The 68475-nt window shown below is 43.0% G+C and overlaps 5 protein-coding genes across 5 annotated transcripts; all 5 read left to right on the forward strand.

The window, feature by feature from the left end:
• Positions 1-7930: 7930 nt before the first annotated feature.
• On the forward strand, positions 7931-9495 carry LOC121557537 (odorant receptor 131-2-like). The gene has a single exon (XM_041871137.2). It carries the CDS (start codon positions 8701-8703, stop codon positions 9493-9495), a length of 795 nt encoding a protein of 264 aa, XP_041727071.1. The 5' UTR covers positions 7931-8700.
• A 2173-nt stretch (positions 9496-11668) lies between these two features.
• or95a1 (odorant receptor, family 95, subfamily A, member 1) lies at positions 11669-12910 on the forward strand. The gene has a single exon (XM_041876248.2). It carries the CDS (start codon positions 11860-11862, stop codon positions 12823-12825), a length of 966 nt encoding a protein of 321 aa, XP_041732182.1. The 5' UTR covers positions 11669-11859; the 3' UTR covers positions 12826-12910.
• Positions 12911-13041: 131 nt separating this feature from the next.
• Positions 13042-24353, forward strand: LOC121565890 (prolyl 4-hydroxylase subunit alpha-3). The gene is made up of 13 exons (XM_041876241.2): positions 13042-13896; positions 14390-14544; positions 14685-14914; positions 16378-16527; positions 16686-16737; positions 17240-17403; positions 17734-17910; positions 19690-19754; positions 20245-20404; positions 20860-20922; positions 21243-21311; positions 22170-22266; positions 22740-24353. The coding sequence occupies exons 1-13, from the start codon at positions 13706-13708 to the stop codon at positions 22808-22810; spliced, it is 1644 nt and encodes a 547-aa protein (XP_041732175.1). The 5' UTR covers positions 13042-13705; the 3' UTR covers positions 22811-24353.
• A 1892-nt stretch (positions 24354-26245) lies between these two features.
• c2cd3 (C2 domain containing 3 centriole elongation regulator) lies at positions 26246-50287 on the forward strand. The gene is made up of 35 exons (XM_045218016.1): positions 26246-26409; positions 26968-27237; positions 27344-27501; positions 27653-27855; positions 27956-28122; positions 28239-28371; positions 28618-28770; positions 29380-29518; positions 29746-29861; positions 29982-30185; positions 30587-30696; positions 30900-31018; positions 34134-34265; positions 34506-34749; positions 34862-35109; positions 35492-35643; positions 35788-36031; positions 36190-36373; positions 38203-38386; positions 38707-38879; positions 39023-39155; positions 39930-40104; positions 40208-40301; positions 40618-40698; positions 40801-41448; positions 41691-42032; positions 42251-42389; positions 43073-43137; positions 43264-43469; positions 43692-43825; positions 44118-44264; positions 44428-44624; positions 44861-45761; positions 45931-46039; positions 49267-50287. The coding sequence occupies exons 1-35, from the start codon at positions 26358-26360 to the stop codon at positions 49399-49401; spliced, it is 6891 nt and encodes a 2296-aa protein (XP_045073951.1). The 5' UTR covers positions 26246-26357; the 3' UTR covers positions 49402-50287.
• Positions 50288-50713: 426 nt separating this feature from the next.
• LOC121565881 (mitochondrial uncoupling protein 2) lies at positions 50714-53824 on the forward strand. The gene is made up of 8 exons (XM_041876237.2): positions 50714-50802; positions 51034-51149; positions 51264-51481; positions 51759-51966; positions 52139-52342; positions 52460-52561; positions 52687-52867; positions 53013-53824. The coding sequence occupies exons 3-8, from the start codon at positions 51356-51358 to the stop codon at positions 53125-53127; spliced, it is 936 nt and encodes a 311-aa protein (XP_041732171.1). The 5' UTR covers positions 50714-50802; positions 51034-51149; positions 51264-51355; the 3' UTR covers positions 53128-53824.
• The last annotated feature ends 14651 nt before the right edge of the window (positions 53825-68475 follow it).

Below are 68475 nucleotides of genomic sequence, written 5' to 3' on the forward strand. Positions count from 1 at the left end.
GGATATGAAACAACTGGTACCGCTATTGGTGGCTGGTACAATTGCGGTTGGAACTGGTTCGGTTGAAGCTGTGGCAGTGATTGTTGATTTGGTGCACACTGATTCTGCATAACCAAAGCTTGTTTCTTCTCCTTCTTATTCTCCACCAGTTGTATTTGATTGAGTTTTCTGAGAGTTTCTTGGTCCTGTTCTTTCTGGTTGTGTTCCTTTTTCCGGTACAGATCCACTTGATGAGCTATATGATCTTTATAGACACCTTTTGTCATGCTTCCAAGTCCAACCACCTCTGCCAGTTTGCTCCTTACTGGTGAGGGCAGTCCCATCTGCAGTTTAGCTCTCAAAATTGACTGCTCAATATCTGGATAATTTCCGGTAATATTTCTCCAAACTTGATGAACTGTTGACACATAGGCTCTCGGATTTTCTTGTTGTCCTAGTGGGTCAATCAGAATGTTGTCAGGATGCACATTTGTTGGAAACGTATCTTTCAGTGCTCTCCACAGCCGATTTCTGCTTGCAGCTGACAATTCAGGATCATTCACCGCAGTCCCCACATATCGAATAAGTCCAGCTCTCTGAAAAATGTCTTCCATACCTGGAATCCCAAGGAGATTAGCCAAAAGTCTCTTAATGTCTCCTATGGCAGACTGTGTTCCCACCGTAATTTCTTCCAATTTTGAAATCCAATGATATGCTCCATCTTGAAGAGTAGGCAGCTTCAAGTATATCTGACATATCGGTATTCTGCAAAGGCTTATACTCCAGGTTCTGTCCTCGAATTATCACTGGCATCATCTTCTTACTTTTGCTCCCTTGTCTTGGCCTCAATGTATACCTCTTCTCCAATTCTTAGGGATCCTTTTTTCAGCAGTTTTTTCTTCTGTATCTTCAGCTTCTTGAGTTGTTCTTCCAGTTCTCTTACTTCTTCTAAATGATTGGCCTTATCCAAGCATAATATGCATCGGTCTATATCTCTTTCTATTTCTTCTGTGCTAGTCATTGTAGGATAAAATCCTCTTGAATATGAAGCACCTTTAATCTCCAAATATTTATCGCTGTCTTCATCTTCACTTTCATCAGAACTTGAATCTCTTGTATTCTTCTTCTTCCAATTTCCATCACCCCTTCTTTCCGCTCTGGCCAACCTCTGTCTGATCACAGGGTCATATCCACCCATGATCTCTTCTGAATCACTCTGATCATCATCATCATCATCATCATCATCTTCAAGTTCCATCCTCCTGAACCTCACTCCACCCTTAGTTTCCAGACATCTCGTTTTCTTCTTACTTTTGGAGTTTGGATTTATCTTTATGGTCGTTTCTGCTTGTCCTCTCTCTATTATTCGTTCATCTTCATCTCTGATGCAATAATCACCCTCCTGAATGATCACTGGAAGCTGAGGATAGACGTCCTTAAAAACTCTACTTCTTCCTCATAAGGTGGGGGTCTTTTTGCTGTATCCGTATGTGAGAAAGGTGTATTGACTTCTGCCATTAGTTTTTCTGTCACCTTCACCTCTTTTGCCATTTTCTCTATACCTCTGTCTCTTTTATCTTTTGTATCTTTTATCAGTTTTTGTCCTTCATTTTCAAACAGCTTAAGAACACCCAGCTCTCTTTGTCTCTTTTCTTTATGTTATTCCCCTTTTTTCCCCTTCTTTTGATCTGCCTTATATGTGGCCACAAGCACTTGCATTATCTTGATGATGTCTGGGTTAAGAGTCCCTTCAACTGGCCATGGTTGTTCAATGTCAGGCCAACGTTTATTCAATTTTCCAGATAACCTTGCAATACCATTAACTAGAGGATTACTATTTTGTACTACATCAACAGGAGTAATTACTTTTGTAGTTTTGATGTCCTTTTTCCCCATTGTAACAACTCTTTTATATTCCTTTATTATGAATTATTTTATTATTATTATTATTATTTTAAACCAATTAATTTGTAAACCAAAAATACTTTAGACTATGTAGCTTATGTTTCCCTCCTTTTTTTTATTTTTATTTTTAAAATAATTAATTAAATAATTAATCAATCAATCAATTAATCAACCAATTAATTAACCAATCAATTAATTCATTCATCAATTTATCTTCTAATTTATTTTATTTTACCAAATTATTGATTAGTGGCAATCTTACCACATCCGATCAGGAAAAGTAAAGGAAACTAGTCAACTTCAGAGCAATCCAAAAAAGAAAGACCTGTAATCCAGCAACACTACAGCACTCACAAACCAATTGCTTAATAATCACCCAATTACCTTAATTTTACAGAATAATGTCAGTGCTGGATTTCCAACACAACTCTAATCAAACCAACCCATGCACAAAAAACTCCAATGTGCAATTCTTAATTACATCACTTGATCAGTCTGTTGCCAAGTCCCTGTTAAATTGTCACAACATGAAATATGCTAGGCACACACAATATCCTGTATGGGAAAGTAAGTTTGTGAACAGAACAGTACTGCCCTTGATTGGACTGGATCTGCGGCAGCACACACTGTCGTGTGACGCACTGGTCAGCACCTCCTCTCTCTCTCTCTCTCTCTCTCTCTCTCTCTCTCTCTCTCTCTCTCTCTCATGACAGGAGAACAAAGGAAACGGACAACAATTTAGTATTTTATGCATACCTATGTTCACATTCGCGCTAAGAAATAAGCAAACAGCTTAACTCAGGAATATTATAAATAGCGCAATAACGTTTTATTTTATTTATTTATTTAATTATTTTTATTTTTAATCCGTCAACATATCTCTCATTTATAAATTCAATAGATCTCAATCAAATAGTTTCATAGTTAAGCAACAGCCACTTATCAAACAGAATACTTTATCTGTGTGTATTCAAAATCTCCCCCTTTCTTCTCTGTCTGCAGCACTAAGTCTGCGTGTCACAGCAGCTCAGTGCAGGCAGGGGAGTGGCATATTTGCTCTACGTAACTCTAAACTCATAAAATCCCACGCATGCGCAGCTCATTCACCAGTGCGATTTCAAAGCGAGAGGAGCTCTCCCAAGCAGCTCTCTCCAAGCTAAACAACAGAAAGCAGACAGACCAGCTGTCCCTCCGTTATTTCCAACACAGACAAACAGTAACACTTAACAAAACTCACAAACCAACACAGAACATAGAACACAAATCCTACTTCGAAGTTTCTTAACTTTACCACAATCTATTTTCTCTCTCCTCTATCTTCACATCTTTTACTCTAATCTGTAGACTTATTTTCTTATCCATTACATCTAACGTCCTCCCAGGGGCTCATAGTTTTTTAAACAATTATTAAACGTTCTCTTTTATAGAGACTCATATAAGGTTTTAACCTTAATGTCCTCCCAGGGGCTCATATATAGTTAACAATTATTAACGTACTCTCTAATGGAGACTCATAAGATTTTAACCTTAACTAACATATTTCCTTACAAAAAACGAATACCCCTGTTGTCATAGCCTTAGTCGACACACAGCAGAGACCTCCCCTTTTACACACACACACATAGGCTGTCTGCCTCTCACACACACACAATTCAAGAGGAATGCATCCGTTCATACAATACACTAAGCATGCTACCGTCGCTCCTTATTTCTCATTGTTCCTTCCTAAATTTCTGCTACCTCGAGTTGCAGATATTCAATGAGAGGTTACTTCGAACACATACCTCGTCAACTATATGTCGAGAGGTAACTTACAATGGAATGTATCTTCCACAAACTCCAGTTCCCAGAACTGACCTTAAAAATCAACCTAGTGAGTTTTCAGGATTTTCGGCCCATCCTAATGATCGCCTCGTTTGAGAGCTTCCTTAAATCAGCGACGTCCTAAAAGTATACTTTTTCCTTATTTCCTGGCCTTATTCCTTCATGCTATCCCTGGACACTCCTTTTAATTTTATTCAAGCCAAATATCCGTGTGCCCAGTGTTATCAATTCCTATAGACACTCCCCCCTGTTTGCGTTGTTCAACAAATTTAGAAATTTAGAACGGATTCTCATCACACAGCAAATAAGAGCAAGGTGCACACATAAGTTCTTAAACGGTACATCTCCTCAACGCACACACACAGCACACGAACCAACCAGCGCCCAAAGTTTGTGAGAAAGCTCACCTTATCTGCATGCCTCTTGAGCGGGAGTCACTTCGTAGCTCATGAATGTAACGCTGGAGAGACGCAACACGTCCCAAAAATCCTCGTCGCCATTCTGTGGTGTCGAGACAACGATGCTGATATGCTGTGATGACAAGAAATCCGCTGACACTGTCCTTGATTATAATGGTTTATTACATCAAAGATTACAGTATCAATTTACAGATTCCTGCAGACATCTGGAGAACAACTGACCCAATCTCCAATATGTTATTCTCTCCGTCCTTTGTTAAAAAACATGGTATTTATATCCTATGTAACATAATATGGGTGGTTTTAATAGACCAATCCCTGGCCTCTACATAGCAGACTCTCCTCTGTTTTAGGGGGCCCCTATAGTAATGTTTTCCAGATGTTTCCGCAAGCAGAGCCAAGTTCTGGAATGTTCAGATACTACAGTAGCTAAGTGAATAAAAGAGTAATAAAAATAAAAGCTCAATTAAATAATTACAACAATTTAAGAAATATGTATATACAGTACCAGTCAAAAGTTTGCACACACCTACTCATTCAAGGGTTTCTTTATTTTTACTATTTTCTACATTGTAGAATAATAGTGATGTCACGGATTCAGCCGAGGCTGCCCCTCCTCCTTGCTTGGGCAGGCTTCGGCGTTCGTCGTCACCGGAGTACTAGCTGCTACCGATCCATGTATCTATGTTCGACTGGTTGTCTTAATTGGTCACACCTGTTTCCCATCATGTAGTTATGTCTTCCCTATTTAACCCTCTGTCTCTCACTGTGTGTTGTGCGTGTTTATTCATGTTTTGGTTGTCGTTAGTGTGCGGGTTTGTTCCCTCCCTGCGTGGAGGTTGTTGTTCATTCTTTTACCTACGAGTAAAGTACGCCTTTTGATTAGCTCTGTGTCCTGCGCCTGACTTCGCCTACACTGACGCCTTGACAAGTGAAGCCATCAAAACTATGAAATAACACATATGGAATCATGTAGTAACCAAAAATATACTGTTAAATAACTCTGACTGACACCCAATAGCTTAAGGATGCTGAGCTCTAACGCAAGCTTATTAGCATTAGCCAACCCTTATGCTGAGGGAGACCAGCTAGTTAGCTACCACCCACCCTGCACAAACCCGTGGCTAACTCTGCTGCAGCTGCTGTTGGGAATGTCACAGTCCTATTGATCAAACAACCATGAAAAGGTAGGCTATCTCCCTCAGTTGCCTATGCACATTAACAAGATCAACAACTAATGCTAGCCAGAGGAGATGAGCTAAAATCTAACAAGGGAACATTAGATAAACCCTCTCAAACCTTTTCAGCTAGTTGGCCGTCAAAAGTATCTGGTGAGACCACCATTTGCCTCATACAGCGTGACACATCTCCTTCGCATAGAGTTGATCATGCTGTTGATTGTGGCCTGTGGAATGTTGTCCCACTCCTCTTCAATGGCTGAGCGAAGTTGCTGGATATTGGCGGGAACTGGACCACGCTGTCGTACACGTCGATCCAGAGCATCCCAAACATGCTCAATGGGTGACATGTCTGGTGAATATGCAGGCCATGGAAGAACTGGGAAATGTTCAGCTTCCAGGTATTTTGTATAGATCCTTGCGACATGGGGCCGTGCATTATCATGCTGAAACATTAGGTTATGGCAGCAGATGAATGGCACGACAATGGGCCTCAGGATCTCGTCACAGTATCTCTGTGTATTCAAATTGCCATCAATACAGGCCTCCTGTAGCTCAGTTGGCAGAGCATGGCGCTTGCAACGCCAGGGTTGTGGGTTCGATTCCCAAGGGGGGCCAGTATGAAAAATGTATGCACTCACTAACAGTAAGTCGCTCTGGATAAGAGCGTCTGCTAAATAATACATTTAAAAAATGCAATTGTGTTCATTGTCCGTAGCTTATACCAGCCCATACCATAACCCCACTACCACGATGGGGCACTCTGTTCACAACATTGACATCAGCAAACCACTCACCCACATGACGCCATACACGTGGTCTGTGGTTGGGAGGCCGGTTGGACGTACTGCTAAATTCTCTAAAACGACATTGTTGGCTTATGGTAGAGAAATTAACATTCAATTCTCTGGCAACAGCTCTGGTGGACATTCCTGCAGTCAGCATGCCAATTGCACGTTACCTCAAAACTTGAGACAACTGTGGCATTGTGTTGTGTGACAAAACTGCACATTTTAGAGTGGCCTTTTATTGTCCCCCGCACAAGGTGCACCTGTGTAATGATCATGCTGTTTAAATCAGCTTCTTGATATGGCACACCTGTCAGGTGGATGGATTATTTTGGCAAAGGAGAAATGTTCTATAACAGGGATCTAAACAAAATTGTGGCCAACATTTTTGAAATATTTGTGCGTATGGAAGATTTCTGAGATCTTTTATTTCAGCTCATGAAACATGGGACTGTCACTTTACATGTTGCGTTTACAGTATATTTTAGTTCAGTGTGCATTTGATTGAAAACTAAGAGATATGCTAACTGTGGATAACAGTTGTTCAAGTTCAGCCTTGCTAGCAAAGCGATTCACATTTCTTGCTAGCTAACCAAATGACACCTGCATCTCTAGCTGTAGCCAGTAGCCACCGAAAAACGATATGGGGGGAAAAAGTCGGTTGAATGCAGCATTGCTGTATGGTGGACTCAAAATGTATTGTAGATGAGTAGCCAACCTAGGCTACTGCTCAAATGTTGCTGTAATAGACCTACATGTTTCTCCTTTGCATGGTGTTTTGTTGCAGGTTTTGTTTTTTAGTTATTCATTGTCAAGCTTTAAAACCAAAGCCAGACTGCAACCTTTTAGTAGCCTAGCTAGGACTGTGGCATATGTCTGTACACTTTCCCTACGCTGCCCTCTGCAAACAGGACACACGAAAGCAGCGCTTGTGTGTCCTATTCGAACCCGCGGGCCTTGTATGGCTGAGCATGTAGTAGGGAAGAGTAGGCCTAGGATATAGGCTATATCAGATCCGTTTCTTCTCCTTTCTTTTTGTGTTTATAAACTACACTTTATGTCTGAAGACATTAGCAGAATCTTTTTCAGTACGACAAAAATTACAAGGTAGTATAGGCCTATAGGCTACTGCTGACATTGACAAACAGATCAATAAAAACAACCATGTCTCCAACCATCTAATCTAGGCCTATGAAAAGGGGAGACACAAATTGTACAATATGATGTCCATCTAACCTGGAGGAGGAAATTATTGTCCAAAAACTAAGTTTGAAGTGGCACTGACCCAATGATGAAGAGTGAATATGCGCACAGCACACCCGCCGGGGATATAAACGATGCTCTCCGCTGGTGCCAATAAAATAGGTTAATGTTCGCTCAAATTGAGAAGAGCCCTCTCCATCCCTCCTCAAAACATCTTCCCACGGCTATGGGCCCTTGAATCATTGTATTTTGTGTCTTCCTTGTGTTCCTGGGCCATTTGCCATGCAGCCCCAGGTGACAGAGAGCACATAGTTTAGGGCCGAGCCTACAAATGCAACAATGTTAACACCACCTTTTCACAAGTGAGGAGAATAACATTATTAATTCAAGCACACACCTGCGTAGTAGTACACACTACATCTACTTTGTCATGGCACTGGGCCCTCGGCTGATGGAGAACCGTAAAATCAACAGTCAGGAACTACACTTGCTACAGACAAACCGATTCTAAATCATGTGTCATTCAAGCAATCCTGTGTGTAAAATGATCATAAGACAGGTGAAGGTGAACTGCCTTTAGAATACAGTAAATACCATAACATTATTTTAATAAACATCATATTACAGTCCATCTTTGAGTTTGTTTTTGTATTCTAGACAACATGACAACATTTTATCTGACAAATGCAGTCTTTATCCCTCATGACACTTGATATGACTGTTTACAACTACCAGAAAAAGGTGTTACCGTAGCTCTTGTTTATCAACACAATAGTTGCTAGATGATTTAACTTCAACCCACATCCCTGGAGAATTCGGGCCAGTGTTGATTTTTACTATAAAGGTTGTCCTAGCTAGGGACAGAAGGAGGAGGACACTGGGCAAGGGTCGTGATCGACATCAATGCACCTTTTAGAGACAAACATATTGATACCATAATCGGTTATAGTTATTTTACAATAGTTATTGTTGGGTAATTGTTATTAAAGGATTACAGTAAGACCACCTTCTCACTTTTATTTCAGATTCTGCTGACATTCTTTATCTGTAGTAGTAAAAAGATTTGTGTCTTACGATGGTCAATGTTGGTACTGACAAATTACTACATGGCTTTATTTAATGTTTGCGTTGACAACTTTCTGATTGACATTGCTTTACATTTTTATCCTCTTTCTAAAACAGGAAATACAATGCTGAATACAAGCCAGGGCAGTGAGGGAAGTCTTGTTCTTCCGACTGTGCAATACCAAAGACCTCTGAATGACAAAGTGATGATAGTCCAAGTGTTTATTGGCATCTTCCTCTGCATCAACTCCCTCATGATCTTCACCTTCTTTAAAAAAAGAGGCCTTCTTCACCAACACACGATACATATTCTTTGCTCACACGCTGGTCTGTGACAGTATGTTTCTGGCTCTGACTGATGTATTGCTGCTGATGAGCTACTCCAGGGTACCAATGCCAGGTGGGCTATGTATATTTCTGGTTGTGATCTTTGCCACACCGCTGACACTGACAGCCATGAGCCTGGAGCGCTATGTGGCAATCTGCCTGCCCTTGCGCCACAGTGAACTCTCCACCCCAGTGAGGGCCATGCGCTGCATCCTACTCATCCAGGTTCTCAGCTCTGTTAAATGGATCATCGTGATCTCCATCCTCTTCTCGGCTGTACCTCTGAGCTTCTACACCTCTCCTCTAGTCTGCAGTTTTGAGCAGATGATAGTGTTTTCCTGGCAGGGCCACCTCAACTCGGCTCTGTGTCAGTTCTACTTCCTGGTCAAGTCTGTACTCATAGCTTTCACCTATGTGAAGATCATGGTGGCTGCCAGAGCTGCCTCATCAGACAGTAAGAAGTCCACCAATAAGGGCCTGAGGACAGTTATTCTCCATGGCTTCCAGTTACTCCTTTGTTTGATCCAGTTATGGTGTCCTATGATAGAATCGGCTATAATGAAGATACATTTGAATCTGTTTATTCAGCTTAGGTATATTGACTATATTCTTTTTATTCTTGCCCCTCGATGTCTGAGTCGACTTGTGTATGGATTAAGGGATAAGGATTTTGTGGTGGTTATGAAATATTATGCCCTGTTTGGATATTCTAAAAAAGTATTTATATTTAATATGGACAAGCCTAATCCTAAATTAAGAAGAAAAACTCCCATGCACACCTGTAAGGTAAATGCTGGCCATGTGTAATACTGAATTATGTTTATTGAGGCAATTTTCTGTAATCTGTGAGTGAGAGGATCAAAAGGTATCATATGTTTCAGGTGTCGGTTTATGACCCAGTTTTATTATGGTTATGTTATGTTATGTCAGGGGTGTCAAACATTTAGGGCCTGCAGATTGATTTCATTCATATAAAATCAGAGTTTTAGTTAATTTAGTTAAATTGGGTTTTTTTCACTGATATTTGGCCTTCCTAATCTCTGCAGTAACATAAATAGTATTTGACACCCCTATTTGACTCCCCTTTGCTGAGTGACAGTTAGACATTTCTATTAAACTTCAATCATTTATGTACTGCTTTTGTCATGGTTCCTTGACTCTATAAAAATAAAAACTCTGTAAAAGTTCAATAAAATCTATAATGTTTCAAACCCTATCTCTGTTGTTTCAGAAGTTGATGTTAGTGGCCATTTTTTGATGATAGTTTGACTGGAACAATACATGTAGTTTTCATTTTGGGGGAATGCTGAGTTGGTGTTTACAGTACAGGAGTCCAACGAGTATCAGGTTTGTCTGGGGCCCAGAGGCCCAGGGAGAACACACTGTTTGGACCTGGCCCCAGCTGTCTTCACTACTGACGCATGACTTACGTCAAGATCAGACCAAGCCCTGGTGTGCTGCTCTCAACAGAGTCATCTTGTTTGCCAAACAAAAGAAAACATAAGGTTGCACAATTAGGTTAGACTCAGAAGCTCTCTGTTAATAATCAACCAGTCTGTTAATTACTAATCAGGGGACAGGGGACACGCTCTCTCTCTAACTGTCCTCTGGAGATATCCATCCAACAACACAGTGAACACGCCTCCCTGTTCATCAAATGCAGTCCATGCAAGTCCCCTCACAAACAACCCATGCCAATGTTTACGTTTTCATCATTCTCTCTGAAAACAATAACAAACGCTGGTAGAAGGACATGCCTTTTACTCTAGGTCCTGGTCTGCATGCATTTCACCCATGGGTTGATAGAACACCTTTTAAAAATAGAACAAGGTTTTATAGATATTGTAGCGAACGGCGGGGCAGGGAAGCAAAACAGAGTCGCTGGCGTGAAAGGTAAACACACTACGCATCGCACCAATAGGTTTAATCCACTTGGTGGGAATTGTAATGTGGCTCATATAAAGAGGATCGCTACACGGCCCCCTCCGAATGGGAAGCCACATCCCCGTGCTTCGACTACTCAGCCCCATTACACGTCCCGTTGACCTCACGGCCGCCCTCCAACTTCTGACACCAATGTAGCGAATGGCGGGACAGGGAGGAGAACCCGGGTGGCTGGAGTGAAAGGCAAACAACCCTACGCATCGCACCAATAGGGTTCACCCACTTGGTGTGAATTGTAACGTGCCTCATATAGCAAGGATCACTCCAATATCTTTTATACTGTATTAAAAATACTGACATAACAGTACTGAGGAAAATAAACACATTTGAAGAAATATAGATTGGTCTAAGTTAAATTTCATAAATAGCAGGACTCCTGTTGAGCCTTAATTTCAAAACATAGGGCCCTTTCAAAATGAAACCATTTTCCAAATTCAAACGAAAAGAAACTCGCCTGCATGTGAATTCAGACATGCTTTCTCCCTGCACAGGGATAATGTGCTTGACTTATCCAGGAAACATTTGAACTGGTGTTGATTAAATAGAGCCCATAGTTGATCAGATGTGATCACCATTTTAAAGTGACAAAATGGCCTATATGATTTTACACTATTGCGAAAGCTTTATTTTAATTTTTTATCAGTTAATCTGAGTAAAGATGGCTCTAATAGCTAAATTGGTTGGAGCAAGGTGCTTGCAACACCAGAGTTGTGGGTTTGATTCTTGCATGGTCCACATAATGGCTCAAATCGTCAGACCATACTATCATTACTTCTAATAAGAATTAAGTTATTCTAATTAGTTATTTTGAAGAGTTCCCTAAGTAAAAGTTAAGCACCTATTAGACCTTTTCCCTGTTGAGGAACTTGAGCAATAATTATGAACATGATGCATGAAGAATGCATTGAGAATGGCATGAAATTAATTTATCCCTTGAGAAATCAAGACACTGTCAAAACATTTAGAATAAGGAAATGCCTCTTCCCAGAGATGTTTTGCATCATGGTGGTGTTATGGAGAAACATGTATAAAAATCCACAACCCATCCCTCCCAAACCTTTACTTTCTCCATCAAAGGACAAGTTGAGGTTAGTTCATGGTATCTTATTCATCTTTGGGATCATGTATATTGTCATGAATTGTTCTGTGTGCATATCAAGTCTTTGTTTTCCTCAACATTTCAGATTTGCAGACATTGACCATTCCTCAAGCAGGCCACACTGAAAAATGCAGAATCTGACCGACCTTCCAGGCAATGCCACCAACTCACAGAAGAGCCTGTCTGTGATAATCAAGGTGTGTGTGGTGATCCCCTTCTTCTGCATCTTCCTCTACTGCATCGTGGTCATGCTGCACACCTTTGCCTCCCACAGACAGTTCCTGGACAACTCCCGTTACATCCTGTTTGCCTACATGCTGATCAACGACACTCTCCAGCTCCTCTCCTCTGTCCTCCTCTTCCTCTTCGTCATGGGCAATGTGAAGTTCGCCATCGTCTACTGTGCCCCTCTACTCTTCTTCTCCACCTCCACCTTCCAGAACACCCCTCTGATCCTGGCAGCTATGTCCCTGGAGCGCTACGTGGCCATCTTTTACCCTCTGCAGCGCCCGGCCGCCTGGCGCGCTGACCGCATCTGGATCATCATCCTGAGCCTGTGGCTGGTCAGCTGCCTCCTGCCCATCGTGGACTTTTCTCTGGGAGAGACTAAGCCTGGCGTGAACGTCCTCTCCACCCCGGTGCTCTGCAAAACCCTGGTCCTCAACTCATCCCCCGTCCAGACGCTGTTCAAGGTGTCGCTCAACGGTCTGTTCTTCGCTGTGGTGGCGGCCATCATCATGTTCACCTACATGAGGATCCTGCTGGAGACCAGGAAGATGCGTCAGGACCGGGCGTCTGCGGGAAAGGCCATGCACACAGTGCTGCTCCACGGTTTTCAGCTACTGCTGTGCATGATCGCCTTCACCCACCCAGTCACAGAGAGCCTCATCAGTATGCACGCTGGCTGGCTGCACGAGCACATCTCCTTCTTCAACTACTTCTGCTTCATCCTGCTGCCGCGCTTCCTCAGCCCACTCATCTACGGCCTGAGAGATGAGAGCCTGAGGGGCTACATGAGGGGAGCTGTCCTGTGCTGCTCACACAGACACAGGATCAGCCCCAGAGCCCCGGCCACCAAGCCTAGGGTCAAATGAACTGGTCCTGAAGCGGAGCCACTGGTCAAATCAATGTACAGACTAGTAGCCTGTATATGTTAGTCAATAAAAACATATTAAAAGAGTAAAGCCCTGGCTGGATGACAGCCATTATGTCATTATAAAGCTGGTGTCTTTTTAAAACGTAAATTTGTTGGTTACTATCTAAAAAAATATATATATATGTTTTCTTCAAACACAGAGGCTTGCTTTGGAATAGAAAAGATTGCTTCAGAAGACTTTGAGAAACCGTAAACTCGTACGCTAGATGTCACTATAATTCCAAATGTATCAAGTGGGTGCAACTTGGGTCACCGCACTGGATGAATGTGCGCACATAGGAAGACGTTCAGTTTCTTTGGCGAAATTAGAACATTGATTCCTAAAACAATAAGGGTTAGATTATTTGATATTCAGATTTATTATAAAATCATTTAACGAGACTAATATATGAGTGGAATGCAGGTACTGGGCACATTTACGCATCACAATTCCAAAGGGCAAACTGTTGCAATACATTTTGAGCAAATACAGTTTTCCTAAACTACCTAATGTAATATGATTGTTCATTAATCATGCAACTTCATATATGAGATTGCTATTGTTGAACCATTCCTCCGGATGACAGATCAAGTGAAATGGCGAAAGCTGATCTCTCAGGTGTGAGCACTGTTGAGAAAGAACATTGACGAGAATCACACAGAACGGCAGGACCGAGCACAGCTTTCCCGTAGGTGCAGGTTTGAGTGGTTTCAAACAAGAAACTGCGCTACACTTCATACATTTACAGCAATAACCATTGGAGATTAGAGTCGACAAAAAACTAGCGCAAGCACAGGCAACATTTTGAACAGCATCGAGGGTATCATACGCGCGCAAAATGCTATATTATTTCAAATCCATTTACTCAGCCTGTGTTATATTCAGTATGATTTTGATGCCATTATCTTTTGGTGAGATGTATACGTCATTATTGAACGTAAAACAAGCCATCAACGTTGAAAGACAACTTATTGATCATTTAGAAACTTACATCGAACACGAATCAGAGAGACTTGAAGACATCAAAAGGTGAGTAACATACAGGAAATGTTGTCATGATGCACGTGGGCTTGATAGCCTATCACTTGTATTGTAGGCTTAATTATTAAGGCTTTGGAGTGGGTGGTTTTAGAGCGAGAAAGCTAACAAATAGAGATACATAATTATGTCTAAGTTTGGGCTATATGTCCTTTATTATATTTTGTTCCATACAATCTCATGAAAGGCTACTGTTATCGATTTACTTTGGCCTTTGTATTCCTTGCGGGACATATGCTATCGATGAATCACCTCCATCCGTTTAGGTAACTTTAGAAGGAACTTACCATTATAATGACTAATTCACTAATGTTAAGTTCCTTCTAAAGCCTATCATAAACTCAAGATGAGTTCTATACTGATTTAGGAGCAGTTTGATTTCCATGGAAAGCCTCATGCATATATCATTGCATGGTTGTCTCCCCTATCATGGTATTACCTTAAGGTGATATATTCTCTCTAAACGTATAGACTCTTTCTGCAGGTTTTATGCAAAGGTTTCAGACTTGCACAATGAGGTATACAGTGGACCATCAACTGCTATGGCAAACCCCTTGGTGGCGTTCACTCTTATCAAGCGCTTGCAGTCCGAGTGGCTGAATCTGATCTACAGTGATGAGGCACAAGAGAACACTCAAGGTTATTTCCCTTTATGACTCTCTTTAGAAACACATCTGGTCCTTACAACTGACATCACAAGTTTGTCAAAGGTCCATCCCCCGCTTCTTGTGTCCTGTCATCACCTCACTCCCACTCGCTACCCCCTTGTTGTGTTTCAGCCTTCAGGTCTGGTTACGAGGAGGTGGAGAAGGAGGGCAGCTTGCCCAAACTGGAGGACCTTCAGGGGGCTGCCAAGGGCCTGATGAGGCTACAGGATGTGTATGCCCTTCAAGTGGGGGGACTTGTGAGAGGTCACTTCCAGAGGATCACTAACGGCAACCCCATTGATATCTACAGTCCCACAGTATCTGTTCCTCTTTCTGGGGATGACTGCTTCCTGGTTGGGAAGGTAAGCCACCAATAACTCACCCATTTAATCAATGGCTGCGCCTAATTCTCCACCCTTCTCCTGAAGTGTGCACTTGCACGCTGTCTCGCATGGATCTAACAATGATGGAAACTCCCTCCAGCCAATGATTACACTAATCCCATGTGTAAACTGAACAGGTATAAGCACTCCTTCATTCCCATGTCCATCATACCTGAACGGCAATAGTACGCCACTGACTGAATAAGGGAATGTGCAATATGTATTATGTAGGTATGTGGCTATATGAGAAGTGTGGATGAAAAGGGTAATGTGCAATGTATGTATTTTGAGTGTGTAATGTACAGTGTCTTTTGTATACAGCAGTACTGTGTGTTCAAGACAGTTTTCCCCTTGGGGACCGTAAAGTTCATCTTATACCATGTTTTTAAATCCATGATGGGGATTGTGCAAGTGCACACTTCTGGAAAAGGGACGCAGCCTTTAATGCTTCATTTTAGTTAATTTCCTTTTGGCCTCAGCTCACTATGGGGGGGACCAAAAGGAAATCCCTGCTCACATTGCACTCTCTAAACTGTCAACTGGGGGAGCATGTAACAGGAGGAGTGCTAGCCTGCTGGGCAGATGGTGTTGTGATCCCTGATTAGCATCCCATACCAGAAGACCATAAAACACAGTTTTGTTCTGAGCCTGTCATACTCTGTGGTTAGATATTAGAGATGGAGTAAAGGCCTCTCCCTGTGTGTCAGGGGGATTCATATAGAGAGACAAGACCGGAGTGTTCTCTCAGACAAATTTGAAAAAGGGTGCATGATATGCATCCCAAATGGCAGCCTATTCCCTATTTACTGCACTACATTTGACCAGATTCATATGGGTCCTGGTTAAAAGTAGTGCACTATAAAGAGAATAGGGTGACAGTTGGGACACGGCCGAAGTCTACCTCATAATGAGTCACTCCACAATGGATCCTACTGTGTGGGACAGTGTGGAAAATACATTATCTCTGTTTAGGGAAGTCTAAGAATGTGGAGTAGGGGCGTTTGCCTTCACTTGTGTTAACACCAAGATTATCTGACTGTGACCATGTGTAAACAGATGCTCTGTTTGGGGTGTTGTGAGTCAGCATGTAGTAACAGTTCTACAACTGCACTTTTATGGTGGCTAAAACCAGCAGGATAAGCTAAGGGTTAACTTTATTTCTCACGTTTCCGGGGCACGTACAAAGCCGCAGCCACCATCAACAATCATAGTGCTACATGTACTTTACGTGGCTCTCTCTTCTCTTCAGCTCTAGATGCGAGAGAATAATATTTACAATGCTAAAAAGGTGTTTACTCTTTCCTTCCAACATAAGTTTGGATTACAGATAAACATTTCCAAGTATGGGTGTATGACTGTTCAGGAAAAGAATGTGTCTCAATTTCTCATTATAAAATCTTTCTGTTGTTTTCGAATGCTAACATCCTGTTGTTGTATTGTAGGTTGCCTATGAGCTGGAGGACTACTACCATTCAGTGCAGTGGCTGGAGGAGTCAGTGCGTCTGTTCCGAGGGGCAGGGGGGGAATGGAGCCCAGAGAATGAGGGAACTCTTGAAGATGCTCTGGATCACCTGGCCTTCTCTCACTTCAAGGCATGTCTATTTTGCACATAGAAATTAAAGTTATTCTGATTTTGAATATGATTATTTTCAAAATAGATTGACTTACTGGTTGAAAAAAAAAATTTGAGAGAAGATTTTATTCTTTTTGCATTTTGTTGACCAAATTTAACTTTTTTGTTTTGTTTCAGACAGGAAACATCTCCTATGCACTGAGTCTCTCTCAGGAGTTGTTGAACCATGGTAAGCCTATTCACTTAAAACATCCCACTATACTGTGGCCTGGGGTGGTCCAGCGGTCTAAACAGCTGTCTCTGGATCACACATACTATGCACCGTTGTGAGCATGGGTTTTACTCTGACCCACTACTCCTTCCTTTCTCTTTATCCTGTACAATAAAAATATGAAAGGAGTGGGACTGCCCCACTCCTTAAAAAACATCCCACTACTGTCCCACAGTATATAGAGGCAGCCTGGTCAACATCTGCTTTGTATGTCAGCCTATTTCCCCATACAGTAGCTGAACCCTGAAGTACTGTATACTTACTGTGCATAATGCAGACGTGGACCTGGACCTTACAATTCAGGCCACCTTTTAATAAAAGTAAATACATTTCCTGTAAAGTGATCAGGAAAACATCTGTACTGCTCGCTTGTTTGTATTTTACCAACTGGACGCTGTGATTTGTTTCTCCAAACTCATGGTATCATATTGATGGTAATTACATGATTCCCTTCCTGAAGATCCGATGAACGGGAGAGTTTTGAAGAATGTAGAGAAGTATGAGCGACTGCTTGTTGACAGTCCACCCTTACTGAGCACTGACACTGGGTTGAAGAGGCCCAACACCACCTATCTACGGACAAGGAACACCTACGAGAGACTGTGTCGGACACAGGGCACTCAGGTATACTCATCTATGATATTATAATCTTGTCCACCCAGCCGGTTATATGCGGTAGCAATTGAGTGATACATTTGCTAACTTTTAGAAATGCTCCAAACAGCAACAGAAATCATATTGTCCTTTTAAATGTATGACACCATATGAGCCACCATATGAGGAAAACAGTTGTGGTTTTCAAATAATGTGCTGAGACTTGGCTACAGTCTGGAGCTCACAGAGAGAGAAAAGAGTTTTAAATTACAAGTTCTGAGGATGAAAAGAAAATACTGCTGCTTTCTTTCCATGTTTCGGCTCCAGTAATGGACTTCAGATGCCCTTCTCTCCTCACAGCCAACGCATTATGAAAACCCCCTGCTGTTCTGTGACTATTTCAACAATGACAGTCCTGGGTTGCTACTGCAGCCAATCAGACGTGAGGTGCTGAACCTGCAGCCGTACGTGGTCCTCTACCACAGCTTCATCACTGATTCAGAGGCAGAGAGTATCAGGGACCTCGCCCACACAGGGGTGAGTGTCTATGTACTGCCATGGTGTCAACCCTTTTACTCAGAAAAGGCCTATCAGGCGCAGTATGTATCAAACGTCTCGGATAAGAAGTGCTGATCTAGGATCAAGTCCTCCCCATCCAAGTCTTATTCATTGTAATCTAAAAGGCAAAACTGATCCTAAATCAGCCATCTAACTCTGAGACGCTTGATACATATGGCTCCAGATTCCATTGTCATAACATTGATTCTGATTACCACATTCCAAGTCCATTGAAAATGAGGACTGTCTTTTAAATAACATAACTTATAGAAGAGACCCCCCTGTGTCATGATTCGTTTTTGCTCATCTGAAGGATTATTAAATGCGTTACATGTCAACGGCCTATTTTCTGTATTTTATGACTCCAGTAAAGATTGTGCAGGAGAGTGACTCTACACACCGAACACTGTTCGTTTTGGCTCTGCTGGGATAACGGTTATTTCAGGAAATTTCCCAACTGCCATCTTTTTTCCCTTTGGTCTGGCCGCTTAGACTGCCACTGAACTGAGGTGCTAGTTTTTCACCCGAGTAATAGTTACAGCTTGGATTACATTGGCAGGCATTGATAGGATTTTTATCATATAGTAATATTTCTATTCTTGCATGTTTTGTGATCTCAAATACTTTATCTACCAAGGGTTTTAGAAAGGCTCAGTCTCTGTTCTGTGACCTGGTTGCAATTTTTACAATATTAACAAATATTAACAATCTGATAATACATGCCAAAAAGAGCGCAAATATGTCCATCAAGCTGGTTTGCAAGAAGAACGTCTGACTGAATTGACTTTGCTTTGTACTGATCCCAATCTAGGAAAAGTGGAACAATAGTGATAGGATTAGGGATCTCTCAAAAACCCATGGGAGGAATAGTTGATATTGTTCCAACCATTAAGCAAAGGTTAAAGCAATAAGGGATACATTACTTCCGATCCTTGGCAGAGTGCCTCAGACGGTCCAAATTGCTGAGGGCTCTATGGGTAAAAACTGTGACTTCTCATCTCAATAGCTAATGGAAAATAATACTGTATCTGTCCTGTGCCAGCAGCATATAAAGATCTATCCTCCTAATAGTGTTTATGCTGACTCAGTTTTTCTGGCGAGATGCTGTAACCAAAATGATCTCCTAGATTGTGTGAGGTTTTGGCACTGTTCAACAGGTTTTCCACCCCTTCTTCAAATGGAAATCCCTCCACTTATTTCATCATTATGTCAACATTTGATGGCACTCTGGTGGGTTGATTAAAACCAGGCCTGGTCTGCGTCTCAAATGGCACCTTATTCCCTCAATAGTGCACTACAAAAGTAGTGCACCATATAGGGAATAGGGTGTCATTTGGGAATCACATCTGGAGTATTAGTAATTTGGAGCCTGGAGCACATGCAGCACTCCTTGCCCTGAGCACATAGACCCATATATCATTGCCTGAGCATGGTATTCGTGTGTTCATGCTTGGCTCCAAGGGTTTAGTATTAGCTGCCTAGTCCAAAGTATTTAGCGAGGGTGTAGATGGAAATGCCAGTCAAGTATTTCCATCAGACACGGCTTCATTGGAAAATGACTGCGGTTGCCAGTTGTTTAGTTTTTACATGTTGTCTTTTTTGTATGTTATTTACTGTGTTCTTTTGGATGTTCTCTTCTCTATCCTCACATCATTCATGTTTCTCTTGGCAGACAGAGCCCTGCAGTTTGATCCTAAAACGTTACTGCTGTATAAAATGATTGAGTATTGACAGTCTTCTTGCTTATTGTGCCATAAGTTAAGGAGATCTGTGGTGGCATCTGGAGAGGAACAGGCTACTGCAGAGTATCGCATCAGCAAGAGGTACTACTATCAGAAACATGTCACTATTAAATGTATAGTTTACAGTTCATTCTCATATCACTTACAGCAGTAATAAAAGCACCAAGCAGAACAATGCACCACAGCAACCAGTGAATATACTGTATAGCACTATAAAATGCTTGGGCTAATTTTATGGTGCACACATGATTTTCAGGCTTATTAGCTTTATGTAATGTATGATAGTTAATTGTGGGATAGACTTTAACCTTTGAATGGAAAGTGGCTGAACATCTCTGGAACCTACAGTATCAGTGGAAGAGTTAGTGTACTTCATTGTCTTACATCAGGTAGCACGACGAGTATCAGCACTGATCGGTTGAGGACTGCACATCACGTAGGAATGACGCCACCTGTCAGAAGACAATGAGTCAAATTTGGGCCTTTCTAAAACCTTTGGTAGCATCAGGTCGAGCTCAAACCAAGACAGTAACATTATCTGTATTATGAGAGTTTGTGGTTTGTTTTTCAGTGCATGGTTAAAGGAGACAGCCCACCCTATCATTGGGAGGCTGGACCAGAGAATCACCTTGCTCACAGGTCTCAATGTGCAGCCTCCGTATGCAGAGTACCTCCAAGTGGTGAACTATGGGATTGGAGGACACTATGAACCCCATTTTGACCATGCAACGGTGAGTGGGTTTCTCTATCTTTAGAACGGTAGATCTTGAATAAACCCTACATTTACTACATTAATAAACACTTAATGCAATACTGTACCCTCATTTTGTGTGTTTGTGATGGGCTGTGTCCCAAACGTCACCCTATTTCCTAGTACAGGGGTTCCTAAACTTTTTCACTCAGACACACTGACATGACGAGGAAAACTGATGATGCACTATCCAATTTCAAAATTGCACCTTGTGCATTCTACTATTACAACTTATTTTGGGGAGGGGTACCCGCGCTTCCCGCCCCCCCCCCTGCCGGGCGCGCCCCCCAGTTTGGGAACCACTGCCCTAGTGCACTACTTTTGATAAAGTAGTGCTCTATATAGGGAATAGGGTGCCATTTGAGACGTAGCTATTGTCTTTGGCGGTAAAGTAAGGACATATATTTATGAATACTATTTCCTACATGTAACCAGTCAGCATCAAGCCCCCTTTTTAGGCTCAACACTGGGAATCGAGTGGCAACCTTCATGATATACGTAAGTTAATAATTTGTTTTATCTTGTTATCTTATTATATGTGCATGCTTGTCTCATTTGTGCAAATCCAGTAAAAGCATCTTTGGAGATACTGTACGCTAGATTGCTTCTATCAGCATCAGAATTCAGTATGTTCTTAGTGAAATTGCAATGAGATATCTTTAGTCCAATGTCAAACTTCCAGTTAAGGCGGTATGGAAAATAATGTCTGCTTGTGAGTTTTTGACAAACTCAAAACTCTGTATTCCGGCACGGATGGCTTTTTTATGACATGTGCTAGACAAGACACAACTCAGTGAGAATGTTGTCATCCTCCACAGCTCAGCTCTGTGGACGCAGGTGGGTCCACAGCCTTCATCCATGCTAACTTCAGCGTTCCTGTTGTGGAGGTAAATGCACCGCACACGTCAGCTGCTGGCTAAACTTAAGATGTGTCCCAAATGGCACCCTATTCCCTACATAGTGCACTACTTTTTTTTACCAGGCTGTTTGTCAAAAGTAGTGCACTATATAGGGAATAGGGTGCTATTTGGGACAAAGCCTTAATCTTCTTCTGTTTACCCATCGAAATTGCTTCAAGCCAGAACACGTACGCTCATAAGCCTTCACTCTGTGCAGCTGTTAAATGAAGAATAATGAGAGATTCCTTCCTCAGAAAGGTCATATCATTTCTTTAAATGTTTTGAGTAGTACTGTTGAGTAGTACTGTTCTTATGACAGTAGGCCTGTTGAGAAAAGAGGAGCCAAAGGCTGTCTCCCAAATGGCACCCAATTCCCTTTATAGTGTACTACTTTTGATCAGGACCATGGTCAAAAGTAGTACATTATATAGGGAATCTGATGCCATTTGGTTACGCAGCCACAGTGTAGTGTTTGGTTTAATAAATGTGCTGCTGTTGAAAAGACACAGGACCTCACCAGGTTTTAACCTCTCAACCTGGATTTTATTCAGGTTTCACTTCCTGCCTCAAGTGTTGGCAAAAATGTCTCACTGGGAACCCTTTCCATGTCCCCATATCCATGTCAAATATGTTGTACTTGGAGCACAGCTATGCACGTGGGATTTTAACTTACACGTATACAAAATTGAATTTTAATGGAGGAACAATGGCTTAGGATTGTCAAGTAGAGGAGTAGACCATACAAATTCCAGGCACGATAGTGGCCCACACAAAATCCAGGCACGATTTAAAATGTTTATTTCCAATGTTTTTAGTGACACATTTCCAATGTCTCTCATGTTCTAGAATGCTGCCCTCTTCTGGTGGAACCTCCATAGGAACGGTCAAGGAGATGGGGACACTCTGCATGCTGGCTGCCCTGTCCTTGTTGGGGACAAATGGGGTAAGAGGCTTTAATGAGACAACCGGGAACTCCACATAGTTCCTATAGAAAAACATACAGGTACAGTGAGCAGTGTCAGATGTGGAAAGCTAAGGACCCTACGTCTATTCCAGGAGCCCCTGTCTGTCATACTGAAGTCACAGCAGGAGCCCGGGGCCACATCTGCACTGCATTACACAGATAGTGTTAGGTACGATATAGAGAGGTCAGGCACTGAGCACTGCTCTGGGATGCTAAACATGTGGGCCTCCATTCCACATCATTATAACAAGGAAATGGGGCCCCATTTCCCATTATTGATGGTTCTATACAAGAGATCCATATAAATATACAAATGTTTGTCTACACTTTTAGGGGGTCAGTGAGTATTTAACGACTCCTTTTTACAGACCTGTATATTATATTTGATGTTTGTTTGACTACTGTGTGACATACACCACTAACACATACTCTCTGTCCATGCCCTGTTCCAGTGGCTAACAAATGGATCCATGAGTACGGCCAGGAGTTCCAGAGACGCTGCAGCCCCAATCCTGAGGAGTGAGAGGGGAGAAAGCAGCTGCTGGGACCACTTGGAGTACAAGAGTCCGCCTCCACAATGGAGCCGCGCGCACCACGCAGGCAGAGAGAGGGAGGGAACGAGAGAGGGAGCAAGAGGGCATGAGAGAGAGCTAGCAGCTGGGGGAGGGGAAGGCAACCAAGGAGCAGCCTTGTGATTGGAGCTTCAGGCCCAAGGGAACAAGGAGCACAGACACTGCTGGAGGGGGCTGGAATGGCAGGGGGCTGAGCTGGTTTTGGGAAGGAGGAGGGGGTGGAGGGGGCATTTGGCCCCAAAGGCAGAGCGGCCTCTTGCTCCAACTCCCCAGTCTGTCCCTGCTGGAGCAGAGAGAGAGAGAGAGAGAGAGAGAGAGAGGCCTCTACCCTCACACACTGGGCTGGTTTCAGTTAACTCTGCTAGGCTGTTTGCCTCCGGTGTCAGTTTGTTTTGAAAAAATAAAAATACGTATAATGCAGCCTTTTGAAAATTGATGCACTGAATCTGGCAGGATACTCTTCACACAGACTGATCTCATTAGCGCAGCACTGATCTTTATCAGAATATTTAGTTTTAGAATTATATTTCTGTAACCATCTTACACCTTAAGAATGTAGTTAAGAGCGGTGCTGTGATTGAGGAAAAGGGTTATTGTGACTGTTTCCTATTCATGCTCAGTCAGTTCAGGAAACCAAAGGAGATGAGGTAACCGTCTCTCCCACTGAGGGGCTTGATGTCATTTGGTGTGTTCTCTATTGCTCATCTCCTTGTAGCTAATGGGATGGATATGAGTCAAACCTGTTTAGTCTTCTAACTCCCATTCAGATGCATCGTTCATTAGTCATGGTCTATATGAAAATGTATGCACTCGCTAACTGTAAGTCGCTCTGGATAAGAGCGTCTGCTAAAATGACTAAAATGTAAAATGTCTGTAAACCAGATGATTGGGAAGTGGGAACACATCTGCTTTAGTACCGAGTCTCTTACCTCAAATCCTGGGTGTCTAGCTGCATACCAACCAGCCAAAAGATTTGTCTGTATGTAGGTCAGAGAGTGCATGCCAGCTTTCACACCTAGTCTATGAGGAGAGAGTGAGGAGTAAAATGTACTATAGGAACTGTAGGCTCCAAGGGGCTTTTCTGTGAGTGTGATTCTTTGGGCGGGCTGCTGCCTTTTGAGTGACAGGGAGTGTTGAGGAAGGGAGAGGGGTTCAACAGGGACTATATCTCTGCCTGCTGGGATGTAAGGAAGTATTCTCTCCAGTGCACAACCCCATACCACTCCTCCCCTTTAGACACACACACACACACACACACCACACACACAGATACAAACACAGGGGCCATATACTACAGGAATGCTGCATGCTCCCAGCTGCATTCATAAACAGTAGACCTTGATTGTTCCCCCTGGAATGGATTGACAGGAGGCCCATGCTTGATAAAATGCATGGAGGATGGAGGTTAAGCCTTTGGAGTTTCTCCAACCAAGAAAATTAGTATTCTCTGGAATTCTCAATCTTTATATGGTTTTAAAATAAATACACATTTTTGTTAAAGTTATGTCTGCCTCATTACTAAGCATTTAAAACAAAATACACACAAAAGCATATTTACTATGCTTACATTCAGCAGACTATTTATAGTTGACGTTGCACATTGAGGAAATTGAATTTCTCCTCTCGTACACTGCGTTCATTCCTGACTGGCCCAAGCAATGCATATGGAAATCAGTGTACAGTCTGATTCCATGTAACTGTCTAATATGAGAGCACAGGACACGTATTGTGTTATTGTATTTGAGTGTACTGTACTGTCTAATTGTTGAGCCCTCCCAAACTCTGGCTAAGAGGTTTATCTATTACTGCATCTATGACAACAAGGAAGTTCAACGAGTGCATGACAATGGTGTTCCCTCTGAGACATCTGGTACTGGGTGAACTAACACTACATTTGGAATCCCAGACCGCAGTTGGAAAAGAGAAGTGGTCGTAATATTCAATGCATAATATTCAATATATAAGTCAATGCAGAATTACACAGTTGGGAGGGGTTGATTTGATGTGGTACATAGAAATTGCTAACAGGATTAGTGGGCAGAATAAAGCTGGAGGTAATTATCATTTTAATGCGACTAAATGCCATCATACTCCATCTGGCATAAAACATTTAAAAGATGCGCTGACCAACCCTACTGATGAAGTTGTGGAACAGGCTTACTTTGCAGAAACACTGATTGTGCTTAACTCAATTTTGGTGACTGAAATATTGTCATAGAACACTGAATAGTGTCTTAGCCAACCATGTAACATACAAAATGGGAAATGCTATGCTACAGCACCAATTTGTTGCATACATGTAAACTATTGCAACTGTAGTAAAGTGGCAGACAATAAGTGTTTCTTCTAAAAGTGGTGGCTTTCTTTTACACTAGACTGCTGTGAAACAGTGAAACTTGCAATTTCCTCAGTTCACAGGGAACAGCCTTTACTTTGCTCTGTGGGAATTCCTATCCATTGGCACTCAGTGTTGCCCCAATCACTACAACACACATGGCTTCTGAGGTCCTAGTTGCTAGGCACTTTATAGTTTCTTCCTAGTTTGTTTGCAGACTGGCATAATACCAAAGAAGAAGAAGAATAGTTTCTTCTTCACTGTCCAAACAGTCTCTATTTGAGACATGTGACTTGTATCAGGAGAGGAAACTTACAGTAGATCATCAACCTACAACGACCAGAAGAACACACTGTATTGTAGAGAAGTAAAATTGTATATGTTGCAACCAATGTCTGGTAGATCAAGTGGAAATAAACTAGAGTAATGGGATATTAAAATGTGGATCTTTGATGCCATGTGGCACCAGAACTTTATATCAGTAGGCTACTGTGTACAACGGGGGTGGCTACTGGGTGCATGTGTGCAGGGTTTTGTTCCAGCCCCGCTCTAGCCTCTAGCACAGGCGTATTCAAATCTTACCCTACAAAGTCTGTACTACTGCTGTTTTTTTGTTCTACTTAATATGAATTGCACCCACCTGGTGTCCCAGGTCTAAATCAGTCCCTGATTAGAGTGGAAGCATGAAAAAAAAGCAGTAGAACTGGCTTCAAGGTCCAGATTTGAATTTGAGGGCTCTAGCACATCTGGATTTACGTATAAGCTGCTCATCAAGATCTTGAATTGCTGAATTGTGTGTTACCGCAGGGTTTGGAACAAAAGCCTGCAAACCCAGTAGCCACAAAGAATTGAAGACTAGGATTTGTGAACGTTGATTTTAGTTTCACCCTTTATGATGATGGTGGATCTGATACATTACAGTATTGTACAGAACAGGGCTGCTCTCTGGTGGTGACTGGTGCTGGTGATGAGAGGTTGGGGAGTCCCAATGACTCCACTTCCCACAGTGCACCACGGGACAACAGCGGCAGTCTTTAGATTAGAGGCGGGACTGGGGAAAGTTAACGAACGTTGTTGCTCAGGGCCAGTTTGCACTGACAACTTGTTTACAGAATGTAATTTAGGCTTAATATTGTCAAAAATATCACATTGATTGGTAAGGAATGAAGACAAAAAAATTGAAGTCTGCCAAAATTGGAAGCAACAGGAAGAAAGGTAGCTAGCTACGACTAGTAACGTCAATCTCAGTAGCTAGCTAACGTTAGCGAGCTGTGTGGTGACTGGTGGAAAATGTAGATTCTCATTTGAAGCTGCTTACTGCTAACTAGTTAGTTGCATGCTAATTAAATGGATATAGTGAATACTTGCTAATTGATGGACCTAGTAGCTAAGCCAATTTATGTCGCTTGTTTGTTGCTGCTAGCTAGCTCTGGTCCATCGCGCGAAAACAACAGTTAACGTTACCTGCTGTACTGATTGTGTTTAGTAACTTCAACTGTCTCCATATACTTTTGTAACACACCAAAGTAAAGATGTTTCTAGGGTGCTGAATGACTTTTCTCAGTATGAACAGGGTGTCATTTCTCCAAAATACGAAATAAACGACTTTTTACCGCCAGACAGCCTTTTGTCCAGGCGCATGCGTCGTATTGCAGATCCGACTCATGCACGTTGACCAGAGCTAGTAATTATTTTTTAAACAAGTAGTAGAAACTACTTTTACGATATGAAGTAACATCATGTAAGGTACATTGACAATATTTTGTTTCGCAGTCCCCAGTGATGTGTCCCCCTCCACAAGCCTCCCTCCTCTGGTTGAGGGTCAGCTGCGATGCTTTCTACGAGTGACAGTAAGCAGAGTTTTATGGACAGTCCCCAAGCCTTTCCCGACAACTTTTATCAGATTGCGCTGGTGGGGAGAGTCGTCCATTGGGACCCAGTTCAAACCACGGGATGCGTCACAAACGGCACAGAAGACCGTGAAGTCCACAGCTCGCTTTCCCATCCGATGTGGACCGAAGCAGTTCACATCCTACTTAACAGGTAACTCTTGCATGCATGGTATGCCACATTGTGTGATCCAAGCTGGCTTCAAAATATTCAAATGACCTGATGTTGATTTTCCCTAAATGTGTTGTCTGTATTACAGATATGGGCTCTCTGGTGCTGGAGGTGCTGACAAAGCCAGAACACCTGCCAATTGCTCGTGCTCAGGTTGCTGGGATTTCTCGGCTCTCTCTGTCACACTCCATCAGTGGGTTCTTCACTCTGGTGTCTCCAACGTCTGAGAAGCTTGGAGAATTACAGGTAGGGAGGCAGCAACCCAATTGAAAATGTGTTATTTAATTCTGATAGATGCTTTGTGGTTTATCTTGCGTTTCCCAAATTCTCTGTTAAAAGGCATCTGTGAATTGGATGAGTCTATATACAGATTGTTCTTGATTAACCTTTTTTCCAGGTATCGCTTGCTCTGGAGGCCCTGACTGAAACATACGACAGCAGCTGCTCAGTTCCCACCACAGACATGAGTATCGAAACGGCTGTGTCTGCATTCGGGTCCACATTGAAGCCAGCATCTCAGCCAAACATTCTGGTGGTGCCCTCCTTGTCCAGACCACTCTCTGTCAACAGTGGGAAAGAATCAGGGAGCAATACGCCAAGGTAGACATAGTCTACCTAATCTTATAGACCTACTTTCTGTTCAAGCAGCTTCTCTCTCTCGTTTTTCAGTGATGCTTTCATGCTTTTGTAATATTTTCAGAGGGAAAGACCATTTGTACTTCCAAAATGCCAGGATGGAAAAAAAGACTGACGTGGCACTTGAGAACCAAAAGCCAACATATAGTAGATCTCAACATGGACAGGGAGTGGCAAATCCCACAGTGCAGGAATCGCCTCACGGACAGGCTGCCAACGACATACTCTCAGGTTGTAGCCTACTACAGCATCAGGATGTACATACTGTAAAAGGGATCATATATTTGTACAATAGAGAAACTGTCTATCTTCTGCTAACATCCCTACTGTATCCTTTCCTGTTTTAGTTCTTTTAGAGCGTGGAAGCAAGCTTAGAAATGCCATGGTGGTATCAGCTTTAAAGTCTGACATTAACACTGAACTGGCTTTAAAAGACACTCCTCTACCTCTTCCAAAGGACAACATAGGAGCACCACCAATGTTAGTATTAAACTGAGATCAGGGGCCATATGTTTCAAGCTTCTCAGAATACATAGGAGTGCTGATTTAAGATCAGTTTTGCCCTTTAAATCATAAGGCATGAGACTACATGGATAGGGGGGATCTGATCCTACATCAGTGCACATACTCTGAGATGCTTGATACATATGGCTCCAGGCCTTTTAAAAATCTCTCTCATAGATGTATGAATGGCTTAGGGAACTCGTCTTGTTTTTGTTTCTCTAGGCCGTCCATTCCTCCCTGTGGAAGGCTACTGCAGAACATTCTGCATGCTGACTCCAATCTCCTGCAGTCTCCCCACAGTCCCCCAGACTACCTCAGCCCAGACTGTACTGCTGCTGACACTGAGAACAGGGCAGTGGATCTGCTGCTGGGCAGGTAGCCTTACCTTACCCCCATCTTAGCATATGAAGAAACAAACAAAACTGTGTCTTTACCTAGTAACTCTACCCACATGTACATATTACCTCGACTAACCGGTGCCCCCGCACATTATAATATAATAATATAATATAATAATAATATAATAATATAATATGCCATTTAGCAGACGCTTTTATCCAAAGCGACTTACAGTCATGCGTGCATACATTTTTTGTGTATGGGTGGTCCCGGGGATCGAACCCACTACCTTGGCGTTACAAGCGCCGTGCTCTACCAGCTGAGCTACAGAGGACCACATTGACTCTGTACCGGTACCCCCTGTATATAGCCTCACTACTGTTAGTTTTAATTTACTGCTGCTCTTCAATTATTTTTTATTTTTTACTTAACACTTTTTTTCTTAAAACTGCATTGTTGGTTAAGGGCTTGTAAGTAAGCATTTCACTGTAAGGTCTACACCTGTTGTATTCGGCGCTTGTGGCAAATAACATTTGATTTGATTTAATTGGTATCAAGTTGGTTATACGTTGTAGCTGTATAAGTAACTGTGCAGTATAGTTGTATAAGTAACTATGTGTGTTGTGTTCTCTCTCCTCTTGTTAGTTTGAACGGATCTGCTCTCCCTATCTGGGATGGAGAGGGCTCTCCTCCTGATTCTTTCCTCAGTGTGTATGGAGACAGTGAACTCAATGACCCACAGTATGACCAGAGCCTGCTAGAGAACCTCTTCTACAAAGCTCCTGTGAGTGTCTGCCATTAGTCAGTAACGCTAGTCCTCTGTTTACCAAGGAAACAATAGGTGGCCATCTGCACTTTTTTATAGTCCTTAATACAAAATGTTGTCAGTTATAGGTGCATAAGTTTGAAAAAGCAGGATCATGGAAAATATGATATTAAATATTACCATAGATGTTTACGTTGGCAATACTGTAGCCTTTAGGGTCACTATTTTACCTCTGTGTCCTTCAGATGTGTAACAACGGTCCAAGTGATGACGACAAGGCTGGTCCTTCTCCAAAGAAGAATCTCAAGAAGAGTGGTGATGGTGAAGAGCTGAGGCACTCTGGTCCAAAGAAAAGTGGAGGGTCAGTTATCCTCATTTCTGCTGTTGTCTCTACTGGTGTCTCTGTCTTTACTTTCTAAAGATATATTGAAGATTTCAAAATGTCGTAAGTCATTGTACAGTAATGAACCTTCTATGTCAGCCTGGACTTAGAAGATGTGCAGAATCCAGGGACTGAGGATATGCTTCCTGGGCTGAGTATGGATCAGCTCACTGTCCTAGGTGGGGTTCGGTTGGCCAGAGTGGTGATCCACTCCCTGACTGTGCCTCCAGACAGCACCACCACCACACCTAGGAAGATCTCTGGCAAAGGGAAACCTCCTCGACCCCTCTCTTCTAAGAAATGGTATGCACCATAATGAAACATGCCAATGGGCACATTCGTTTTGCATCACTTGGTTCCCTGGCTGAGTGGAGATTTCACTTTAGGATGCAAAGCTAACACGCCCAATGTTTAATATGTTTGTCTCGCCTTTTGTTTGATTACCATTATAATACAGAAGTCCTATGTCCTAATAGGGGCGGCAGGTAGCTTAGTGGTTAAGAGCGTTGTGCCAGTAACCGAAAGGTCGCTGGTTCTAATCCCCGAGCCGACTAGGTGAAAAATCTGTCGATGTGCCCTTGAGCAAGGCACTTAACCCTAATTGCTCCTGTAAGTCGCTCTGGATAAGAGCGTCTGCTAAATGACCAATTTATTTATTTTATTCTATGTCTGCTCCTGCTACATGTCAGTCTCTCTTTTCATAGCTCCTATTTTGTGGAGTACCTGTTCCCTGTAGCTTCCAGCAGGCATGATCCTAGTCAGGCCATGGCAGCAGAGGTGACACAAGTCTTCTCTAGTAAAGTTACAGGAGGAGGTAAGACTTTTCACATTGTCAAAGATTGTGTCCCTTATGGCACCCTATTCCCTATATAGTGCACTACTTTTGGTGCCATTTAGGACGCATGCCCATTTCTTTAGCATTATCAGAGAGTTTGATATTACATTTTGTATTGTGCATTATTAGGAATGATAACATGAAGGTTTTGTTAAAGATGTCTGTCTCACTCTGCATTGTAGTGGTGAACTTCCAGCGGCGAGGTGTGTTTCCTGTCCACTTCAGTGGGTCAACTATTAAGCAGTGGTGGGGAACAGAACTCTCATTTAACATCTACTCCAGGAAAAGCTCCCAGAAGAAAGTATGTGGACACTTGTATGACAACAAAAATCGACTCTCTTTTATGTTTTATTGTACAGTAACCAAGTCTCTGTGCTGCTTTACCAAAGTTATGTGCAGTGCATTCGGAAGGTATTCAGACCCCTTGACTTTTACAGCCTTATTCTAAAATGGATTTAAAAAAATATACACTACCATTCAAAAGTTTGGGGTCACTTAGGGGTCCTTGTTTTCGAAAGAAAAGCATTTTTTTTGTCCATTAAAATAACATCAAATTGATCAGAAATACAGTGTAGACATTGTTAATGTTGTAAATGGCTATTGTAGCTGGAAACGGCTGATTTGTAATGGAATATCTACATAGAGGCCCATTATCTACAGAGGCCCATTATCAGCAACCATCAGTCCTGTGTTCCAATGGCACGTTGTTTGCTAATCCAAGTTTATCATTTTAAAAGGCTAACTGATCATTAGAAAACCCTTTTGCAATTATGTTAGCACAGCTGAAAACTGTTATGCTGATTTAAAGAAGCAATAAAACTGGCCGCCTTGAGACTAGTTGAGTATCTGGAGCATCAGCAATTGTGGGTTCGATTACAGCCTCAAAATTGCCAGAAACAAATAACTTTCTTCTGAAACTCGTCAGTCTATTCTTGTTTTGAGGAATGAAGGCTATTCCATGCGAGAAATTGCCAAGAAACTGAAGATCTCGTACAACGCTGTGTACTACTCCCTTCACAGAACAGCGCAAACTGTCTCTAACCAGAATAGAAAGAGGAGTGGGAGGCCCCGGTGCACAACTGAGCGAGAGGACAAATACATTAGTGTCTAGTTTGAGAAACCGATGCCTCACAGGTCCTCAACTGGCAGCTTCATTAAATAGTACCCGCAAAACACCAGTCTCAACGTCAACAGTGAAGAGGCGACTCTGGGATGCTGACCTTCTAGGCAGAGTTGCAAAGAAAAAGCCATATCTCAGACTGGCCAATAAAAATAAAAGATTAAGATGGGCAAAAGAACACAGACTGGACAGAGGAAGATTGGAAAAAAGTGTTATGGACAGACAAATCGAAGTTTGAGGTGTTCGGATCACAAAGAAGAACATTTGTGAGACGCAGACCAAATGAAAAGATGCTGGAGGAGTGCTTGATGCCATCTGTCAAGCATGGTGGAGGCAATGTGATGGTCTGGGGGTGCTTTCGTGGTGGTAAAGTGGGAGATTTGTACAGGGTAAAAGGGATCTTGAAGAAGGAAGGCTATCACTCCATTTTGCAACGCCATGCAACGCCTCGTACAACGCTGTGTACTACTCCCTTCACAGAACAGCGCAAACTGTCTCTAACCAGAATAGAAAGAGGAGTGGGAGGCCCCGGTGCACAACTAAGCGAGAGGACAAATACATTAGTGTCTAGTTTGAGAAACAGATGCCTCACAGGTCCTCAACTGGCAGCTTCATTAAATAGTACCCGCAAAACAACAGTCTCAACGTCAACAGTGAAGAGGCGACTCCAGGATGCTGACCTAGGCAGAGATACCAAAAACTACTCCTATGTAGATATTCCATTAAAAATCAGCCGTTTCCAGCTACAATAGCCATTTACAACATTAACAATGTGTACACTGTATTTCGGATCAATTTGATGTTATTTTAATGGACAACAAATTTGCTTTTCTTTCGAAAACAAGAACATTTCTAAGTGACCTCAAACTTTTGAACAGTAGTGTATATCCTCATCAATCTACACACAATACCCCATAATGACAAAGCGAACAGTTTTTTTTGTTGTTGAAATTATTGCAAACAAAACAGAAATACCTTATTTACATAAGTATTCAGACCCTTTGCTATGAGACTTGAAACTGAGCTCAGGTGCATCCTGTTTCCATTGATCATCCTTGAGATGTTTCTACAACCTGATTGGAGTCTAGCTGTGGTAAATTCAATTTGTTGGACAAGATTTTGAAAGGCACACACCTGTCTATATAAGGTCCCACAGTTGACAGTGCATGTCAGAGCAAAAACCAAGCCATGAGGTCGAAGGAATTGTCCGTAGAGCTCCGAGACAGGATTGTGTCGAGGCACAGATCTGGGGAAGGATACCAAAAACTTTCTGCAGCTTCGAAGGTCCCCAAGAACACAGAGGCCTCCATCATTCTTAAATGGAAGACGTTTGGAACCACCAAGACTCTTCCTAGAGCTGGCCTCCCGGCCAAACTGAGCAATTGGGGGAGAAGGGCCTTGGTCAGGGAGGTGACCAAGAGCCCGATGGTCACTCTGACAGACCATGAGAAACAAGATTCTCTGTTCTGATGAAACCAAGATTGAACTCTTTGGCCTGAATGCCAAGCGTCACGTCTGGAGGAAACCTGGCACCATCCCTACATTGAAGCATGGTGGTGGCAGCATCATGCTGTGGTGATGTTTTTCAGCGGCAGGGACTGGGAGACTAATCAGGATCGAAGGAAAGATAAACGGAGCAAAGTACAGAGGGATCCTTGATGAAAACCTGCTCCAGAGCACTCAGCACCTCAGACTGGGGCGAAGGTTCACCTTCCAACAGGACAATGACCCTAAGCACACAGCCAAGACAACGCAGGAGTGGCTTCGTGACAAGTCTCTGAATGTCCTTGAGTGGCCCAGCCAGAGCCCGGACTTGAACCCGATTTGAACATCTCTGGTGAGACCTGAAAATAGCTGTGCAGCGACACTCCCCATCCAACCTGACAGAGCTTGAGAGGATCTGCAGAGAAGAATGGGAGAAACTCCACAAATACAGGTGTGCCAAGCTTGTAGCATCATACCCAAGAAGACTCGAGGCTGTAATCGCTGCCAAAAGTGCTTCAACAAAGTACTGAGTAAAGGGTCTGAATACTTATGTAAATGTGATATTTCTAATTTGTATTACATTAGCAAAAATGTCTTTAAAAAACAGTTTTTGCTTTGTCTTTATGGGGTATTGTGTGTAGATTGATGTGGAGAAAAAACAAACAATTTAATCAATTTTAGAATAAGGCTGTAACGTAATAAAATGTCAAGGGGTCTGAATTCTTTCCGAATGCACTGTATGTATAGATAGTATATAGATGGTATATTGCACCTGAATGCTCATGGATGTGTTCTGTGTTGTGTTCTGCAGCCTATAGCCATTGGCAAGGCTGTGTTCCCACTCCGATGTCTTCTGCAGAGGGAACAGCTGAGTCAGACTATCATTCTCCCTGTCCAGAGTCTGCAGGGGACTGGTGAGAGCCAGGACATCGGCTCCCTCAAGGTGAGCCTGCCTGCCACTGTCCACCATTTTGTGTACATCCCAAATGGCACCCTATTCCCTTTATAGTGCCATACTTTTGATCAGGGCCCATAGGGATTAGGGTTACATAGGGAATAGGGTACCATTTGGGACACTGCCTTTGTTACGTTCATCATATTTAGGAGGTTGTTGACATGTTGTTGAGTGTAGTGTTGAAATATTACTCATTATCTCAATAAATCTCCCTCTTTGTTTCTCCAGGTGTCACTTGAATTGGCTGCAGACAACAAAGATTTCTCATCAGCCAATGGTCAAAGGTCAGCTGGAGCTGGTTCCAGAGCCCCCTCCCGTGCCCTGACCAGTCCCCAGAGAGATGCTAGCCCCTCCAGGGTGGACATGACGACCATTAGGCCTCAGCATCAGGACACAAGAGGGGAGGATATCCCTCTATCTACTGTTACTAATAGAGATTCCAGGACGGGAAAAAGACCTGTGGCCCCTCAAGGTCAGTAAAGGAAGAGAACATGCTCAACTCAAATCCTCGTGTGTAAACAAATAAAAGGAGTACTAGGAACCAAAAATCAGTCACATAAATATTTTTCTTATTTCCCCACAAGGTCCCTCACCTCTCACCAGCCTCCAGACATCTCCTCACAGACCTCAGGCCTATCAGGTGGTGGTGGAGGAGGAGGACAGTGAGGTGCTGCTGCATGCTTTGCTCATGGTGCCTAATGGAAAGGACTTTAACTGTGGACCCATGCAGCCTCCTAATGTCTACCTGAACTGTAAGCTCTTTGGCCAGGATGAGACGTCCAGATCAGTGACCAGCTGGGGCCAGACAAACCCCTCGTTCAACTTTGTACAGGTAACTGAAGGAACAGATAATTTTATACCCTGTCAGTGTGATGCAGCTAAGGGCAGAGGAGGCTGGTGGGGTGAGCTATAGGAGGACGGGCTCATTGTAATGGCTGGAATGGTCTAAATGGAACGGAGTCAAACATGTAGTTTCCATATGTTTGATACCGTTCCATTGATTCCATTCCAGCCATTACAGTGAGCCCGTCCTCCTATAGCTCCTCCTACCGTCCTCCACTGGCTAAGGGTATTTATAACACAGGCAATGAAAACACCTCCCAAATGGGCCCTCAGCCTAGTCAAAAGTAGTGCACTATAAAGGGAATAGGGTGCCCTTATAATGTGATTCTATCTGCTTGTTAGATGTTGAGTTTAAATACTGTGTTTCTCAGGTGGCTCCTGTGGCCTTGACCTCGAGGCTGTTGGATAGGATGAGGAACAATGTGATGGTGATTGAGGTTTGGCAGAGAGCAGGAAACTCAGGGCAGGATCGGCTCCTAGGGCTGGTCAAACTACCCCTCCACCAGTTCTACATGTCCTTCAGGTGAGGGAAGGGTTTCAAAAAGAATATCTTGTTATAACTCACCCTTTGTACTATATATAAATAAATCATATAATACCTGTTATTATGGAAACAACTACTCAATGCAATGTGTTTTTGGTTGATTCATTCTTCTTTCTTTTTCAGAGACCCCAAGATTTCCCACCTTCTGCTGCAAGCTCAGTACCCAGTGTTAGGGGTGGACAGCTACATGCCAGTCATTGACGTGTTTTCAGGCATTATCAAGGGCAACCTCCGGGTGCTTCTAGCCATGGGCCTATCTGGCCAAATAGTATCTCTGCAGCGTATGCGGGAGGAAGAACTTGCCTCTGTGTCTCATCTCCCAAGACCAGCCCATTTGCTGGATCACCAACCACATAAGGAACAAAATGTTATTAACTATTCTTTTTTTTTTTGTCTTTAAAATGTTGTTTTTAATCAAGTTGTTTCAGGATTTCGCTGCTCAATGTTATTCATACAAGTCCAGGATTTCAGGTTAAATTCAATTACAGAGGTCCTTGTAACAGTTTGATCCTTGTTATCCTCCAGGTGAAGCCGTCTCCCGAGGAGTCTATGAGAGAGCACCTATTTGTGGTGAAAGTGGAGAGCGTGAAGGGGCTGACACCACTACAGTCTACAGTCTGGGGGGAGGCTGACTGTTATGTCCAGTACACCTTCCCTACTCAGGAGGAGCCTCCTGCTCAAAGTCTAGACCCAAATCTTTTAGAGTGCAGTAAGCAAATAGCTAATGTTTACATTTCTTGTCTTTGTCTGTGTCCCACCATACAGTGAGGGGGAAAAAGTATTTGATCCCCTGCTGATTTTGTACGTTTGCCCACTGACAAAGACATGATCAGTCTATAATTTTAATGGTAGGTTTATTTGAACAGTGAGAGGCAGAATAACAACAAAAAAATCCAGAAAAACGCATGTCAAAAATTTTATAAATTGATTTGCATTTTAATGAGGGAAATAAGTATTTGACCCCTCTGCAAAACATGACTTAGTACTTGGTGGCAAAACCCTTCTTGGCAATCACAGAGGTCAGACGTTTCTTGTAGTTGGCCACCAGGTTTGCACACATCTCAGGAGGGATTTTGTCCCACTCCTCTTTGCAGATCTTCTCCAAGTCATTAAGGTTTCGAGGCTGACGTTTGGCAACTCGAACCTTCAGCTCCCTCCACAGATTTTCTATGGGATTAAGGTCTGGAGACTGGCTAGGCCACTCCAATACCTTAATGTGCTTCTTCTTGAGCCACTCCTTTGTTGCCTTGGCCGTGTGTTTTGGGTCATTGTCATGCTGGAATACCCATTTTCAAGGCCCTGGCTGAGGGAAGGTGGTTCTCACCCAAGATTTGACGGTACATGGCCCCGTCCATCGTCCCTTTGATGCGGTGAAGTTGTCCTGTCCCCTTAGCAGAAAAACACCCCCAAAGCGTAATGTTTCCACCTCCATGTTTGACGGTGGGGATGGTGTTCTTGGGGTCATAGGCAGCATTCCTCCTCCTCCAAACACGGCGAGTTGAGTTGATGCCAAAGAGCTCGATTTTGGTCTCATCTGACCACAACACTTTCACCCAGTTCTCCTCTGAATCATTCAGATGTTCATTGGCAAACCAGACAGGCCTGTATATGTGCTTTCTTGAGCAGGGGGACCTTGCGGGCGCTGCAGGATTTCAGTCCTTCACGGCGTAGTGTGTTACCAATTGTTTTCTTGGTGACTATGGTCCCAGCTGCCTTGAGATCATTGACAAGATCCTCCCTTGTAGTTCTGGGCTGATTCCTCACCGTTCTCATGATCATTGCAACTCCACGAGGTGAGATCTTGCATGGAGCCCCAGGCCGAGGGAGATTGACAGTTATTTTGTGTTTCTTCCATTTGCAAATGATCGCACCAACTGTTGTCACCTTCTCACCAAGCTGCTTGGCGATGGTCTTGTAGCCCATTCCAGCCTTGTGTAGGTCTACAATCTTGTCCCTGACATCCTTGGAGAGCTCTTTGGTCTTGGCCATGGTGGAGAGTTTGGAATCTGATTGATTGATTGCTTCTGTGGACAAGTGTCTTTTATACAGGTAACAAGGTGAGATTAGGAGCACTCCCTTTAAGAGTGTGCTCCTAATCTCAGCTCGTTACCTGTATAAAAGACACCAGGGAGCCAGAAATCTTTCTGATTGAGAGGGGGTCAAATACTTATTTCCCTCATTAAAATGCAAATCAATTTATAACATTTTTTACATGCGTTTTTCTGGATTTTTTTGTTGTTATTCTGTCTCTCATTGTTCAAATAAACCTACCATTAAAATTATAGACTGATCATTTCTTTGTCAGTGGGTAAACGTACAAAATCAGCAGGGGATCAAATACTTTTTTCCCCTCACTGTATACCCTATATAGTGCACTGCGTTTGACCAGGGCCCTTTGTCTCAATGTTATAATAGTTAGCACTGCACTAATATGTTTCTTGTTCTAGCCTTGAATACACATTTATCACGTTTGACATGAGGGTTTGAGGTTGTCTGTTTGTCCTCTGCTAATGTACTGTCCGTTTCTCTCCTCTCTAGGTGTGAATCTGAGGCAGTTCCGTACCACCACTACCCTGTGTGTTCCTGACCCAGTGTTTGGCCACAGTGAGAGCCATGTGCTGCTGGCTCCTGTAGGAGTCCCAGTCCAGAGACTGCTCCTCAGCTCCTTCTCCAGCCAGGGACTGACCAACGGAGGAGGCATCCTGTTTGAAGTGTGGTGCAGGTCAGTTTGTGAGCCCTGTTCAAAAGTAGTGCACTATATAAGGAATAGGGTGCCATTTGGGACATCATCTGTGATGTCTTTCCTGACCACTAGAGGCCAGTATACACAATGTAACATTGTTTTTGCCTTGTCCAGATCTGTTTCTGTTCTTGTCAACTCAATTGCTGTCATTGTCAAGCCATGTTTGGCATGACAATGAGTGACAAGTTGACATGATAGCACAAACAGATTGGCACTCAAGCTTCCATTGTTTATTTTAGACTTCACTTTAACACAATTTAGTGGTGGCTTAATATAATTTATTTGACCCACCTTTGCAGGTACTATTACCCAAATGTCCGCGACCAGCTGGTGGCTAAAGGGATGCTGCCCCTGTCCAAGCTGTGTGCCATGGTGACCATGCAGAGACAACAGCCCACTGAAGCCCAGGTCTTCTCCCTTCCGCTGATGCCCAGGACTGACAGCCCTGCTGGACGCCAACCTCAGCCCTCAGGTAACACACACGCACACCGTTTATCAAAGGCACTCCTTTTGGCAATGCTGTACTGTAGTTACAGAACCTGAAATCAATACACTTTTCAGATTTCTTACATTTGTTCAGTATTTGATCAGTTAACTTTGTATGTACTCTCCAAGGATTGCTTGATGTGTATGTTCATTACAAACAACGTCCGTTGAGCTCTGATGTAAGGAGGGGGGCGGTTGTCTCTCGGGTGGTGACCATGGTGGTTCAGGTGCACAGGGCAGCAGGACTACAGGCAGCAGCAAGGTACCTCCATGTCTCCCTCTCTATTCCAATCATCTCTATTCTGAATATTTTGTTTAATTTTAACTTTATTTTAAACAGGGATGACGTATTGAGACCTAGGTCTCTTTTCCAAGTACGCCCTGTTAAATACAATATAAATAAATACACATTATACCCCCCTCACACACACATTAAAATACAAAAACACAGTCATGGTGAGCACAAATAAAACTTCACAAATCACCCAGAAAACAGTTACATTCCTCCACAAATAAGTTCACAATCAATACTTTAAATTGCCCGAACGGCACCAGACCATCAAGATTAAATGTATTTTTTATTTTGTTCAAGAAATACAGTGAATTAAAACTAAAAGCAGATTTTCCTAGCTCGGTGGAGAACCTAGGAACCTTGAGTTAACCAATCCTGTGAATGGGTTAGGCAACTCAAGTGTCTATACTTCAACAGCAAAATTAGATAAGACGGAAGTTTATGAAGTAGGGCCTTGTAAATAAAAAAGGAGTAAGTCCAGCCAACGTTTTGATGCAGTGATGAGTATGAAAACTGTCACCTTTAACAAAACGAAGGGCACTATGGTAGATGGCATCCAAAGGTTTAAGAGTAGTAGGAGCTGCACTATGATAAATATTCACTGCATTTCAATCAAATTTGTTTTATAAAGCCCTTTTTATATCAGCAGTTGTCACAAAGTGCTTTACAGTAACCCGGCCTAGTGCTTTACAATACATTTGCATTCACACTCAATTTGTTTCTAACAAACATACACTCCTACAGGGCTTTGTCAGAGCAAGATGAAATGTTCCAGTACTATGCTGATGTTGGGGTGAACGTGTACGTTACTGCCCAGCTCTCCTTCCTGCCTGAGAGTGAGAGGCGCAGTACCCGTGTGTCCGCCAGGACCTTCTGCCCAGAGTTTGACCACCACACCGAGTTCCCCTGTGAACTGCAGGTGATGGAGCTCACATGATGTAGATGAATGCTTGTATTGTTGTCACACAAGTTTTCCTATGGGACAATAAAACATGAATGAATTCATTCATTGGTTCATGCAGGTCCAGAGGGGCTCTGGGGAGACCTGCAGCCTGGCTGAGCTCCTGCAGGAGGCCACAGCTGTCTTCACTGTCTGGAATAGAGACAGTCGCAAGGGTGAGGAAGCAGCTGCAATGGGGTTTAGTCATACAATCAGAATACTGTCTGCATGAATTATTTTATTTATAAATGTATTTATTGGGTGCAATTGTAAACAAAAGCCATATCAGACATTAATATATCCAATTGACAATCATTGGTTCACTGCAGCTCAAGTACTCGATCCTACAAGTTGTATATTAACGTCAATTGTTACAAGGAAATGTTATTATACAATGTAATTTCACCGTTTGCTCATGTTCCTAATGTAACACTGATGGAAACTTGATCCAATGTGATTTATGTATTTATGCATTTTGTTTTATTACTGCAGTGATGGTCAGCCCAAGATCAAAGAATACTCTGTTGGGTACAGTGAGAATTCAGCTGGCTGATCTCATCCATAAAAGAACAGGTCCAGTATGCTGTGTAATACAGTCAGTCAGTGCTGTTATAAGGTCAGTCTTTACCAACCAACAGACTGCTTAACAGTACAGTATGTGTTGTGAATTCCCAGGTATCAGTGGGTGGTTTGGAGTGTCTCTGCCTCAGGACCTGACCTCATCTCCCAGACATCACATATTCGTGGGCGGCCTGGACGTCTCCATCTACTTTGCCCACCATGCAGATAGAGAGAGGGTCATCACTGCCGCCCGGGGCCTGGGCTGGGAGGTGGGCAGGGAGGAGGGGGTGGAGGAGGAGGAAGAGGAGCCACCCAACGAGGGAGAGGCGTGGGCTGAGACTCGGAGGACCGTGTCCCTCACCGTGTCTATGCCCAGAGCCTGGCTGCCTGTCCACTGTCTCCTCCTGCCTGGACACAGCGAGCTGCAGCGCTCCACCTACTGCTACTTTAGATATAAACTCTACGACGGAGAGGCCTTCTGCTCCCAGCTCAGACACCCTGGTCTGTCTGTGGAGGAGGATGGAGGTGGAGGGGAGGAGGGCCTGGCCACGGTGGCCTTCAGAGGAAGCAGGACAGTGGAGCTGAGGAGCAGCCAGCCCCTGCTGTGGTACCTCCGGGAGGAGAAGCTGGAGGTGCAGGTGTGGGTGGCCTTTGGGAAGGTCAGGAGACCTAGGCCTCATGACATGGACCGGCTGGTGGGCTCAGCCTTTGTGGACCTCTCCTCCCTGGCCAAGATGGCAAGGCACAAGCTGAATCTCAGTGGTACGTAATACTAATAATACATTTAATAAAAAATAATACATTTTATTTGCTCCTTTCAAGATACCCAAGGACACTAGCAGAGTTAAATAGAAAAAAAGTACTAAATAGCACAGTATTGATATAACTAACAGTCAATGACGACCTCGAACTAATCAATGACTATCTAGCCTTTGTAAATGCTATGTTGTAATATAATGTTACATAAGGGTCGTCAGTAACACACCTGTGTTTTGTTTGTGTAGGTGTGTACCCCCTGTTCAGGCGCTCCGCCCCAGATCTGAGTAGAGCTGCTCTGAGGGTTCACATCACCCTGACCCCTGGATCCCTCCCAGAGGAGCAGACACCTGGAGGAGGGGACAGCCAGGACCAGGAGGACTGTGACAGCCAGAGAGAGGAGGAGGAGGAGGGAGGGCAGGGAGGCCCCTCATCCACAGCAGCTGTGTCCAGACAGTCTGGAACACCCAGCAGGCACCAGACCAAGTCCTCCATGAGTGTAGAGCCTTCACAGCCCTGTGAGGTCAGCATGGAGGACACTTTCACTGTCACCATCACTGTGGACAGAGCCATGCACCTCAGTCTTAAAGGTACACATAGGCTACTTCCCAAATGGCATCCTATTCCCTATTTAGTGCACTACTTTTGACTATTGTGTAGGGCTCTGATCAAAAGTAGTTCACTATATAGGGAATAGGGTGCCATTTGGGACGCATCCCTTCCAGTAGGGTCATCCATTTTGATTGTTTCCTTTAACATCTTGTTGATGAGTCTGATGGTTGTGAGTGTTGTGTTGTCTCCTTGGCAGGCTGTCCTCTAGCTGAGCGTAGTGGAGGGCTGCCTAGTTGTTGTGTGTCCTACATCACGGCTGACTCTGCTGAACCAGTCACCACAGCTCTCATAGCAGACAGTCACTGCCCCGTCTGGGACCACCAGCAGGAGTGCAGGTAGACTACCTTTGTACCATCTATAGCTTACTTCAGAGTTTTAGACAACACACAGGGGTTAAAGTTCTCCGTCACTGAGATGGATTTCCGTCATATGGATTCTTTTAAAACATTTGGTCAAAACTCAGTTTAATACATGTACAAAATATCCTCTTTCCATAAAACCCTGATGGTCTCAGACAATCGATCTGAGATCGACTTGTCATGGGTAGAGCTGGGACGATAAATCAAAAATAATTAACACCAACCATACCAATCACTTTATCGCAGGCATTTAGCTGATATCGTTCATTACGATAAGTAGACTATACTAGAGAAATGTGAAGTTCGATAATAAAGGATTATTGTAATAAACTGTGGTGCACATTAATGTTATAAATGTATTGTTCTATTTATCATTATCACATCAATTCAGGCAATTTATCGCAAAATTGATTTTTTGGGGGGATATCGCCCAGCTCTGCTCATGGTATTTATTTTTGTTTTAACCCCTGCAACACATACTGTTTATGTAATATTCAGGCTTAATGGGCCCAAAGATGTAAAGGTTATCAATCCATATTAATGGTTGTTTGGATGATTATGAACAAATGTGCTGTTGAGATTATTGGAACATGCTTAGTTGAGAACACCCTCAGTCAGACCATGTCACGCTGAACTAATATACTGTTTGATAATCACAGGCTGTCAAAGCAACTTCTTCTGGATCCACAACAGTCCCTGGTGTTCAAAGTCTGGCACAAAGGAGGTACAGTGCAGCAATGTAGTAACACACAGTAATACTCTAGCTAACAGCCAACAATTCTTGAAGGGGATAAAGTTAGTGTTGTTTTAATGTTTAATGCACTTCTTCATTGGTCCTGTGTCTTGTTAGATGTGGAGCGGGTGATTGGGTTTGCCTCAGTAGACCTGTCCCCTCTCCTGTCAGGCTTCCAGTCAGTGTGTGGCTGGTACAACATCACTGACTTCAATGGCCAGTGCCAGGGCCAGCTCAAAGTGTCTGTCTCCCCACTGAAGGGAGTCCAGGAGCTGCGGGGTCAGAGACAAGCTGTGTGTGAAGATGGCAACAAAGACTCCTCAGTGAGTACAGCAGTGGCTGTTACTGTTAGTCTGACCCTGAGATGAGCAAAACTGTATTAGGTTCTTCCTAAAGCAACTTAGCATTTAGTATGTAGGTAAGTAGCCTTCTCTGAGCCAGAATGGCTCATAGCAGTCACAAAAGGATTTGAGTGCATCAGTGTTTTGTACTACTTCAATATCTTTGTGGGTTTAACAGCCGTGGTGCGTGTGTTTATTTGGCAGGTTCTGTTCCAGACTCTCCCCCTCTACTACCACACCACAGCCACATACAGCAGCTTCCCCTCCCACATCAGCCGCTACACAGAGCAGAGAATCAACTCCACACCCGACCGTCTAGACAGGCTGCTGTCAGAAAGGTACTCTAGGGCTTGTCTCTCTAGCTCTGTCCCTCACAATTCTTTCTTTAACATGCAAGAAATCAGTTTCAATGAGATGCAACATAAAGTGTATGGTATCATACAAACCTACCTGAAATTCACTTTGGAGAACCACTTCAACAAATGTAATGGTGTTACCTTTTTTTCTTCCTGCTATCCCCCTCCTCCTCCTCCTCCTCCCCCCCACTCTCCCCCTTTCTGCTCTCCCCCTAATCCTCCTGCTCTCCTTCTCCTTCTCCTCCTGCTCTTCCCCTCCTCCCCAATGTCTCAGGTCCAGTGAGGGTGACCGGCATGATGTGCACATGGACAAGGTGCGACTGTACCACCAGAGTCTTCATGAGGGGGGAGTGGGCCGACCCACCAGTGCTGCTGCAGGGGACGCCCATCCCTCCAGCTCTGTTCTGTTCTCAGCACTCAGGTACTGTGCCTCCATCCATAAGAATCTGGCACCCTATTCCCTATGTAGTGCACTACTTTTGACCATGGCCCATAGGGCAGGACTGTGTTTACTGTATGCCCACACAGAAAGTGTCACCAATGTAACTTTTCAATAAGGAATATGCTTGTTGTGTTTTTTCCAGGAAAAACCTAAGTGAGTTGGATGATATCCAGAGGTACTTCAGCCGTAAGCTGTCCACCCCTACCTTCCCCTCTCTGAGTGAGCAGGGCCAGGGCCAGCGCTCCAGACTGGACGAGCACAGGGACTCAGACACAGACTCCTCCCAGCTCCTCCTCAAGTCCACCCGCCTGGTAGGGGAGGCTAACAACCTCATCAGTGGTGAGATGCTCATACTTCTCCTGATTGGTCCCAAATGGCACCCTATTCCCATAGGGCTCTGTTCAAAAGTAGTGCACTATATAGGGAATAGGATCCGATTTGGGTTGCATACCTATTCAAAGGGTGTCCAAAATATGTTCCTTCATGTCTAAGTCTTGGAGATTGCCTTGTTAATACATTGTTATTATACTATTATTACAGTCAGGCCACTCAACACATCCCTTTCCTTTCTCCAGGTCTACAGGGACATCATTGCTTGGAGACAATACCTTCTAGCCCCCAAAGCAGCTCAACAACTCCCCCTGTTCCAGATGACCACCTTCTGCCTGAGGGCTCTGAAACATTCCCCCAGAGTGCTCCATGTTCCCATAAAGCATCCGGCTCCCCCCAGGAGGACTTGTCTCCTGTCCCTTCACCTGTACCATGTACGTGTCAGGAACACAGTGATTCTCAGGCTGATGAAGAGGATGACAAGGCCCCTGCATCTGAAGATGATGAAGGGGGAGGTCCCAGAGAGGAGGAGGAGGATGGAGATTATGAGGAGACAGTGGTGGAGCCCAGGCCTCTGAATGAGGTTACATCTCTAACAGACAGAACCAGCCCCTGGACCAGCCTGCTGTCAGACCCAGACCTAGCCTCTCTGGAGAGTCTGGAGGCACCAGAGGAGCACCAAGCCTCGGACTACTCCTACCAGCCCAGCCTCACCCAACAGGAGAGGGAGAGGTTAGGTCTGCAGACTGACACCCTGCAGGCTTGGAGCTTTGGTGAGCCCATAGGCAGCAGACTAGAGGAGAGGGATCAACATGTTAACTCTGAGTTCTCTCATGGACCAGACACAGACGAGGAGGAAGACACGGTTAATGATGGTGAGAGGACACTCCAAACCTCTGACCATGAGGCAGCACTACATCAGGAGTCCATCACTGCTCCTCTACATGAACAGTCCTTATTGTGTAGTGGAGAGACTGCTAGCAGGGTTCCTGTTGACAGAGATGCTCTGTCAGAGGATGAGATCCCCGGGTTGTTGTACGACACAGCTGCTTTCTCAGAAGATGACACAGAACATGTCGTTGGCATGTCTGACATATATCAGCCAGAAACATTCCTACACAGAGAAGACAACAGGAAGTCGAAACAGTATCCTTAGATTGTCAGCGTTGTTTTCTTACCTCTCTTTGTTATTCTAACTGTTTAGCTGAAGCTGAGTTTCATTGATATAATGTTTACAGTTTTAACATGGACCCAAGAATAAATACAGTACGTGCATGCTTGGTTTTTGCTTGTTCCTTAACTGCCTCTTGTCCAGCTCTGACCCTGTGGAGATCCCTAATTTCTTCCTCTCATCTCACCACATGGAGGCTTCTATGAGAGCTCTACGCATAGCACCCGTTTTCCCCCTGGCCTCTTCTGACCCAGTAAGTACAGTACCAGCCCTCTCCCCTCCTCTTTCTCTCTCTGCCTCAATCGCCTTTTTCTTCTGCTTATGGGATGAGCCTGAATATGCTATTATAGCAGGTTTTTGCAAGTCTAGACATGAGTAACTGAGACACAGATCAACATTTAGAGTAGTAGCAAATTATGCTGTAAGATGATCGATCGTAAGACTTATTCACTCTCGTTGCATTTTCGAGCCATGGGTTACAGAATATTGAGTCATTCATTCTATCAGGCACGTGTATGGAGCACACTGCTGACTAATAAGGAAACTGCCAGCGTTGCTCTACAGTCTTGAAATTGCCAAGTCATCATCTTCCAGTGCTAATATCCTGTCATACCAATGCTAAAGGAGGACATACACTGCTCAAAAAAATAAAGGGAACACTAAAATAACACATCCTAGATCTGAATGAATGAAATAATTTTATTAAATACTTTTTTCTTTACATAGTTGAATGTGCTGACAACAAAATCACACACAAATTACCAATGGAAATCAAATTTATCAACCCATGGAGGTCTGGATTTGGAGTCACCCTCAAAATTAAAGTGGAAAACCACACTACAGGCTGATCCAACTTTGATGTAATGTCCTTAAAACAAGTCAAAATGAGGCTCAGTAGTGTGTGTGGCCTCCACGTGCCTGTAGGACCTCCCTACAACGCCTGGGCATGCTCCTGATGAGGTGGCGGATGGTCTCCTGAGGGATCTCCTCCCAGACCTGGACTAAAGCATCCGCCAACTCCTGGACAGTCTGTGGTGCAACGTGGCGTTGGTGGATGGAGCGAGACATGATGTCCCAGATGTGCTCAATTGGATTCAGGTCTGGGGAACGGGCGGTCCATAGCATCAATGCCTTCCTCTTGCAGGAACTGCTGACACACTCCAGCCACATGAGGTCTAGCATTGTCTTGCATTAGGAGGAACCCAGGGCCAACCGCACCAGCACATTGTCTCACAAGGGGTCTGAGGATCTCATCTCGGTACCTAATGGCAGTCAGGCTACCTCTGGCGAGCACATGGAGGGCTGTGCGGCCCCCCAAAGAAATGCCACCCCACACCATGACTGACCCACCGCCAAACCGGTCATGCTGGAGGATGTTGCAGGCAGCAGAACGTTCTCCACGGCGTCTCCAGACTCTGTCACGTCTGTCACATGTGCTCAGTGTGAACCTGCTTTCATCTGTGAAGAGCACAGGGCGCCAGTGGCGAATTTGCCAATCTTGGTGTTCTCTGGCAAATGCCAAACGTCCTGCACGGTGTTGGGCTGTAAGCACAACCCCCACCTGTGGACGTCGGGCCCTCATACCACCCTCATGGACTCTGTTTCTGACCGTTTGAGCAGACACATGCACATTTGTGGCCTGCTGGAGGTCATTTTGCAGGGCTCTGGCAGTGCTCCTCCTGCTCCTCCTTGCACAAAGGCGGATGTAGCGGTCCTGCTGCTGGGTTGTTGCCCTCCTACGGCCTCCTCCACGTCTCCTGATGTACTGGCCTGTCTCCTGGTAGCGCCTCCATGCTCTGGACACTACGCTGACAGACACAGCAAACCTTCTTGCCACAGCTCGCATTGATGTGCCATCCTGGATGAGCTGCACTACCTGAGCCACTTGTGTGGGTTGTAGACTCCGTCTCATGCTACCACTAGAGTGAAAGCACCGCCAGCATTCAAAAGTGACCAAAACATCAGCCAGGAAGCATAGGAACTGAGAAGTGGTCTGTGGTCACCACCTGCGAAACCAGTCCTTTATTGGGGGTGTCTTGCTAATTGCCTATAATTTCCACCTGTTGTCTATTCCATTTGCACAACAGCATGTAAAATGTATTGTCAATCAGTGTTGCTTCCTAAGTGGACAGTTTGATTTCACAGAAATGTGATTGACTTGGAGTTACATTGTGTTGTTTAAGTGTTCCCTTTATTTTTTTGAGCAGTGTAGTTACTAGTTGGTCACTATGTGCCATTCCTCGTCCAGCTTGGCTCTAGACAAGTAAAGGGGACCAGTATAGGAGTCACACAGAGTGCACCAGTCTAGACCAGTCTAGTGACTGCACGAACTGAGCCAGTCTAGACCAGTCTAGTGACTGCACGAACTGAGCCAGTCTAGACCAGTCTAGTGACTGCACGAACTGAGCCAGTCTAGTGACTGCACGAACTGAGCCAGTCTAGTGACTGCACGAACTGAGCCAGTCTAGTGACTGCACGAACTGAGCCAGTCTAGTGACTGCACGAACTGAGCCAGTCTAGTGACTGCACGAACTGAGCCAGTCTAGACCAGTCTAGTGACTGCACGAACTGAGCCAGTGCAGCAGCTAATAGTATAAGAGGCCACTGCCTGCCTTAAAATATAGTTCTGGGGTGGGGGCTTTTATCATGAGAGGAACTGTCCTTTCTGCCCTGAGGATTGACCCAACTATTTAGCAGTGGGGGGGATCTCTCTCAAATTGTTTGCGTTGCTATTGAGCTAAGGAGAAAATAACCATTAGGCTCATCTCTAGAGAGAGGGAGAGACTCAGGGCGCTCCGCATGTCATTGGCTGAAATATCATAAAACAAGAACCCCTGAGTGTCTTTCTGTCTCAACGATGTGTTGAACTTTAACTGTGAGGTCACAGTCACTGGGCAGTCTGGCTATGGGAGATTTAGGTCTACTATTTGTGAGAAATCAACATTTATCATTAATAGCTCAGGAGTTGTTGTTCTAATGAGAATAATAATTTGGTTTTGGCTCATAACTCAGTTCAACAGCTTAAATAACTAAAGGGCAACTGTGGTGATAGGGAGGTATGCCTGCCTGTCCGGGCCCCTGCGTCAGACTGGCATGTATCCAGTTTCAAGAAGGGGGTGTGGAGGTGCAGTTGTTTATCACGCAATGGGACTACAGAGTTCGCAGGACATGTCAGAGAAAACTGGTTCCTGCTAGTCACTCTGTGCTAATATTAAAACAAACATCTGACCAGCCCTTTTAAGTGTAGAGCTCAGCGTGATTGATCACATATTTGTACGTATTTGACCAATGTGGGGCTGGTTCCGTTTTGATGGAGAAAGGACTGACTCATTGACACACAATGGTAGACATTTAATTATTTGCATTATCATGTTTTTTTTATCTCCATTTAAAGCTTAATGGTGAATGTTGTTTGCTTGCAAACTAAGAACAATATGCCAGTTTCTATGCTAAACAATAGATTGAATCTCATTTTTACAGAAAAAGAGCTCTCTTAGACATGGGATTCTCTGTCGGCGCGTTCCTCGTCCCAGGCCCAATATACCACCGTCGTCCATGAAGAAAGAAGAGACCAAGAGAATAGCAAAGATATTTGCATCTCATTTTAAAGACTAACATTAGCACTTTCTCTAAATGCTATTTGATATTGTGTGTCGTGCTGTATATAAGGTTGAGTGTATGTTTTCTAAAGGTTTATGAATGACCACATCTTGATTACATAAGTGGCAGCTCATGGACAGTGCTTTCTAATTATGTAAAGAATATGTACATTTAATTTAAATACTGTTTTTCTATTGTTTTTATAAATTAAATGGTTTGCCAGTGTAACTGATGTTTTTTTAAATGTATTATTACTGTGTGCACCAATGATCACTGATGTGGGAGACTCCCATAGCCTTTTAAGGATTATTGTCACGGGGAAAACATTTTGTCAAGTAGTCAACAGGGTATCAAGTGTTGACACCTGCCCAGTTTAAGATTTAAGTCATTTAGCAGTTGTCCTTGTTTTTCCAACAAAGTGATGAACAGTTTGTTCTTAGTGACGTCACCTTTGTTTGGATTTCAGCAGCTGTCAGGGTTAGTGGGCTAGTGTTAGGAAATGTATGTAATAGGGCTACATTGTTCTATTCTCTGCGTCACCAGGCAGTCACACACTATTCACAAGACACTTATTTTCCTGAAACCAGGAGACTGTAGGAACTTCTGACTGAAAACATGCACTAGCTCAGGCACACAGCCTCTCAGGGACATGTATGGATTGGCTGAGTGGATGGGTGCATGGGTGTTTTAGAAAAATATATAATTATGGAGTGTTACATAGTTATTGTAGTCTAATTTAGGTCAGCACTATTTCAACAAGTCTTATTGCCTTGGCTCCCTGCTGCAATGAAATTCATTGGATGTGAGACCTTTTGAGTTTAGGACAACTCTACTGTATCTTGCATATCGGTTGGTCAGTGTTACTGAAAATGACCAATTACATAATAAATGATGTATGGAAGAGTCTTGCATTTTTCCACAGATATAATTAAATGCATGTTTTTTTAAGGTTCAACAGAACATTGACTGTTGTAAACTGTGAGACTGACTGACATAATGTTGCATAATGTCTTATACTCCCAAAAGGGATACATTGATTATATTAACCTTTTGTTAACATGATTAGAATATACATTTTTGGAGTAATGTTTTTTACCAAAAAAAGGAACTAAATGCAGTTGAAAGTGTGGAATCTTGACTCATCATTTGGTTTGAATCGATATCAAAATCGGATCATTGTCATCGCATACTAGACAAATCATTGAGCCAGCCATGTGTCAACATATCTCATGTACGACACAGGCTTACGCATACTTTTCAGGTCAACTTATGTCATGGAAATATGTGTGACAAGGGACGGGCAAGCTATAATAACCCACACCCACCCCTGGGCGTGAAAATCAAATCCTAACTCTCTCAAACCAGTGCTCCTCTATAGAACACATTTTGGATTACAGTACTTTTTATTCCAATCAGGTAAGCCTAATGTTATACCAATATTTGTTGTTTGATTGCTAGTTTGTTCAAGATCCATTTTGCCTGTCTAATGTCTGCTTAACATTTATCTACTGCTTTAATTTAGAATTTGAGATCGGGCCTAAATTGTACGACAAATTTTAAAAGCGTATTTTAATTTTACGCATGCTTATAGGGCTTGCCAAAGTATTTTTTTCATATTGGTTTGTTTCATGTTCATATGTTTCACAGGCAGTGGTATGCTTTTTTGGAGCAATTTTATGGAACAACAAAAGACAAGAGGATCTTACATTCATAAAGACAACTTTCCAATACCTGAAACTTGAATATCACTTGCATCTGTCCAAGTAAGTGTGATTTGGGCTGCTTACAATAATTATTCATTGATACTGACCAAAAAGCTGTCTTTATTTGTTCTTTGATTCATCCTGATTACTTACTATTTGCTCTATTCTCTTTAGGAACGGACAGAACTTATTTAACTACAGTCTATCTACTGTACTTGTAAGACCTTCAGTACTCTCTTTGGGAGATTATCTGCACCATCTCAGTCATGGTTGGAGTGAAGCCCACAGACTTGGCCCCTACAGCAGCTGTTAAGTTCTTTGGTGCTGGAACTGCAGCCTGTATTGCTGACCTGATCACCTTCCCCTTGGACACAGCTAAAGTTAGGTTGCAGGTGAGAGGGTGCACATGCTTTACATACAGTACAATGATTTTTGTAACCATGATTATGCTAAAAAAGTAAGTAATTGTTTGTTCCATTATCTTCACTAGTATACTATTTAGAATGATGCAACGTATTGGCCATGTACTCTTAAGTGGTATGCTAGTATGGTCATTGCAATGTAGCCATGTTTTATATAATGATTATGTAAAGGTATCCTGTCTTGATTGAATTGTGTTACTAGGATTACTTTCAATACAAAGATTAATAAAACTTGTGTTTGTCTTAGATCCAGGGCGAGTCCAAGTCCTCTGAAGGGAAGATGGTGGTGAAGTACAGAGGTGTGTTTGGCACCATTAACACCATGGTGAAAACAGAGGGGCCCAGGAGCCTCTATAACGGCCTGGTGGCGGGTCTCCAGAGACAGATGAGCTTCGCCTCGGTCCGCATCGGCCTCTATGACTCCATGAAGCAGTTCTACACCCGGGGCACAGACAGTACGTTACCTCCTAACAGACATTTTCGGTATAAAATACCTGTTTATTTATCTCTCAATCACATTTTTATCTGAGTTAGTGGAAGTAGAAGATCATGAATGTGGCTGAAATAATGTAGCTTGGGTGTTTTATGACTGCATCTCTCATCCTCGCTACTCCTCTCTACTCATAGATGCAGGCATTGGGAGTCGGCTGATGGCAGGCTGTACGACCGGGGCCATGGCAGTAGCCTTTGCTCAGCCAACAGACGTGGTGAAAGTACGGTTCCAGGCTCAAGTCAGGGGAACAGAAGGGGAGGGGGTGAAGAGATATAGCGGCACCATGGATGCCTACAGGACCATCGCCAGGACTGAGGGCATCAGAGGGCTCTGGAAAGGTAGGCCTAATGCAGTTTGAATTTCAGTCCAATTTGGTACATTACATTTGCTTTACATGCATACAAAGATGATTCTGAAATTGTAATGACCAGTTTCATTCATCATTTCTCTTCCAGGTTGTGGCCCAAACATAACTCGTAACGCCATAGTGAACTGTTCGGAGCTGGTGACTTATGACATCATCAAGGAACTTATCCTTAAGTATAACATCATGACTGGTAAGCAGGCATGTGATTTGTTTTACACCACACAGGGTACATTTGAATAGTTTCAAGTACTTCGAAGTGTATATTAAGTAATACAATAATTTCAATGTTTTATGTTTTTTGGGGGGGGGTTTCAGATAACCTGCCCTGCCATTTCACGGCAGCCTTCAGTGCCGGTTTCATCACCACTATTGTGGCGTCTCCTGTAGATGTAGTGAAGACCCGGTTCATGAACTCTTCAGCTGGAAAATACAACAGTGCTATTAACTGTGCTGTTACGATGATGAGAAATGAGGGACCCAAAGCCTTCTATAAAGGGTGTGGAGTAATGAAAAGCCACATTTCTAAATTCCAATTGCTTTCAAATCATCTTTGGCTGAATCAAGATCATTCCTAGATATCAACAGTGAATTAAGGAAATCGTTCAGCTTGGTTAAATAATCTGGTTCTCCTTCCCCTCCAGGTTCATGCCTTCTTTCCTTCGCCTTGGATCCTGGAACATTGTAATGTTTGTCACATATGAGCAAATCAAGAAACACGTGATGAGAGCACAGCAGTCCTGGGAGTGTCCTATCTAACCTGTCTCATCCTGACTGACTGCTGTGTGGATTTCTCCTACTGACTATGATGTTCAAAGCCATGACCGCCTGTACAGGCAGAGCACATCTTCATTTAAAGGAGGAACCACACAAGTATTAGCCTGGTCCCAGATCTGTTTGTGCTCTTGCCAACTCCATTGATGTCCTTGTCAAGCCTTGACAATGAGTGACAAGGAGTTGGCATGATGGCACAAACAGACTGGCACTCAGGCTACGAGTCTGACTTCTGGACAGGAAAGTACGCCCCCTGCAGGGATGTGTGACCCCACGCGACTCCATGTCGCCTTGTACCACACAGAGACTATTGATACAACTTTGTGACTCAATAATGGAATGAATGGCCTGATATACTAGTGATAGTGGTTTATCTAGCTTACGTTTAGGTTAGGGATACTGTATTATGCTTCCTCGCTGGTCGATAAGTTGCATAATGTGACCATCAAATGTTATTTAAGTTGTGTTGTTTATAATGCCTATTTGAAACGTATGAGAACTTTAAGTTGTTTGATATTACTTTTGTACTGCTGGTATGCAGTAACTGCAATTTTGGACCAAGCCTTGAAGAGTCCAAAAGAATTATGAATGTAGGATGTCCTAAATATGTTATTTATTATGTCCTGTTATGCTATTTTAGAAGTAAAATATTATTTATTATTAGTAAAATAACTGAATTTCAGAATGGCTGTCTGTGGTAGCCTTTTTCTGCTTAGTGTTCAGAGGTGCGTCCCAAATGACACCGTATTTCCTATTCAAATAACATTTATTTGTCACAGACTTGTCACATACTTAGAAAATGAGTGGCGCAGCGGTCTAAGGCACTGCATCTCAGTGCTTGAGCCGTCACTACAGACCTGGTTCGATTCCAGGCTGTATCACAACCGGCTGTGATTGGGAGTCCCATAAGGCAGCGCACAATTGGTCCAGCGTCGTCCAGGTTTGGCTGGTGTAGGCCGTCATTGTAAATAAGAATTTGTTCTTAACTGACTTGCCTAGTTAAATAAAGGTTTAAAATAAAATAACAGATGTAGACTGACAGTGAAATGCTTACTTACGGGTCCTTTTCCAACAATGCAGAGTAAAAAAATATATTTTTAAAATAGAAATAGTGACACGAGGAATAAATACACAGTGAATAACAAGTAAAAAAATTAATAACATGGCTAAATGCAGGGAGTACCAGTGCCGAGTTGATGTGCAGGGGTGCACTACTTTTGACCAGGGCCCATGAGGAATAGGGTGCCATTTGGAATGCAGCCCACAGGCGCTTGTTAGTTAAAGAACATCTACAGAACTAGGTCAGCCAAAGCTGTCCCACATGTATTCTTAAACCCCTCTAAGAGTCACCTAATACCTACTATACCAACGGATAGTGACACTGATACACCACAATCCCAATACTCATAGCTAGTTGTTCTAGGAAGGAAATATAAACACCCTCATGAAGATGTATTCCTGAGTGATAGCCTTATTTGGTATTGCTGTGCATTGAGGTTCCTTTCAGTGATGGGATAGTGTCATTGAATCCAAACTCATTTGTAGGGTCATTTGTGGCCTGCAAATTGTATAGTGCTCACCTATTGAAATAAAAGAATTGGAGCCCATTAACTTCAACCGAGAAAGGAGAGACACAGAGATGTGGAGATGACAGGCGCGTGATGATTAGCTGACAGATGAGAAAATTGACCAATTTGAGCCACTTAGGTCAATAGGGGCTGCTGACATAGCTGTAACAGAAGTAAGCTGTCTGACAAAGGCCTTCACATCCACCGCATCACTAATCAGCTCCTGTAAACTCACTGGCTTCTCTCTGACAGCTAATTAGTGCAGTGAGCTTGATTAGGTTAGATGGCAGTCTGGCTAACCCTATGGCTGATCAGGCGAATCCTTGGCCTGGTGATCCACATAACTGTGGGAACAAATGACCATCATTGAGTACGGTAGGCAGTGTTAGTCAAATCAAATCAAATGTTATTTGTCACATACACGTGTTTAGCAGATGTTATAGCGGGTGTAGCGAAATGCTTGTGCTTCTAGCTCCGACAGTGCAGTAATATCTAACAATTTCACAACATATACCCAATACACACAAAAAAGTAAGGAATGGGATTTAAGAATATATTCATATATGGACAAGCAATGACAGAGCGGCATGGACTAAGATACAGAAGAATATTATAGAATAGAATGCAGTATATACATATGAGATGAGTAGTGCAAGATATGTAAACATTATTAAAGTGACTAGTGTTCCATTTCTTAAAGTGGCCAGTGATTTCAATAGGCAGCAGCAGCCTCTAATGTGCTAGTGATGGCAATTTAACAGTCTGATGGCCTTGCGATAGAAGCTGTTTTTCATTCTCTCGGTCCCAGCTTTGATGCACCTGTACTGACCTCGTCTTCTGGATGATAGTGGGGTGAACAGGCAGTGGCTCGGGTGGTTGATGTCCTTGATGATCTTTTTATCCTTCCTGTGACATCAGGTGCTGTAGGTGTCTTGGAGGGCGGGTAGTTTGCCCCCGGAAATGCGTTCGGCAGACCGCACCACCCTCTGGAGAGCCCTGCGGTTGTGGGCGGTGCAGTTGCCGCACTAGGCGGTGATACTGCCCGACATGATGCTTTCAATTGTGCATCTGTAAAAGTTTGTGAGGGTTTTAGGTGATAAGCCAAATTTCTTCAGCCTCCTGAGGTTGATGAGGCTCTGTTGCACCTTCTTCACCACACTGAGTGGGTGGACCATTTCAGTTTGTCGGTGATGTGTACGCCAAGGAACTTGAAGCTTTCCACCTTCTCCACTGCGGTCCCGTCGATGTGGATAGGGGGGTGCACCCTCTGCTGTTTCCTGAAGTCCACGATCATCTCCTTTGTTTTGTAGATGTTGAGTGAGAAGTTATTTTCCTGTCATTCAATGGAGTCAGGCAGCTGTGCTTTTATTATGAATTTTCGGAACAATTAATCAACATTAGGTTTGGATGTAATAAAAAGTATAGTGAATGTGTAATTTTGAGGCTTGAAGAAGCTCGCAGTTTGACAGTTCCAGACGTGGTCCTTGGCTGACCTTAGCAGGAGTCTCTGTGGAGAGAGGATGATCTGAGCTATCAAGTGTAGCTAGTTGAAGAGTTCAAGTTCACCTTGAGACCTACTGCACTGAGGCACAGTGAGATCAGGGTTTTCCTAACCCAAGAAAGCATTGATGCCTACAGTATGATGTTACAATGACATGTTTCCGGGGAGCCTGGATATAAAACAAAATTCACAATGTGTTGTGTTTATTCAACCTTCTTAATCAACTTGTTTATTTTGTCAATCAACTTGTTTCAACTGTGTGGTGCTATTTTACAGACACAATCATAAAGTACACAAATTCATTATAGTCCAGAGAGTAACAGTTGATGCCCTTTCTACCCAACAGTGTCAATGCGGCGGTGTGTCCTGCTGATGATGTCTGGGCTGTATGTTGTTGAGTCACTGCAGACGTACAGGCCTGGCTGGCCACCTGGGAGCATGTCCCTTTCCATACGCTCTAAGGCCTACAGGCTGGCCAGTGTCAAAAGGTGAGGCTACAGGCCTCATAAGTTGAGCACTGTTGATGATGTGGTCCTATCCGGCAGGTGACCGGAGTAGAGCTGAAGGAGTGGTAGACATTAGGCAGAATAATAGCAGGGATGAGGCCATAGAAAACATGGCAGATATTGGGAGGGGGGCTCAGGGGGAAGTCAACTGACGGAGGCTCCCTACTATTGTGATTCTCAGTGGGCCTTTGTGGTTTGTGATAAGAATATGATTGCTTAATTGATCCTTTGTGTTACACAATTATTCCAGCCTTACTGCACATTCTTCTTCAGAGTGGGCCAGCTTGTTCAGGAGAAGCCACTGGACCATGTCAAGGCTACGTTTATCTAGTAAAACTACTAGAAAGGCAACAGTAGATTTGTATAATAAAAGGGGCATAAACACGGTTGTGACTAACTGACAAAATTGCAGAAGCAGTTGGGGAGAATGACAAGCATTCTGGAACTTTGATGTTCCCCCAAATAATATTAAACAATTTGACTTTCAAACTCACCAAGTTGGTTCTCTTAGGCTTGGATGATATTGGTAAGTTTCTCCAGTTCCTGGTACTTCTTGGCTAACCATAGCTTACCAGTACTCAGCTCTGGCTCATGAGAGAGACTGGTCTCTGCCAATCTACTGTTGGAGACCAACACAGTCTCCTTTGCCCCTTGAAGCCCCTGAAACTGGACAGGATAATGACTTTCCCAAAAACAGTTTTTGTCATTTCTTACTAATGATCCTAATAATATCCTGTATTTTGTCATATTTTACAGGAACTAATAACTATATTACAATATTTGCTGACCCTCAAAATATACCCATTCTAAAGTGAATAGAAAGTTGCATCACTAAAAAACAAGAAACAAAATACTCGTTATACACACAGTAACATCAAACTGTGTATAAGATTTTCAGTAAATAAAGGGAAAATACCTTTTGGCTGAATCTGATGATCTGGCTAATTTTTTTCTCATCCTGCAGAAGCTCCCGCAATTCAACAGTTCTCAAAACCCTTAATTGGTCAGATACCAACTTTGAGTCGCAATGCCTGAGCATCATGTCCAAGCAACATACTTTTTATCTGGAAATGTTCCTTTATTTGGTCCCCATGGTGCGCACCGGGTGCTTAATTACGAACGATCATCACCCCAGTAACCCGTAATGACATGACAGTGTCATTATCTTCACCATCAAACTGCAGTTTACCCTTCCAATGAAGAGCAACATAGACCACGCTCTAAAATAAAAATGGAAAGTGTCGACCTCTGCTGTAGGTTTTGAGAAGAACACGTGTTTCTGAGATTATATTGAGTACTGTATTACTGGAACGTCGCGGGAGGGTCGTCACTAGTTACCACAAAGTCATAAACCCCACCTATTTTTACAGGGGGAGCTTTCAGGCTCGCTCTGAAGGCGTCAGGGCCAATCAGAACACTCCGTCTCCTATATGGTCCATGCTATCCGGTATCATTGGGACATCCCTACCGCATTGAAGTTGCTAACACCCTGCATCCCACTGCTGGCTTTCCACAGAAGCTGAGAAGGGTGGGTCCTGGTCAGTCCCTGGATGGGAGAACAGATTGTTTTGGAGGGCCAGTAGGAGGCACTCTTCTCTCTGGTCCAAAAAAATATCCCAATGCCCCAGGGCAGTGATTGGGTACATTTCTCTGTGTAGGGTCTTTCGAATGGGTTGCTGAACAGGTGTCCTGACTCTCTCTGGTCACTAAAGATCCTATGGCACTTATTGTAAGAGTAGGGGTGTTAACCATGGTGTCCTGGCTAAATTTCCAATCTGGCTGTCATACCATCATGGCCACCTAATCATCCCCAGCTTCCAATTGGCTCATTCATCTCGTCTCCCCTGTAATTATTTCCATGGTCATTGCTTTAAATTACAATGTTTTCTCAGTCAACATACCTGGTTTAAATAAAAATACAATTTAAATGGTTAGGGTTTAGTGTAGCTGTGTGAAGCTAACCACAGTAGTGGAATTTGCAGTCACCATTGAAAGTGATACAAATAGTGGAATAATGCCATATTTGGATTAGATAATGCTAAACAAGTTTGGAATGTTGTTATATAAATTAAACAAAAGACAATTAGTTAATTTGGCACAAAAAAAGTCAAAATCAGTTGAAATCGCACATACTTACAGTGAGGGAAAAAAGTATTTGATCCCCTGTTGATTTTGTACGTTTGCCCACTGACAAAGACATGATCAGTCTATAATTTTAATGGTAGATTTATTTGAACAGTGAGAGACAGAATAACAACAAAATAATCCAGAAAAACGCATGTCAAAAATGTTATAAATTTATTTGCATTTTAATGAGGGAAATAAGTATTTGACCCCTCTGCAAAACATGACTTAGTACTTGGTGGCAAAACCCTTGTTGGCAATCACAGAGGTCAGACGTTTCTTGTAGTTGGCCACCAGGTTTGCACACATCTCAGGAGGGATTTTGTTCCACTCCTCTTTGCAGATCTTCTCCAAGTCATTAAGGTTTTGAGACTGACGTTTGGCAACTCGAACCTTCAGCTCCCTCCACAGATTTTCTATGGGATTAAGGTCTGGAGACTGGCTAGGCCACTCCAGGACCTTAATGTGCTTCTTCTTGAGCCACTCCTTTGTTGCCTTGTCCGTGTGTTTTGGGTCATTGTCATACTGGAATACCCATCCACGACCCATTTTCAATGCCCTGGCTGAAGGAAGGAGGTTCTCACCCAAGATTTGACGGTACATGGCCCCGTCCATCGTCCCTTTGATGCGGTGAAGTTGTCCTGTCCCCTTAGCAGAAAAACACCCCCAAAGCATAATGTTTCCACCTCCATGTTTGACGGTGGGGATGGTGTTCTTGGGGTCATAGGCAGCATTCCTCCTCCTCCTCCAAACACAGCGAGTTGAGTTGATGCCAAAGAGCTCGATTTTGGTCTCATCTGACCACAACACTTTCACCCAGTTCTCCTCTAAATCATTCAGATGTTCATTCGCAAACTTCAGACAGCCCTGTATATGTGCTTTCTTGAGCAGGGGGACCTTGCGGGCGCTGCAGGATTTCAGTTTCACGGCGTAGTGTGCTACCAAATGTTTTTCTTGGTGACTATGGTCCCAGCTGCCTTGAGATCATTGACAAGATCCTCCCGTGTAGTTCTGGGCTGATTCCTCACTGTTCTCATGATCATTGCAACTCCACAAGGTGAGATCTTGCATGGAGCCCCAGGCCGAGGGAGATTGACAGTTAATTTGTGTTTCTTCCATTTGCGAATAATCACACCAACTGTTGTCACCTTCTCACCAAGCTGCTTGGCGATGGTCTTGTAGCCCATTCCAGCCTTGTGTAGGTCTACAATCTTGTCCCTGACATCCTTGGAGAGCTCTTTGGTCTTGGCCATGGTGGAGAGTTTGGAATCTGATTGATTGATTGCTTCTGTGGACAGGTGTCTTTTATATAGGTAACAAACTTAGATTAGGAGCACTCCCTTCAAGAGTGTGCTCCTAATCTCAGCTCGTTACCTGTATAAAAGACACCTGGGAGCCAGAAATCTTTCTGATTGTGAGGGGGTCAAATACTTATTTCTCTCATTAAAATGCAAATCAATTTATAACATTTTTGGTGTGCGTTGTTCTGGATTCTTTTGTTATTCTGTCTCTAACTGTTCAAATAAACCTACCATTAAAATTATAGACGGATCATTTCTTTGTCAGTGGGCAAACGTACAAAATCAGCAGGGGATCAAATACTTTTTTCCCTCACTGTACACTACCAATCAAAAGTTTGGGGTCACTTAGAAATGTCCTTGTTTTCGAAAGAAAAAAAAGAAAAAAATTGTCCATTAAAATAACAGCAAATTGATCAGAAATACAGTGTAGACATTGTTAATGTTGTAAATGGCTATTGTAGCTGGAAACGGCTGATTTGTAATGGAATATCTACATAGGCGTACAGAGGCCCATTATCAGCAACCATCAGTCCTGTGTTCCAATGGCACGTTGTGTTTGCTAATCCAAGTTTATCATTTTAAAAGGCTAATTGATCATTAGAAAACCCTTTTGCAATTATGTTAGCACAGCTGAAAACTGTTGTGCTGATTAAAGAAGCAATACAACTGGCCTTCTTGAGACTAGTTGAGTATCTGGAGCATCAGCAATTGTGGGTTCAATTACAGAAACAAAATGGCCAGAAACAAATAGCTTTCTTCTGAAACCCGTCAGTCTATTCTTGTTCTGAGAAATGAAGGCTATTCCATGCGAGAAATTGCTAGGAAACTGAAGATCTCGTACAACGCTGTGTACTACACCCTTCACAGAACAGCGCAAACTGGCTCTAGCCAGAATAGAAAGAGGAGTGGGAGGCCCCGGTGCACAACTGAGCAAGAGGACAAATACATTAGAGTGTCTAGTTTGAGAAACAGACGCCTCACAGGTTCTCAACTGGCAGCTTCATTAAATAGTACCAGCAAAACACCAGTCTCAACGTCAACAGTGAAGAGGCGACTCTGGGATGCTGACCTTCTAGGCAGAGTTGCAAAGAAAAAGCCATATCTCAGACTGGCCAATAAAAATAAAAGATTAAGATGGGCAAAAGAACACAGACTGGACAGAGGAAGATTGGAAAAAAGTGTTATGGACAGACAAATCGAAGTTTGAGGTGTTCGGATCACAAAGAAGAACATTTGTGAGACGCAGACCAAATGAAAAGATGCTGGAGGAGTGCTTGATGCCATCTGTCAAGCATGGTGGAGGCAATGTGATGGTCTGGGGGTGCTTTCGTGGTGGTAAAGTGGGAGATTTGTACAAAGTAAAAAGGATCTTGAAGAAGGAAGGCTATCACTCCATTTTGCAACGCCATGCCATACCCCAGGGTTCTTCAATTCCGGTCCTGGAGGGCCGAAACACCTCTGTTTTTCATCCTCTCCTTCTAATCAGGGGCTAATTCAGACCTGGGACACCAGGTGAGTGCAATTAACTACCAGGTAGAAATAAAAAACAGAAGTGTTTCGGCCCTCCAGGACCGGAATTGAAGAACCCTGCCATACCCTGTGGATGGCACTTGATTGGAGCTAATTTCCTCCTACAACAGGAAAATGACCCAAAGCACAGCTCCAAACTATGCAATAACTATTTAGGGAAGAAGCAGTCCGCTGGCATTCTGTCTATAATGGAGTGGCCAGCACAGTCACCGGCTCTCAACCCTATTGAGCTGTTGTGGGAGCAGCTTGACCGTATGATACGTAAGAAGTGCACATCAAGCCAATCCAATTTGTGTGATGTGCTTCAGGAAGCATGGGGTGAAATCTCTTCAGATTACCTCAACAAATTGACAACTAGAATGCCAAAAGTCTGCAAGGCTGTAATTGCTTCAAATGGAGGATTTCTAACCTTGTCAATGACTACATTTCCTATGCATTTTACTATATTTCCTATTCAAACTCATTTCATGTATGTTTTCATGGAAAACAAGGAAATGTCTAAGTGACCCCAAACTTTTGAACGGTAGTGTATATGCACTGTACAGCCTTACCTATGGATCTTGGGTCCATGAATTGGGGCATCAGCCTACTCAGTGACACCAACAGATTACAATTCTGAAGAGTTTACACAAATATTAGCATAATAGCTCATATTAGGGAGTTTAAGCTGTGGGAAATCACCTCACTATTAAAGCCTATTGTGCGTATTGACATTCATATTGCAATGTACAGCCTTACCTATTGATATTGGGTCCGTGAAATGGCGTATCAGCTTACTCAGTGACACCAACAGATTACAATTCTGAAGAGTTTTCAAAAAACGTGTATAAATTGACAGAAAACAAAGTACTTGTTTAGAAAGATCTAGCTGAGTGATATCATTTCATGATATGCCTGTTGTGAAATCATTATTTTTGAATGAATCATTACATGAATGAAGTCATCTAATGACATTTAGATGGTGCTTGAATCTCAGAGGTTTAACTTTGTCTTTCAGGAGCTGAAAGTCTGGAACCTTTGAGACGTGATGCTCCTCACCATTGGAATTAGCTGAAATCACAAAGAGAGTACAAAGTGGAAGTTGTGCTGATCTTCTTTTAAATATAGTGTTTATATTCATAAGCACATCTTATGACTTTTTTTTTTACAGGTATTTTCCTAACAGTATGTCATATCTTACAGTATTTGTCGTGGGTGGCTAACCCTGCTCTCAGAGCCACAGGATGAGCAGGCTTTTGTTCAATCACCATTCTACCACACCTATTTTATTAATCAATTGCTCAAAATGACCAAGAGTAGTAGAATCAGGTGTGGTTGGACTGGTCTGTAACAAAAGCCTGAACAGCATGTGGCTCAAGGCCTGTCTAAGCCGGGGGATTTTGAATTTTAAGAACCCTTGAAGTATCAAAAAATGTAAAAGATTTAAAAGTATTTTGGGCCTTACTGCTATTAGCCCATACAAACGCATTGAATAACAGACATGGAACAACAGATAGTGCCCCCCAAAAAATCAAAAGGAAGTTTGTTCTGAAGTGTCTGTCCTATATCAGAGAGATATAAGAAAGATTAGGAAACATTTTATTTATGTATTAAACTCATTATTTTTGCCACTAAACAGTCTCCATATATACTTCCATTAATTTTTTCAACTGGTAACGGGGACCTTCAGACGAGTCTTGTGAGGCCTGGGCTTCCTAGAGAAAAACAACCGACATGATCGGCTGTACCGACTTCAGACGAGTCCCAAAACGCTTGTGGGGGTCGTAGAGCAAAACAGAGAAGACCGATTTTCTCATTGTCTGACAAACACCACTCTAGCTCTGTCACCTTTCACCGCAGTGCGATATAGGCGGATGCGATGGATTGACATGCATCCAATTATGCTAATTAGATTTCCGCGGGGGCAAGGACATCAACCTTAGGGGTTATTAAAGATCAGGTTGGGGGCTGCTCTGATAGGTCAATCTACTTTTTCTTGTAAATAGTTTGTTAATGATTTGTGTATTTTCCAGAAGCTTGCTCGGTTGTCGTGTTAAAGAGAGATCAGGGAAGAATTTTTCAGTTGATCCTATATTGGCTCAATTTGGTTGCTGTTTTCTGCTTCCCTCTGGAAAATTGTTTCTTTAGATAAATACTGATTAATTGCAATTTGTCATTATTGGGTATCTTAAATCCTGTCACAAAGTAGGCTGAGAACCCATTTCATGGACCCAAGATCTATAGGTAATGCTGTACATTGCAATATGAATGTTCAATATCCCTATAGTAGGTTGACTGGTGAGTTTAATGTGGTTCATTTCAGACCGGTTTCAAAGTCCCGCAATAAGTGCTACGACACTAATATTTGTGTAAACTCTTCAGAATTGTAATCTGTTGGTGTCACTGAGTAGGCTGATACCCCAATTCATGGACCCACAATCCATAGGTAAGGCTGTACAGTGCACGTAAGTATGCCCCCAATGCAATTATAAAGTCTAATACATCCACAGTGCGATTTCAACAGATTTTTTCAAATTATTGTATTTTGTTGAATTTATATAACAACATTCCGACCTTGTTTAGCATGATCTAGTCCAAATATGGCATGATTCCACTAGTTGTATCTGTTTGAATCATTTTCAAAGGGGGACATTTATTTTGAAGGCAAACTGCAAATTCCACTAATGTGACTAATCCTTATTGTAGCTAGCTTCACACAGGTCAGTCTACCTACTACAAAAACACTGTACACAGTATTGCCTAAACCAGTTCAGTTAAGAATAAGAAAACTAATAATAATACATGTAAATAGCTATATCTTAAATTATTGCAAAATGTGACTGGGCTTGTTGGAAATGAACGTGTCATGTCTATTCTAGTTTGATATGTTGCTGTCACAACAAGTTATTAAATCTGATTATCGCAAACCTCACCGCTCAGGCAGTCGATCAGAGAAGGGGTGACAGGAGAATGCATCCACATCGGTCTCTGGATTAATGACATAGCACTGTAAGACAAATGCAATGGAGGGCCTCCTGTAGCTCAGTTGGTAGAGCATGGCACTTGCAACACCAGGGTTGTGGGTTCGATTCACACTGGGGGCCAGTATGAAAAATGTATGCACTCACTAACTGTAAGTCGCTCTGGATAAGGGTGTCTGCTAAATGACTTAAATGTAAAATGAAGGGTATTTTGCAGCCTGGTCTCATGGACTAGACGTAACATAGTAATTAAAAATCAGGGACACTCAAATTAGTATGATATGTTATGTTTGGTATGGTACATAAGACAAAAGGTTACTTAAGGCAAAAACAAAAGTATGGTGATTGGTAGGGGTGGATAGGTAGGCGTATAACGCGATCGTCTAGCAACACAAAGGTTGCGTGTTTGAATCTCATCACGGACTTTATCATTTGAGCTAATTAGCAATTTTGCAACTACTTACTACTTTTTAGCTACTTTGTAACTACTTAGCATGTTAGCCAACCCTTCCCCTAACCCTAGCCTTAACTCTTTAACGTAACTCCTAACCCTAACTTAGCTAACGTTAGCCACCTTGCTAACATTAGCCACAATCATGTGTGATAGCTGGGTGAACCACATATCGTATCACAGTCGTATCAAGTATATTTTCCCTCAATTAAGTAGTTATCAGCAAAGTCAGTTATTTTGGTTCATCTGCCTTTGTAGTTACCTGTAGACTCTGTGATTAACATTGCATTGGCTGTGATGGTGATAATATAGTATTTGGGAATAGGTTACACCTGCAGTTTTATTTTGGCATAAACAGGATTGATTGCAATTATCCAATAGCTATTTTGTATTTCAAATATTTTGTTACAATTTTATTGTTTTGTATTAGAAGTTATCCAAACAAACAATATCTTCAACAATTTCTGGTTGATTGGTATTCTATGTTCAGTGTTGGAAACTTCTTTCCAGGGGTTTTATGTAACACTTGAGCCAATTTGCTCTGAGGTAAACAGCAAGCTTAAGAACTGGGACACTCAACTCGGCTAACTCCCATTATGTCTATAGCATTGTCCATTGAGAAATCACAGACAGATTAGAAGGTTGTTCCACCACCACTGCTCCTCCTTCCCTTCCAGTGGTTTTCCTAACAATCTCCTGTCTCCATTAGATCTAACAGTTTCCTGGCCGTAACTCCTAGTATGTGTCCCAAATTGTACCATATTCTCTATATAGTGCACTACTTTTAACCAGAGCCCATAGGTGTTTGGTCAAAAGTAGTGCACTATGTAGGGAATAGGGTGCCATTTGGGACACAACCCTAATGTCCCCATGACTCGTAATGTCCAATCACTTACCTTTTTCCCCTGTTGCTTTGGCCCAGGGGTGAAGTTTATCAATGTAAACACTGATTGCTACCCTCAGAATAACCTTAACGAGGCTAAATACGGCCAGGGTTTATCCTCAAGGCTGGAGTAATCCTGTAGTCTTTGGCTCAGCAGTGAAAGTCCCGACCTGAGACACAAAGGGGTTTTCTCACTTAAACATCAGCAGGACAGACCATGCAGCTTATCCACACTGACAGGCAATGTAGGATCCTCAAGCTATATGTAAGTAAAATGACCATAATATGAATATGCTTCCTTTATGTAATTTGCTATGTTGAATGAATTTGCTGCTGAAAATCTGATTTGTGTAGGTGTGAACGTTTTAGTGGTGGATTTGGGAGGGATTAGCAGTTAGTGCTGTTTGTGTTGACAGGAATCGGTAGGCAGTTGTCATCTATGATGCGTTTAGACTTATTATTTCCAATAAAAGTCATAGTCATTTCGTTTTGTATTGTACATGTAGAAATGTACAAGCCAATTACAGTTAATTCAAATAACATACCGTTTTTTTTCTGACTTACCCTGTTAAATAATAAGCTATTTCTAGTTCATGTGCATGCCTTAATTCTACAAAATTGCATTTGGAAAATATTTTCAATATTCAAAGTTGGAAAGCCAGGTTAGTGTAGTCTCCCATATCAGGGAGATGTTACAGTTGAATGTTGGTTAAGTAAGTAAGCCTTGTCTGAGGGCAGAATCTCTACAGCAGAATCTCCTGTTTCTGTAGCATGAAGCAGCTTGATGAGGGAAAAAAGTATTTGATCCCCTGCTGATTTTGTATGTTTGCCCACTGACAAAGACATGATCAGTCTATAATTTTAATGGTAGGTTTATTTCAACAGTGAGAGACAGAATAACAACAACAAAAATCCAGAAAAACGCATGTCAAAAATGTTATAAATTTATTTGCATTTTAATGAGGGAAATAAGTATTTGACCCCTCTGCAAAACATGACTTAGTACTTGGTGGCAAAACTCTTGTTGGCAATCACAGAGGTCAGACGTTTCTTGTAGTTGGCCACCAGGTTTGCACACATCTCAGGAGGGATTTTGTTCCACTCCTCTTTGCAGATCTTCTCCAAGTCATTAAGGTTTCGGGGCTGACGTTTGGCAACTCGAACCTTCAGCTCCCACCACAGATTTTCTATGGGATTAAGGTCTGGAGACTGGCTAGGCCACTCCAGGACCTTAATGTGCTTCTTCTTGAGCCACTCCTTTGTTGCCTTGGCCGTGTGTTTTGGGTTATTGTCATGCTGGAATACCCATCCACGACCCATTTACAATGCCCTGGTTGAGGGAAGGAGGTTCTCATTCAAGATTTGACGGTACATGGCCCTGTCCATCGTCCCTTTGATGCAGTGAAGTTGTCCTGTCCCCTTAGCAGAAAAACACCCACAAAGCATAATGTTTCCACCTCCATGTTTGACGGTGGGGATGGTGTTCTTGGGGTCATACGCAGCATTCCTCCTCCTCCAAACACGGCGAGTTGAGTTGATGCCAAAGAGCTCGATTTTGGTCTCATCTGACCACAACACTTTCACCCAGTTCTCCTCTGAATCTTTCAGATGTTAATTGGCAAACTTCAGACGGCCCTGTATATGTGCTTTCTTGAGCAGGGGGACCTTGCGGGCGCTGCAGGATTTCAGTCCTTCACGGCGTAGTGTGTTTCCAATTGTCTTCTTGGTGACTATGGTCCCAGCTGCCTTGAGATCATTGACAAGATCCTCCCGTGTAGTTCTGGGCTGATTCCTCACCGTTCTCATGATCATTGCAACTCCACGAGGTGAGATCTTGCATGGAGCCCCAGGCCGAGGGAGATTGACAGTTATTTTGTGTTTCTTCCATTTGCGAATAATCGCACCAACTGTTGTCACCTTCTCATCAAGCTGCTTGGCGATGGTCTTGTAGCCCATTCCAGCCTTGTGTAGGTCTACAATCTTGTCCCTGACATCCTTGGAGAGCTCTTTGGTCTTGGCCATGGTGGAGAGTTTGTAATCTGATTGATTGATTGCTTCTGTGGACAGGTGTCTTTTATACAGGTAACAAGCTGAGATTAGGAGCGCTCCCTTTAAGAGTGTGCTCCTAATCTCAGCTCGTTACCTGTATAAAAGACACCTGGGAGCCAGAAATCTTTCTGATTGAAAGGGGGTCAAATACTTATTTCCCTCATTAAAATGCAAATCAATTTATAACATTTTTGACATGTGTTTTTCTGGATTTTTTTGTTGTTATTCTGTCTCTCACTGTTCAAATAAACCTACCATTTAAAATTATAGACTGATCATTTCTTTGTCAGTGGGCAAACGTACAAAATCAGCAGGGGATCAAATACTTTTTTCCCTCACTGTACAAGTACAGAACGCTAGTAACAATTTAATGTTAATTATCTAATTAGCTGGCCCCTGTGACATCTCTGACCTTTCTCTGTGATTGAACCGGGACTGGGACTGGGACAGGGACAGGGAC

This window comes from Coregonus clupeaformis, chromosome 6, assembly GCF_020615455.1.
Source record: "Coregonus clupeaformis isolate EN_2021a chromosome 6, ASM2061545v1, whole genome shotgun sequence".
Taxonomy (NCBI): Eukaryota; Metazoa; Chordata; class Actinopteri; order Salmoniformes; family Salmonidae; genus Coregonus; species Coregonus clupeaformis.

Coding starts and splice junctions, on each gene's coding strand:
- LOC121557537 (XM_041871137.2), top strand. CDS start 8,701: ATGTTTCTGGCTCTGACTGATGTATTGCTGCTGATGAGCTACTCCAGG.
- or95a1 (XM_041876248.2), top strand. CDS start 11,860: ATGCAGAATCTGACCGACCTTCCAGGCAATGCCACCAACTCACAGAAG.
- LOC121565890 (XM_041876241.2), top strand. CDS start 13,706: ATGCTATATTATTTCAAATCCATTTACTCAGCCTGTGTTATATTCAGT. Junction 13,897..14,389: donor AGACTTGAAGACATCAAAAG/GTGAGTAACATA, acceptor CTCTTTCTGCAG/GTTTTATGCAAAGGTTTCAG. Junction 16,738..17,239: donor TCAGGAGTTGTTGAACCATG/GTAAGCCTATTC, acceptor CCCTTCCTGAAG/ATCCGATGAACGGGAGAGTT.
- c2cd3 (XM_045218016.1), top strand. CDS start 26,358: ATGAAGACAAAAAAATTGAAGTCTGCCAAAATTGGAAGCAACAGGAAG. Junction 30,186..30,586: donor CCCCTCTCTTCTAAGAAATG/GTATGCACCATA, acceptor CTCTTTTCATAG/CTCCTATTTTGTGGAGTACC. Junction 31,019..34,133: donor GGAAAAGCTCCCAGAAGAAA/GTATGTGGACAC, acceptor TGTGTTCTGCAG/CCTATAGCCATTGGCAAGGC.
- LOC121565881 (XM_041876237.2), top strand. CDS start 51,356: ATGGTTGGAGTGAAGCCCACAGACTTGGCCCCTACAGCAGCTGTTAAG. Junction 52,562..52,686: donor TAAGTATAACATCATGACTG/GTAAGCAGGCAT, acceptor GGGGGGTTTCAG/ATAACCTGCCCTGCCATTTC. Junction 52,868..53,012: donor CCCAAAGCCTTCTATAAAGG/GTGTGGAGTAAT, acceptor CTTCCCCTCCAG/GTTCATGCCTTCTTTCCTTC.